This window comes from Talpa europaea (genome assembly GCF_964194135.1).
Source record: "Talpa europaea genome assembly, chromosome: 9".
NCBI lineage: Eukaryota > Metazoa > Chordata > Mammalia > Eulipotyphla > Talpidae > Talpa > Talpa europaea.
In genome coordinates, this window is record NC_140076.1 from 78903809 (window position 1) to 78973363 (window position 69555).

The 69555-nt window shown below is 49.2% G+C and overlaps 5 protein-coding genes and 1 pseudogene across 8 annotated transcripts; 5 read left to right on the forward strand and 1 right to left on the reverse strand.

Moving 5' to 3' along the window:
* Window positions 1–19788: 19788 nt before the first annotated feature.
* On the forward strand, window positions 19789–21263 carry S100A2 (S100 calcium binding protein A2; the record flags this gene model as incomplete). The annotated part of the gene is made up of 2 exons (XM_084244005.1): window positions 19789–19929; window positions 21111–21263. The coding sequence occupies 2 exons, from the start codon at window positions 19789–19791 to the stop codon at window positions 21261–21263; spliced, it is 294 nt and encodes a 97-aa protein (XP_084100131.1).
* Window positions 21264–22854: 1591 nt separating this feature from the next.
* LOC311177757 (NADH-cytochrome b5 reductase 3-like) lies at window positions 22855–25690 on the reverse strand (annotated as a pseudogene). Its single transcript has 2 exons — window positions 25663–25690; window positions 22855–23887 (listed from the first exon to the last, which is right to left on the reverse strand). The product of its transcript is annotated as an NADH-cytochrome b5 reductase 3-like (transcript).
* A 12364-nt stretch (window positions 25691–38054) lies between these two features.
* Window positions 38055–38890, forward strand: S100A3 (S100 calcium binding protein A3; the record flags this gene model as incomplete). The annotated part of the gene is made up of 2 exons (XM_084243074.1): window positions 38055–38195; window positions 38726–38890. 2 exons carry the CDS (start codon window positions 38055–38057, stop codon window positions 38888–38890), a joined length of 306 nt encoding a protein of 101 aa, XP_084099200.1.
* A 3083-nt stretch (window positions 38891–41973) lies between these two features.
* On the forward strand, window positions 41974–42997 carry S100A4 (S100 calcium binding protein A4; the record flags this gene model as incomplete). Its single annotated transcript, XM_084243772.1, has 2 exons — window positions 41974–42114; window positions 42833–42997. 2 exons carry the CDS (start codon window positions 41974–41976, stop codon window positions 42995–42997), a joined length of 306 nt encoding a protein of 101 aa, XP_084099898.1.
* Window positions 42998–47341: 4344 nt separating this feature from the next.
* Window positions 47342–49258, forward strand: S100A5 (S100 calcium binding protein A5; the record flags this gene model as incomplete). Of its 2 annotated transcripts, none has more annotated exons than XM_084241928.1 (2): window positions 47342–47479; window positions 49115–49258. In XM_084241928.1, 2 exons carry the CDS (start codon window positions 47342–47344, stop codon window positions 49256–49258), a joined length of 282 nt encoding a protein of 93 aa, XP_084098054.1. The 2 variants fall into 2 exon arrangements, with proteins under 2 accessions (XP_084098054.1, XP_084098055.1); XM_084241929.1 differs by having other exon boundaries at window positions 49118–49258.
* Window positions 49259–50448: 1190 nt separating this feature from the next.
* On the forward strand, window positions 50449–51925 carry LOC311176577 (protein S100-A6). 2 transcript variants are annotated; one of them, XM_084242228.1, is made up of 3 exons: window positions 50449–50457; window positions 51203–51361; window positions 51705–51925. In XM_084242228.1, the coding sequence occupies exons 2-3, from the start codon at window positions 51224–51226 to the stop codon at window positions 51837–51839; spliced, it is 273 nt and encodes a 90-aa protein (XP_084098354.1). In that variant the 5' UTR covers window positions 50449–50457; window positions 51203–51223; the 3' UTR covers window positions 51840–51925. The 2 variants fall into 2 exon arrangements, with proteins under 2 accessions (XP_084098354.1, XP_084098353.1); XM_084242227.1 differs by lacking the exon at window positions 50449–50457 and adding an exon at window positions 50595–50626.
* Window positions 51926–69555: the final 17630 nt, after the last annotated feature.

A 69555-nucleotide genomic window follows, 5' to 3' on the forward strand; every position in this document is an offset into this window, starting at 1 on the left:
GGTCATTAAATATTAACTGAACACATATCAAATACAAATACCAATACTGATATATAAACACTAAATACTGATTAGTTATCAGGTAAATACCTAATCTATCCCAAATTCTGGTCTCAGAGAAAAAGATCTGAAACAGTTACAAAGGTGATTAACATTATCAGGTCCATTTTAAAAAAAAAAATTAATTTTTATACAAGAACTGGGGTACAGGCCAGATGTTCGGGAGGGTGAGAGGATTCACCTGAGACAGAGCGGGGAACAGAACAGGCAGACTGAAATACACTGCTGAGGGGAGCAGCTGGCGAGACAGGAGAGGTCTGCCCTGCCATGGGGGTCTCTCCGCAGCTGGTGGGGTTCGAACCGGCGCTACAGAGGCTGTGGACAGCTTCACAGAGCTCCGCTCTACCGCCTGTGCCACCAGGGAGGCCCTATCCGGTCCATTTTTAAAACAGTGAGATGGCTTGGGGAAGTCCCTTTGTGTTTCTTTTATATCAGAGATTTCTGTTGGTCCTTTTGTTTGTAATCCATTTATGTCTCCTTGCCTTTGTTTTTATCCTTGCACTCTTGTAGAGCTTTTCTAGGCCACATATGACTAACAAAAGGGGAATTAAGAGGGTATATGTGTGGCTCCAGGAATTTTCTGTGGATCCAGAGCAGAACTAGAATGAAGATACAAGGTTGAGCTCCTTAACAGACACCACCAAGCCCAGATGGAGATGTCTGAGCTTCTTCTGTGTGTTTTAATGCAGGTCTTTCTGTAATGTAATGTAGGCAAACCTTCTGATGCCTCTGTGTCTGAGAATTTTTTTTTAAAGATTTATTTATTTATGCATACAAGAACCAGGGTACAGGCCAGAGGTGCCGGGTGGGGGTAGTGGTGAGAGGATTCACCAGAGGCAGAGTGTGGAACAGAACAGGCAGATTGAAATACACTGTTGAGGGGAGCAGTGGGCGAGACAGGAGAGGTCTGCTGCCCCATGTGGGTTATCTCCCTGGCCAGGGATCAAACTCGTGTTGCAGAGGCTGCAGTGGCTGCGGTGACTGTGGATAGCTTCACAGTGCTGTGCTTAACTCCTTGTGCTACCAAGGGAGGCCCAGAATTTTTATTTTATTATTATACCATCAAACTTGAATGATTTCTTTGGCTACATGCAAGATTTCTTTTAAAACTTAAAAACTTGCATCTATTGTTTCTGTTGAGAAGATTAACATCAATTTGATACTTGACCCTTTGGTGATTTTGGAGGTGCTTAGAATTTTATCTGAGTATGAAGTTCCTAAATGTCAATACAATGAATCTGGATGTGTTTTCCACCATTCTCCCCCTCCACCCCCCACCCGTACCCCCCACCCCTGCAGTCCCCGCCATAGTTACCCCATAGTTATTTAGCACTCCAGGAACCCTTTCCCTTGTTCTCAGAAATTTGTCACCATTATTTCTTCAACTATTTTCTCTTCTCTCTTTTGGAAATCCTATAAACCAGCTATGGTACTTCTATTCTTAAAAAATAAAACAACAAACTTTTTTATTGGTTCCTTGGTGATTAGTGGGGGTTGAAAATCCTGGGTCACCAGTAGGCAGAACATTTTTGCGCAGACTTCAAGTCTATGCAGATGACTTTGCTCGCTTGCTTCTAGACCAGGGAGGAGGTTGTTCTCAGAACATTTTTTAATATGTTCACTAGGACATAAATCTAACTTAGTCATGATGTGTTTTTAAGAGTATAATGTTAGATTCTATTTGCTAATAGTTTACTTAGGATTCTGAGCCTGTAATCATAATTGAGATTAGATTCCAATTTTCCTCTCATATGGTTTATTTCTGATGTTTGTTTCCGGGGTAATCTAATTAGAACATAGACTTGGCTATGTGTAAGTTACCAAAAATAGCAGCAGGTTGAGAATGAAGGAGTTTATCTCTTTGTCATGTGCTCTCTGGAGTTGGTGATTGAGGGTTGGTTGGGTGGTTTTGCTGAACCATCCTGTCTCATATGGTTCAGAGGGCTAGTCTGTTTTCCAAGCAGCAAGGTGAGGAATGTTCCTTGCTATTGAGGGCATGTTCCTTGCTATTGAGGGCATGAATCACAGGTTGCATATATCACTTTTTTCTGCCTCTGGGCCAGACCTTAGTTATGGGCTGCACCTATACCTAGAGGGAAGGAGGGCTGGAGAGCATGGCCTTTTTTGAACTTCTTTTGCTAAGAGAGACAAAGGGAGAACAGGTAATGGGGGCAAATAGCAGTCTTTACCACAAGTTTATTTTATACCTGCCACATAAATTAAGTGGGGCAGTATTTCCTCTTTTATTTTCTAGAAATAAAAGTTTATAAAAATAGATTTTTTTGTAGATGTAAAATATATATAAACTAATTAAAATAAATTTATTTTGTAGATTATTTGATAAAATCACCCATCTGAGTCAGTTTCATTGGGAAATTTTATCTTTGGTGTATAGATTTAAACTATTAATCATTATCTTTATTGGTGCTAGCTCTTCAGATTTTCTCAGTGTTGGAAAGTCACGTATATATTTTTGCAAAGATGCTTATTTTATGTAATTTTTCAATTTTCAAATTTCTCAGCTTTATCTAGGGTAATGCTGGTTAATCTGGGTTAAGGGTATGGGCCTTCAAAGTCATTTTGCTTTTCCCAGGTGCCCCAAGGCTATTGCCAATGTAGCAACACTTTTTTTTTTTTTTTAATTTATTTGTACAAGCACTGGGTACAGTCAGAAGCGCGGGAGGGTGAGAGAATTCACCAGAGCCAGAGGGGGGAGCAGAGCAGGCAGAAGGACCGAAGCACACTGCTGAGGGGAGCAGCGGGCAGCAGGAGAAGTCTGCACGCCAGGTGGGACCCTTCTACGGTGGGAAGGGAGCAGCCCGGGATCAAAGCGGTGTTGCAGAGGCTGCGGGCAGCTTGGCAACCCAGCGCTCAAACGCTGCACCACCAGGGAAGGCCCACAACACTTTTTTTTTTTAACAAAGATTTTGAATTTCCTTTGTTTTTTTTTTTTAAGATTTATTTATTTATGCATACAAGAACTGGGGTACAAGCCAGAGATGTGGGGGGTGAAAGGATTCACCAGAGACAGAGTGGGGAACAGAACAGGCAGACTGATGAAATACACTGCTGAGGGGAGCAGCGGGTGAGACAGGACAGGTCTGCTGTGCCATGTGTGTAGCTCCCTGGCTGGGGATCGAACTTGTCCTTCAGTGGCTGCGGCTCGCTCTATAGGTTGCATCTTAACCCCTTGTGCTACCAGGTAGGCCCTGTAACAACACTTTTTATGTTTTGGGGTGGTCTGATTTCTGCCAGGGTCATGTAAACTAAAACCCAAATGAGCATAATGGCAGTTCTGGGGTTAAAATTTCTCTAGGAAACAATTTTCTCCCATTCAGAACCCAGAACAAGATACATATATAAGCTTCCTTGTAATCTCGTTTTGCTGGTGGGAGATTTTTCTTTTAGCCTATTTTTCACTAAAGGAGCAGTGCTTTGAGAGGCTTTGCTTCATGTGGGGGGCTTGCCAATTCCCAGTGACTTGCAGATATAAAGACTCATCTCTTCTCAATTGGCCCTTAAAACTGTAGCTCCTTGTCTTCTGAGACCAGAAACCACCCCTCCCTAAGGACAGCTGTAGCTTTAACTCCTGCTTTCTTGGATTTTAGTTCCTTCTTTGCTTTGGGTCTCTGAGGGTTTTCATTATTTTCTTTTGAACATTATTTTCTTTCTATGAGTTAAAGAAAGTATGATTGCCATATTTTAACCAGATAGAAATGGAATTCTCATTTTTAAAAAATATTTATTTATACATTCAAGAACTGGGTTGTAAACCAGAGGTGTGGGAGGTGAGAGGATTCACCAGCGACAGAGTGGGGAGCAGAACAGGCAGATCTACTGAAATATACTGCTGAGGGAAGTAACAGGCAAGACAGGAGAGATGTGCTGTGCCGTGTGGGTTAGCTCCTTGGCCGGGGATCAAACTTGTGCCAGAGTGGCTGGTGATAGCTTGATAGTGCTAAGACTTTAACTCCTGTGCCACCAAGGAGGCTCCCTCAAAAATTATTTTTAAGAAAGAGGTCATGTCTTATTTTTTTTTTTTTTTAAAGAGGAGGTTCCTTCTGGGGCCTCCCTGGTGGCGCAAGGGGTTAAGCACAGCACTGTGAAGCTACTGCAGCCTCTGCAGCACGAGTTTGATCTCTGGCCAGGGAGCTACCCACATGGTGCAGTAGACCTCTCCTGTCTCACCCGCTGCTCCACTCAGCAGTGTATATCAGTAGATCTGCCTATACTGTTCCACACTCTGTCTCTGGTGATCCTCTCACCCCCCATGCCTCTGGCCTGTACCCCAGTTCTTGTATGCATAAATAAATAAATCTTAAAAAGAAAAAAGGATTTCCCTTCTGATTGTTACTTATTTCCTGAGTGGAGTTAGTTATCTTCTGAAGGACAGTGTGTTGTGGGGTGGGGTGGGGTCTAGTGGACTGGGGCGGTGGGGGGGTACTGGACGTGGTGGGGTGTGTGAGGAAGGAATGTGTTTCCTTTCAATTTTTGCCTTTTGGGAGATAAGGAGGGAGCACAGAAAAACCTGGTGTTAGGGCCTCCCTGGTGGCGCAGTTGGTTGAGCGCAGCACTGAGAAGCTTGTCCGCAGCCTCTGCAGCACGGGTTTGATTCTGGCTGGTGGGGAGATAGACACATGGCATGGCAGACCTCTCCTGTCATGCCCACTGCTCCCCTCAGCAGTGTATTTCAGTCAGTCTGCCTGTTCTGTTGCCTGTTCTGTTCCCTGCTCTGTTTCTGGTGAATCCTCTCGCCCTCCCTCACATCTCGCCTGTACCCCGGTTCTTGCATGCATGAATAAATAAATTTTTAAAAAAAACCCAAAACCTGGTGTTATGTGCTATTGTTATAGAGCAGCCCCAATATTGAACGGGTTCCTGGCTGTGGGTCCTCACCCGCGCGCTTTAAAGGGACTTATGAATACTCTACTACAGACACACGCAAAAGGTTAATAAAAGGTTTATTTACAAGAGAAAAGGAAATAAGGAAAATGTACAACTCAGGGAGAAAATAGGGAAATAAAGTCTTTAATGTGTCCTACCCGATCCGCCGACCTGGAAACCCAAAGTCACTCTCAGAGCTGGCTGGACTCCGCAAGCTGGCGGAGAGCCAAAATGGGGGCCCCCAAAGCCCATGTGTCTGCCTTTTATATCCACCTAGCTGCTTAACCCCACCCTCAGGTCCCAGCCACCTTCCCTTTGGTGGGGATGGGATTTGGAGTTCCCAGTGTCTTTGGCTTTGGCCTGGGGTGGGGGTGGAGTCCACAAAGCCTGTATGGAATTAGCTTTAGGACATCCTTTTCCCCCTAACACTATGACATTCTCTGCCTCCTTTTCTGCTTCACCAAGATTACTTTCGGTGGCATCTTTGAGTAGGAGATCACATCACGAAGCAATATGATTGTCACACCACATTGTCTCTTCCTATCTCCCTTCCCTGCTGTCAGTAGGTATCCAACTAGGTTTCCACATGGAGACCTCTCCCCAGCCCGTTCTCAAATATTATTGCTTCAAAGGGTCACTAGACATTCCTTTCAGGGGCTGTTTTCCTTAGGGTTCGACAATGTGTTTCTGTTCTCATTCAGTGCCCTTGCTTAGATCCACACATAACTAGATTTGGCAGGTGCCTTCACTGTTTGTGGCTTGAGATATACCAGTTTCCTTAAACATGGTTTTCTCCCCTCCCCTCATCCCCATGTCATGTTTTGTTTAATTATCCTTAGTGAGATTGCAAAGAAGAAAAAAGCCTCTACTCTGCCTTCTTTCAGAGGGTTCTCGAGAGGCATCTTTAAGACTTAAATTAGATGTATGTATCCATTATGTAAAACAGATTCCGTTATGTAAAATCCTGTAATCCCTGTACTTAGAATAAAATCCAAACTCCTTACATTGGCTACAAGGCTCTATGTGATTTGAGCCCTTCTGACCTCTCTGATTTCATCCTGGCGCATTCTCTCCCTCCCCATCGTGCCCACCCACACTAGTCTTTTGCTTCTCTCACATCGGAAACACCTTCCTATCTCGGGGGCCCCTACCTGGAATGCCCATCCTGTGTTCCCAGCAGGTGGCTCCTCATTCTTTTTTTTTTTTTTTAAGTTTTTTTTTTTAATAGAGGCATGTTTTTATTTATTTATTTGTTTGTTTGTTTGTTTATACATGCACTGGGTACAGTCAGAAGCGCGGGAGGGTGAGAGAATTCACCAGAGCCAGAGCGGGGAGCAGAGCAGGCAGAAGGGCCGAAGTACACTGCTGAGGGGAGCAGCGGGCGGCAGGAGAGGTCTGTGCACCATTTGGGACCCTCCTCCGGTGGCCGGGGAGCAGCCGGGGATCGAACCGGCGCTGCAAAGGCTGCGGGCAGCTTCGCAACCCAGCGCTCAACCGCTGCGCCACCGGGGAGGCCCTGGCTCCTCATTCTTTAGCCCTCCTGTGAGAGGTCTCCTTAGCAAGCCCAGGCAGATATTAGCATTGCACCCATTGTTTTTTTTTTTTTAAAGATTTATTTATTTATGCATACAATAAGTGGGGTGCAAGGCCAGAGATGGGGGGGTGAGAGGATTCACCAGAGAGTGGGGAACAGAACAGGCAGATCTACAGAAATACACTGCTGAGGGGAGCAGTGGGTAAGACAGGAGAGGTCTGCTGCACCATGTGGTCAGCTCCCTGGCCAGGGATTGAACTCGTGCTGCAGTGGCTGTGGATAGCTTCATAGTGCTGCGTCTTAACCCCTTGCGCCACCAGGGAGGCCCCCTGCGCCCACTGTTTTTATTTTATTTGTAATTATAGGTGTATTCCCTGTCTTCTCCACTTGATTACATGCTCCACCAGCACAATGAATATATATGTTTTATTCACCAATGTATCCCCAGGGCCTAGAGTGGTATTACTACCTAATAAACATTTGTTGAGAGCATGAATGAGGAACGGATTGGAGAGCTGTAGCCTTGGGAGCCCTGTTGGAGAGTTTATTCATTTATTTAGTTTTACTTATTAAAAAAGCTTTAACTCCTGCGTGTGTGACATGTGTTCAATAAAAAATACATATCAGTGTGATGTATGTGTGTAGTGTGTATACACACCTGCATCTCACACACACACAAAACATTGGGATTTTATCCTGTGTGTATGAACTACCATAAATATGCTATTTTGTAACTTGTTGTGCTTTACTTTACAAAATGGAATAAACATATCTTCATGCCTATGTGTGAAACTTCCCAATTGGAAAATAGTCCTAGAAAATGGGCCAAAATCCAAAATCTAATGAGATGCTGGTAACAGGGAACTACCTAAAAAAACTCCACCAGATGATTAAAAGTAGAACAAAGGTCAAAGATACATCAGAGAATGCTAACAGAAAGAAAACAAGGGCCAGAATTTAATATCAGACAAAAAGGAATTCAAGGCCTAAAGCACAAAGAATAAGGACAATTGTGTCAATGTCTTTGCTTCCAAGGCTTCCTCACAAACTTGTCTCTAACTCTTCTTATCTCTTCCCCAAGCCTTTCCAACTCATCTCATCATTTCTTTAGGGTCTAAATGCCTAACATTAACCAAAACAAAGAGACACCCTACTGATTGGGAGAAAATTTTTGCACACAATACTACTGATAATGGACTGATCACAAAGATCTACAAAGAGCTCACACAACTCAACAAAAATAAACCAGTCAAAAATCAGCAGAAGAGCTAAAAAGACACTTCTCCAAAGAGGAAATGTAAATGGCCAACAAGTATATGAAACAATGTTCAGCATCACTGGTAATCAGGGAAATGCAAATCAAAACCACAATGAGATACCATCATACACCAGTAAGAATGGCACATATTAAAAAAACAGGAAACAACAAATATTGGCGAGGATGTGGAGAAAAAGGAACTTTCCTACACTGCTTGTGAGAGTGTAAACTGGTCCAACCACTATGGAAAGCTGTGTGGAGTTTCCTCAAAAACTGCTAAAAATGGAGCTACCACATGACCCAGCAATTCTACTCCTAGGAATCTGCCCAAAGGACACAAAAACATTAATTCAAAAAGATACCTGCACCCCTATGTTTACTGCAGCACTATTTACAATAGGTGAGATATGGAAACCACCCAAATGTCCAAAAATAGACCACTGGATCAAGAAGCTGTGGTATATATACACAATGGGATACTATTCAGCAATCAAAAAAGATAGACTCATGCCATTAGCAGCAACATGGATGGAGCTGGAAAGGATTATGCTCAGTGAAATAAGCCAGAAGGGAAAAGGAAAATATCAGATGGGTTTCACTTATAGGAAAAATGCAGGGGAACCAAATAAGGGATGAGGAAAATAAAATAATTATAATAAATTAAAAAACAAAATTAGCAGGCAACACCTAATCGAAGACACTATGCAGGGGAGCGGGAGGGAGAGGGATCAAAACAGGGGAGGAAATGTGTCTTTACACAAGGGACTATGGTGATGGTGCACAGGTGATTTGGTGATGGGAATTTTGCGGGTACTACATCTAAAAGGAGAAAGCATGCCTTGTACAAAAAGGAAGAATATGGGGCTTCCCTGGTGGTACAAGGGGTTAAGCACAACACTGTGAAGTTATCTGCAGCCTCTGCAGCAGAGTAAACCTGGCTGGCCAGGGAGCTACCCACATGGCACAGCAGACCTCTCTTGTCTCGCCTGATGCTCCCCTCAGCAGTGTATTTCAGTCAATCCGCTTGTTCTGTTCCCTGCTCTGTCTTTGGTGAATCCTCTCAGCCCCATACCTCTGGCCTGCACCCCAGCTCTAGTGTACATAAATAAGTAAATCCTTAAAAAAATACTGAAAAGGAAGAATGATGTAAAATTTATATTAAATTAAATTAAATTATAAAAAAAATAAATGCCTAACAGGTGTGTGTTCTTTTTAATCCCTGGCCAGGCTGAGTCAACCCTCCTTGAACCCTCTGCTTCTTGGTTTTCACCCTCTTTGGAAGTCTGAGGATTTCCTTCTGCCTCCTGTGGTACATCTTCTCAAGGACCAGCAACCTTTTTCTTCGGCATGTTCTGTAGTTTTTCCTTCATTTTCTTCACAAGAATTTTGTGTATTGACTATTTTCCTCTTTGAATAAATTAATTCTGCAAAGAGTAGGGGTGATTTTCCTCCCTCTTCCCTCACTCTATTTGTTGTGTGACTCCCAAAAGACCAAGAGTCCATTTCTGAATGGATCTAAGGCTCTTTTCTCCTTCTCTAGCAATAGGGAGCTGCTGCAGGGAACCAGGCTCCAGGCCCCATGCTGGAGGGTTTAAATAATGTGCTAGTCCAGCAAGAGACCTTAGAAGGTTTCTGAACAGAGGAGTGGCAGGATGCATAGTCTGGTCAGAAAAGATGAAGAAGGGAGACAGTGGGGTCCAGGAGGAGACCAGTCAGGAGGTTGCTGTCCCAGCACACCTGGGCGAAGGCAGTTGCTTCAGGCATAGAGAGAAAGGGTCTGTAAGGTAAGGTTCCCAGCAAGACCCAGCAACACTTGGTGTGTGCTCTGGTGAGGACTGCTGAGCCTCCCTGGTAGATCTGGGGTTCTGTAGAGCAAGGTAGAGCTGATGTCCATGTTAGGACTTGGACGACAGAGGGAGCAGGGAGTGACTGGGGCTGGGAGGATAGAGTGGCTCAGTGCACTGTCCCTCCTTTGATTTTTTCTCCCTTCTTCACTGAGGGGGTGATGATGCTGTGAGAAGGAGGGCAGTGGAGAGAGAAAGCGAGAGAGAGAGCGACCCACAGACAGAGAGAAACTGGCAGAAGACTAATGAGAGCCCCATCATCAGGCTGGAGAAGGAAGAAGAACCAAGGAGATGACCGGAGAAGGAACTTTGGGTGAAAGAGTGGTGTGAGGGTGACGGGCAAGTAGTGTTCTGCAGCTGTCAACCTGAATTCAAATCCTGGCTCTACAATTAATCCCTGTGCCCCTGTTTCCTGATCTGTTAATCACAGACATTGCTGACATCATAGCGTGGTAGGGAGGATTAAATTCGACAATGTAGGTACTTTACTTAGAACAAGGTCTACAAGAACAGGGATTTGGCAAAGTTCAGTTTCTTCCCTGAACTGTGTTTGCCTCTTTCCTTCTCAGGAGCAGATATTTATCTGACCAAAAGCTGGGTAGGTTTAGAAAGTCATCACTTCATTTTGGGAAGATTTTCTTCTGACAGACTAATCCTTATTTATTCTTATGATTGCATGGAAAGCCCAAACAATCCAGAAAGAAATTGCTGGAAATTTTCTTCTCAGAAAATCCCTCTGAGAATCCAAACGCAAACCAGAGACTGTTTGGGGAATAGAGAGCCAGGTAACTGGAGCTGGGATGATGATGTGTGAATCACCCCCTTGGAGGGAATCAATTTCCTTACCTATGAAACAGGGTAGAGGCATTGAACTAGATCAGATAGATTGTCACCAAATTGCTATTTTTGAAGTTGGACCTTGATGGTTTGCCAACTAAAATGGATAACTATGGCCACACTTCAAGCTAGTAGAAAGAATGAGCAAAATAAACAGACTTTTCTGAATTTTAAGTTTTTTCTTTATTGCTTTTTCTTAAACCGTTAACACCTGATACTAGCAGATAACAAAATGAGGGTTCAAAGGACAAATAAATATTGACAAGGTAACCAGGAGAGATTAGTGTCCTTGTACTTCAGTGGACGTGTGGGGTTTGATGGTGGTTTTATGTTATGAACACGCCAGACAAAGCCCTCTTGGCGATGATGTTGGTTCAAACTGTCATGGCTTCTTTTTCCACTGCTGTATCTAGTGACGCTCATTGAGTGCTCACCATGTACTTTACATGCATTATCTCATTCGATCTGGGAGGTGATTGATAGTATCCTCATGTTACAGAAGAAGAAACTGATGCTTAGAGGAGGTTAAATGTTTGTAAGGTCACAGGGCTCACATGGCTCTTGCAGTAATTTGTTTTCGTCTTTTGGGAAGAGACCTTTGACCGTAGTGCTGGGGATCTGAACCATGTCAGCCAGTCACAACACCCTGACCCTCTGGAAACAGGGTTCGGACATGGCTGAGTCCATGAACTAGGCACAGCCAATCAGGGCTCTTTCCTGGATTGTTGTGTGGGCACTGGGCTTACAAAGGTGGCCGGGTTCCTCTTTAGAAGAGAAGCTCTGCTACCGTGAGAGTGAAACCAACATGAAAAGTGAAACAAATAGTGATGAGAGAAGGAAGAATGAATGCATGGATGTATGGAAGGATGGCTGGAAGGATGGACAGACAGGAGGATGGTTGGTGTTGAGTTCTCTGTTGTAGCCCCCAATGCTGTGGCTTATTGATCCCATGAATGATCACAATCACCTTACCAGGTATGTCACACCCCATTTTTGCTTCAGTGAACTTGAGTTGAACTTCTGTCTCTGATAGCTGAAAAATCTCGATTAACTAGAACATGGTGGAGTCAAGACTCAAACCCAGAATCCAACGTCTTAACTTCTCTGCTATGATCATCCCTAGCATTGCACATTGATCTCTTAAAACATCTCTTTAAACCACTTCCTCTTGAGCAACACCCTATAATTTTTAAAATCACTGCTCACCTTCCTGAGTCACCTTTCTTTTTCTGAAGTTGCCCTTAGTCCCTTCCTAAGGTTTGGGAAATTCCTCTGGTTTATCAGAACACATCAGTGCACTTCTCTCAAGCTGGGTGTTTCTGGGAAGCTTGTTAATTACTCTACTTTCTGTTGAGTCCTGTTAGCACCAGTTTCATAAAGCAGCATTGTCCACCCTGGCAGTTCATGCTGGCAAATGGCAGAGCCCAGCTTCAGAACCGAGATGACCTGTCACCAAGGCTGCTGTGCTTGCCGGGACAGCAGCCCCCTCCAGCCTGTGGGAGGTGTGGGGGGCGGGGTCTGCAGACAGGTGCAAGTGGCCAGGCTCCCACTCAGGCATCAGGTCTCAGGAGCCACAAGCCACTGTACATGCTCTCTGTAAGTAGCTGAGGGTCAGAGAGGTGAGAACCCAAACCTGAGGCTCAGCAGTGCTGGGAGATCAAGATTGGTAGCCTGCTTTCAAAAGGATACTGATGGTGGTGGGGATGGCAGAGAGTTGGGGGCACAAGGAGTGTTTGTTCCTGGCCAGGTGCCATGTGGAATGACCCAGGTGAGTGGTATGGATGGCAACACCTGATCAAGAAGCAGGAGGATTATGTACTGGGGTTTCTGGCCACATACCTCTTCCTTTTGAGCTCTGGGAAAAACTCAAAATTGCAGCTATGGAGGTGAGAATGTAATTTGGAACTGTTTAGGAAAAAACTCCAATTTTCCCTCCTGAGTAGGGAAAAACCTAGTTGTTCCCCGCAGTATGTTTCCCCTTGCACATCTCTTACCATCACAGGGACGCCTCACTTCTGACACTACTTAACAGGCAGCATCAGACTGCACAGGGTCATGTGTCAGATGCAAGTTCAGGTTAATCTCTGGGCTTCTGACACAGGGGCTAGAGCCTGGAGACCCCAAAGATGCCTTCCTCAGGCCTGATTAATTTGCTAGAGGGGCTCACAGGACTCAGGGAAAGACTTATGTATATTAGCCAGTTTATTAAAGGATGTGATAAAGGATACAGATGAACGCCAGATGAAGATCTACACAAGTGAGGTCTGGGAGGATCCTGGGCGCAGGAACTTCTGTCCCCAAGGAGCTGGGGCATGTCACCTTTCTGGTGTGGCTGTATTTCCCACCTGGAAACTTTCCCAACCCCACACTCTTGGGATTTCATGGAGGCTTTCTCACTGAGGCACAATCAATAATTAACTTGGTTTTTTAGTCCCTTTCTCTTCTCTCCGCCAGATAAGGTTGAACATTCCAAACTTCTAATCCTGACTTGGTCTCTCTGGTGACTAACAGCCATCTTGGAGCCCCACCCAGAGTCAACTTAATAGAACAAAGATGCTCTTATCACTTAGGAATTTACAGGGTTTCAGGGGCCCTTGGTATCAGGGGTCAAAGACAAATATTAGAACAAGAGTTACTCCTAGTGCTTTTATCACCTAGGACATGATAAGAGTTTTAACAGCTCTGTGCCAGGAAAGGAATGGAGGAGGGCGGAGACTAATTTATATTTTCTATTACCTTGAAGGAGTTGAGGCCAAAAAGATTTTTAAATTTCTCTTCTGTTGCTTCCTGAACTGACCTTTCTTCTTTCTCCTGACAACACAGACAGCAGCTGTCCATCTTCAGCCTGCCCAGTGGAGTGGGTGGGGTCACAGGTGGGCGGGGAGGCTGGGGCTGCGGGGTGGGAAAGATGGAGCCCCAGCCTAGAAGGTGGCAGCATTCACGGTCTTCTTTCTTCTTCAGAGGAGGGAGAGAGGGTGGAGAAAGCAGTGCAACGGCTCCTCCCTCTGAAGAGCCCTTCTGAGTGCCTCCCCAAACTGACACTGGCGAGAAGGAAGTTTCTGGTGATAGTGGTCAGAGCTGGGTGTTTAGAATGGTAGCAAGTCAGCTTCTAGGTTTGGGGGTGGACATGGTGGATTTAGAGCTTTGTCTACAGCTGTGGTATTGACGGATGGAGAGAGGATGCTGGTGGTGAGGGGCTAGTACCTCCATCTGCCATTCATCGTGCACCTGCTCTGTGTCAGGCACCAGGAATGCCCGGAATGAATGATGCTCAGTGTCTACTTCCCAGGAGCCCAGTCTGGGGGAAGACATATAAATAGTCACAATTAGGGCCTCCCCGGTGGCGCAGCGGTTGAGCGCGGGGTTGCGAAGCTGCCAGCAACCTCTGCAGTGCCAGTTCGATCCCCGGCTGCTCCCCGGCCACCAGAGGAGGGTCCCACATGGCGCGCAGGCTACACTGCTCCCCTCAGCAGTGTACTTCGGTCCTTCTGCCTGCTCTGCTCCCCGCTCTGGCTCTGGTGAATTCTCTCACCCTCCCGCACTTCTGACTTACCCAGTGCTTGTATAAATAAGTAAATAATAAATAAATCTTTTAAAAAAAATAGTCACAATTAAACATACATGGTGCTGTATATGGTGGTGGGCAAGGAGCTGCAGGAGTTCATGGGAGGAAACCCACCTTTGTCTAACACTTGATCTTGTGTGTGTCTACATGCATGTGTGTATGTGCATGCGTGCGCGCATACATGTGCATGCTGTGGGAGGCTGGGAGGAAGATTCAGGGATGCTGCACAGAGATGGTCTTTGAGCTGAATTTAAAGGGTGATTAGGAGATTGACAGGCAGACAAACTGAGGCAGGACTTTTCAAGAGAATGAATGGCATAGGCAAGGGCTCAGAGGCACACAGGGTGGGACATGCTTAGATTTGAATTTTGAGATCCCTTTGGTGGCAGAATGAGAAGGAGTGAGAGTGTGGGGGGCAAGGTTAGAGGGGAGAGAAGAGACCAGATGTGTTTGTACAATTTTAGGGACAAGGTGATAGGGTGGGGTCTCAGGCCCAGTGGACGGAGCCAGACAGGCTTTCGAAGGCAGAAAGGATAGATTGACTTTCTGGGCAGCTGGAGGGCAGTGAGGGGAAGCCAGAGTGTGGAGGGCGGCTGAATTTCTGGTTTGGCTCATTGGCTGGATGGTGATGTTATTTGTGGCATAGAGGAGGTGGGAGATCTGAGCAAGTTTCAGATAGGCTTGTTTTAAATCCAGGCCAGAGTGCATCTGAAGACAAAAGGAAGGGAATTCACTGAAGATGCCAGATCAGAGCAGGAGAAGGTGGGTTTCGGGGCATGGGGTAAAGTCCAGAAATGACACCAAGGGCTGGGTGTGGGTGTGGGAGAGGATGGGCAGAGACTGATGCTGGTCTGAGTAGGACTCAGAATGTTAGGGCTCTTGGGGATCCTCATGGTTGGTGCTGATAGAATGGGTTTAATACTGTCACCACCTGTGTGCAAGACATGCCACCTCCTCATGCTAATTGTATGAACTTGAGAGCAAACCTCCCTGAGCCTCAGTCTTCTCTTCTGTTAAGTGGGATAAGATTGTACCAACTTCCTGAGGTTGTTGCATAAATTAAATGAGATAATACATGGATATCTCCTAGCTCACAGTAGGTGCTCCCTAACACCAGTCTGCACCCCTCCAGCAGCAGAAAATGCATGACCCTGCAGGCAGGGCAAATCCAGGAAGACCCAAAATGGGTTCTCTTGTGCTGATCATGCTACACTTGACTAGATTATCTAATGCTGTTTGTTAAGATAAAATATTTCATAGCATATTTTGGGGGCAGGGGAATAAAAAAAGGGATCCTTGCAGGGAACAAGTTAAGGCTCAGAGGTATGGTGCAATTACCCATGGCTGCCAGTGAGTCAGAGGTGACGCCAGGGCTTAAAACTGGGGCCCCAGCAGTGAGGCCATTTCTCTTTCCACTGAACTGCCTGGGGGGAAAGGGTAAGTGGGCAGGGTCTTGCAATGTTCAGCCACTCATTTAGTCACCAAGTTCCCTTCTGCCCCTGGATCTAAGACTGTTAAAATAACCTTTGGGTACCTGGCTTCCATCTCAGAAGTCCACCTGGGCTTCTCAGCAAAGACTGTCCAGGAAACACCTTATATGTGAGGCAGGTGCGAGGGGTGTGGGTGTGGGAAGACTCCTTGGAGATGAATCAGCACTGCCTCCTCCTGTGTGAGTCAAGAGCAGGCCAAGCAGGGCCAAGAGGAAGGTTCAGGAGGGAGGGATGGAACAGGAGGGAGGCACTGGCCTGTAATGACACTTTTCAACCACTAGGGGGCACGCATCAAGCGGGCAAAATCCCACCGCGGATGCTGGGAACCGCAGCGAGCCCAAGAGAGGGCGTGGCGGTAAAGCCAGCGCCCAGCTTCTCGAGCTGCGCTTGGGCAGAGGCCCCGCTAGGCATGTGCCCACTGCCTGCCCGTGTTCTGGCTTCTCTGCCTTCCTAGAGAAGTGGAGAATGTAGAGTGGGATTGAACTCTAGGGGTCTTTCTACCCAGTCCCTCCCTTCTGCAAGGAGAAGTGCTCAAGATCACACAGCAAGTTAGTGGCAAATTAAATGTGATTTTCACAGACTCAGGAATATGGCCCCTTGTTCTGGTTAGGGGCAGACCGGCAGGTAGCGAGCTTAGTAATTAGCGACTCTGGCGCAGGCTCTCTCACTCACTCCTCTAATTCCCTTTGTTTCTGCGACTGTCTTGCTCCCCCTACCCCAGCCCCCCCTCCTTTCTGTCTGACTGCCTCCTTGTCTCTGCCTGCATCTCTATCTGCTGGGCCCCTGGAACGAGTTTTTTCCTGCTTTTAACCCCCAGGGATTTGTAGCTCTCTGAGGCTGTTTTTCAAACTGTGTGTCAGTTCCACTCTTGGGATCTAGAGAAATTATAATGTGGTTGTAAACTCAGTGATTTTTGGAGGTGAGAAGGCCCTTCTGGTTCCTAAATTCTACCACCCCAGCCCTTAGCACTCAGTAACCACAAGCCCTGCTTGGTACCTAGTGTGGGCGAGATCTTATGCTCAAGCAGAAATGAATGAGGCCCAGTCCTGCACTGAACTCACCGTTCTGGGTGAGGGCAAGAGAAGAAAAGTGTGCAGGTGATTCAGTCTGGCGTGGAGCGCCCTAAGTACACAAGAACAGGAGAGCTTTGTGCGGGACAGAGCAGGTAGGCCTGGCATCTGGTTGGGCCTGGGAAAGGTTCCTTGAAGTAGGTGGCACTGGGCTGGCCTTTGAAGAGTAGGTGGGATTTCTGCAGGAGGAAAGGTGGTGAGCGACCACTTTCTGAGCAGAGGAGTCAGTATGAGCCCCAGGTCCTGGCCCCACCAGGTGTGTGTCCCCTTATGCTCACGGCACAGTCAACCAGGAAGTCAGGTACATGTGTGGGAGGTTAGAAAGAAGGGGTATCCAGAGTCAGACACCTCACTGCCAGGCTTTGGGGCTACGTCTGTGGGGACACCTGTGGGGTTTGGAGCAGAGGAGCCTCTGCTAAAGTCCCCTGTTAAATGGAGGCAGTGCTGTGAAAAGCAATGTGTTGCTCCCCATTGGTCCTTTCTGGGGTGGAGGGGGGGGTTGTGAAGGATTTTTATTCCAAATTCTACCTGAAATAGGTTTTGATGGCAAGGGGCAGAAACATGAGGGGTTCAAGTGCCTTGGGGAGGTGGGGACCCTGGGTGGCTATGTGAAGCTGTTAAAGAGGATGGATGCTGGGACCCCAAGGTTTAACTTCATCTTCTCCCAGGCCCAGGGTGACCCTCAGGAAGAGAGCCGTCTGGCTTCTGGTCTGATCCTCTGTCAGTTCTCAGCCTAATGCTCCCTGGGGTGGCCCCATGAAACATCTCGTGCTAGTTCTCTCTCTTTGGGGCTGGGTTGGTGTTTCCGCAGCTGCTCTGGTCCTGGGGGAGGAGGGCGGTGCCCCCTGAGTCACTGCCTGGGCATTTGGGCCTGGAACCACTGGTGAGTCACCTAAGACTGGGGTGGGGGGGGGCCTGGGAAGGGGAAGCCAACTGCTGGACATCTGGAGGGGGGAGGGGAGCTGAGCAGCTGAAGGGTGGTGCCCATTTGGTCTGGAGACAAAGAGCAGTAGGCAAGAGAGGTGGGGAGGGGCAGCGGGGAACTACTGTCCCCAATACTGGATCCTAAATGGCCTCAGTGTCTGCTTTCTCTTCTGGTCTTGGGAAGAGCCCGCGGGGCTGGGGTGAGGGAGACTGTAGCTGTGGAGAAGAGGAGGGCTGAGTTTCTGTTTTCCCTTGCAGACCTCCTTGGGGCTTCCTGACGCCACACAGAAAGTTTCTCACCCACTGTGATTGTGAGATTGTAGACATAGCGGTCTCCATCTGCCCCCTATCTCCTCCCTGGCTCTCTTCCTTCCCAAAGGGGGCCTTTCAAGGTATTTTCAAGCACAACCACTTTCCTCATTATGTCATTAAGAAGTATTCTGGTGCCAGCTCTTAAGAGTAACTTGGTTTCCCCTACTCCCTGAGGCCCACCTGCCTGGCTCCTCTTCTTCAGGCCCCCCATCTGCCTCCTCTGCCACCCTGCTTTCTAAGGGTGGCCCCAGACTGTTACACACTCGTGCACACACACACAAGCACACATAGTGGGGTTTGGCATGCCCTGCAGCCTCTGACACACGAATGAGTTGGGACTTGCAGGCATGTCATGAAAACAAGGCTTGGCATGTGTCCCCAGGCCTCACCAGCTGGGCTGCCTCCCTCAGCTGGGGCAGGCTGCCCCTTCCCCACATTACCACTCCCCCCTTCCCATGACCTGGGTGACCACAGACTGCCCTGATCCGGTCTGGGGCTCTCCTGGAGCTGGTGGCCAAGCTGAGAGGGAGGAGGGGGCCAGGCTGGAGTTGTGCAATGGCTGGCGGCCAGGCTTTGGTGGGATCAGGTTAGGACAGGTTTGGTTTCTTGGAATGCCAGGTTGGGGGCCAGTGGGCCTGGCATATAAACCCCACCCTGGGCACCTGCCACTTTGCTCAGCTTCCTGAGTCTCTGCGCCATCTGGCTTGGTGAGTGCCTCTGTCCTTAGCTGGCTGGTGGGGAGGACCCCTGTGGTCTCTGCCTTTGTGCCTTTGTCTTGATCTCCTAGTTATCTTTCTGGCTGACCTGGGGCCTCTCTGGGTGTCTTCCATTTGGGCCTTCTGTAAAGAGTCGAGTTGGGGTAGTTCCCAGTTCCTCTGTGAGATCTCACTTTAGGGTTACTGAGGTCTTCACTAGAGTCCCTCCATCTGGGGTGCCTCTCTGTGGGCTTCAGTCTGGGCATCTTTATGCAGAGGACCTTCTTGGGGTCTGGGTCTAGAAGAATGAAGCGCGTAGGTGAATGGAGGTGTTTTAATGAGAATTCTGAACTTTTTTAATTTCAGTTTTAGTTTTTTATAAAGTCTTGAATTCTAACAGAACTAAGGAGAAAGAGCCTGGAATCTGAAGGGTGGGGGCCCTGCCCAGAGTAGTTACATGGACCCCCCCCTGCAGTTTCCTGACTTCTCCCACCTCCCCTCCCCTTTCCATGGCAGGGCTGGCAGGATGGGCTGAGGTTTCCCTGCCTTGGGCACCAACTCCCCTGGCCTCAACCTCCTGAGCTGGGGTGGACTTTCTCAGAGACAAGGCTCTGGGCAAAGTGACTCTGTGGTGTGTCCTTGTGTCCCCAGGTTGTGTCCTCATCCTGGGGCACTGGACATTTCATTTCTTTATTCTAATCCCAATAGGATCCTTCCTGAAGGGGAAGGTACTCAGTTGCCCCACCACGCAACTGTCTGATGGTCTCCAGTTTGGAGGGACACATAGTCCCTACCTTGTGAGTGTCCCTAGTCTGAGGGAGGAAACATCCCTGCCAGGGGACTTCCAGTTATATGTGGAAAATGACTTGCACTCTTAGGTTGCAGCCATGACTACCACCAGAGACTAGTGGGCCTCTCCATTTAAGCCACAGAGATGCCATCTTGTGCTTGCATAGAGCCCACGGGCCTGGGAGGGAGCTGTACAGAGAGGATTCCCAAATGGGATTCCCACTGCCCTGTCATTTCCCTGCCCACAGACACTCAAAAGGGGGAGCCCTGCCCTTCTGGGTGTGCCCCAGGTATGATCAGAGGAGACATGAGGCCGTCTTTGGTGACTTCCATGCATGGGGGAAGGTTTTATATTTTCTGTCAGTGTCTGGTGGAGGGTGGCCCCTGCCCAGGGGGCCACAGCCAGGGGGCGATGCAGCCCCTGCTTCCCATTCAGAGGAGGATTTGGGGCTCCGGGGCTAGTGGGTCCTGCAGGCTGGGCTGAGGTGTCTTTATCACCTGCCGTCTCTGTAGCTCCAAATCCAAGATGTCCAGCCCCCTGGAACAGGCACTGGCTGTGATGGTCACCACCTTCCACAAGTACTCTGGTCAAGAGGGCGACAAGTTCAAGCTGAGCAAAGGGGAGATGAAGGAACTTCTGCACAAGGAGCTACCCAGCTTTGTGGGGGTGAGTGGGGTCAGCCTGGGACAGGGAGGGTCCTGGTCTGTGAACGTGGGGGTGAGGGCTAGGTCTCTTCTCCCCCATTCCGGCGTGCCTGCTGATGCAGATCCAGGGTGGGGTAGAGCCCTTTATGGCCCGAGAAATGTTGCAGTGAGCCCAGCTGTGAAGGCTGTTCCTGGCTGTTTCCTGCAGCTTCCCTGAGAAGGATGTGCTGTGAGGGCCGTCAGAGTCCTGTTCTAACCCCTCATTGGAGAGTCAAGCAAATCAGAGAGGGGAAGTAACTAGTCCAGGATCACACAGCTGTTTCTCACACCCTCATTTTTCATATTTACTTGCCCAACAAAGAAGGTGTGTGCAGGAAGAAAAAAGCCAATCAAGATAGGCACCCAGGAACATTTTGCAGAGAAATGTAGTCAACTCTTGCCCTCCCCATACCCTCCTGGATTAATCCCCAAATCAGTTCTCAAGTTTTGAACTTGTCAGGTGTGTCCTTTCCTATAACAAATTCTGGGGTCAGATTTTCTAATTTGGTTTCGTTTTGGCTGTTTTTTGTTTAATTTTTTAAAAGAGGTATTTATTTATGCATGCAAGAGCTGGGGTACAGGCCAGAGATGTGGGGGTAAGAAGATTCACCAGAGACAGAGTGGGGAACAGAACAGGCAGACTGACTGAAATACACTGCTGAGGGGAGCAGCAGGCGAGACAGGAGAGGTCTGCCACACCACGTGGGTTGCTCCCTGGCCGGCCAGGGATCGAACCCGTGCTGCTGAGGTTGCGGATTGCTTCATAGTGTGGTGCTTAACCCCTTGCGCCACCAGGGAGGCCTTTGGCTGGTATTTAAAAATATTTGCCTTTTCTGAATTCAACTTGCTGCAATAGGGAGTGAGGTGGTGGCCCCCAGAAAGACTTGGTTTCCTTGCCAGCAAAATGGGGGCAGTGAGCCCCACTTTGCTGTGCTCCTATGGTGAACAGAGCAGATTCCCTGCTTCAGGGGGGCCTGGCTCCTCACTCCCAGCAGGGAGAGCTGGATACTCACCAATGAGGGGCTCTCAGTTGCTTCTGGGGCTCCTGCCTACCACTTACCGGTTTCCCAGCACCAGGGGAGAGCTGGGCTGTCCCAGGGGTGTGCTCCGTGTGAGGTGGGGGTACACAGCAGGCTGGTGATGACCCCCCTCTCTCGGTTTCAGGAGAAGGTGGATGAGGAGGGCCTGCAGAAGCTGATGGGCAACCTGGATGAGAACAGTGACCAGCAGGTGGACTTCCAGGAGTATGCTGTCTTTCTGGCTCTGGTCACTGTCATGTGCAACGACTTCTTCGAGGGATATGCAGATCGGGTCTGAAGCAGAGCTCTCAGCCCCTGCCATGAGTCTCAGGCTCAGGAGGACTCTCTTTCCCTTTTAGTTTTGTACTCAATAAACTTTTTAACTTGTTGATAGTAGTTTAATTGCTCAGTTATGCCCCGTAACCTGACTGGTGCAGCTGGGTGCTGGGCTCTGGGGGTCTCCTAGATCCCACCTGGACCCTGACCTCCAGAAATCTTCCCAAGGCCAGAGCTGTGCCTTAGGTCCCAGATTGCAGGATTTCAAATTAGAAATTTGGAAATTGAGATAATTTGCTACAACATACATGTGTATTTGCCAAATAAAGATATTTTAAAAGGCAAATACCATCTGCTGTCACTATTATTTTATTAAAAAAGAAAATACCCACCAGGAAGGGAGGATGTAATCTCTGCAGTAAGGCCTGCCCTTCAATGCCATGAGCAGCCAGTCATGCAAGGAGCTGCTCAGCGACTTTGTGCAGGCTGCAGGCCATAGGCAGTGTCCTGTGTGCAAATCTGTATTTCTGGCTTTTAAAATGATTTATTTAGTTATTTATTTATTTAAAAGATTATTTATTTATACAAGCACTGGGTACAGTTAGAAGCGTGAGAGGATGAGAGAATTCGCCAGAGCCAGAGCGGGGAGCAGAGCAGGCAGAAGGACCGAAGTACACTGCTGAGGGGAGCAGCGGGCGGCAGGAGAGGTCTGCGCGCCATGTGGGATCCTCGCCCAGTGGCCGGGGATCGAACTGAAGCTACAGAGGCTGTGGGCAGCTTCGCAACTCAGCACTCAACCACTGTGCTACCTGGGAGGTCCCATTTCTGGCTTTTTTTAATCAGCAAAGTTTTACTCCAGTGTTGTTTCTGCTCCTAAGTGACTCTGAAATGCAAGAAGCTAACACACTTGTGTAAAGGCAACATGGAGGCAGGCCACTGAGACCATCTCTCAGACAGGAGGCCCTGCTCAAAATCTCCCCCAATGGGAGGGCAGTGGGAGTTTTGGATGAAGAATAAATGAAGCTGCGCTTAGCTCTGCCCTCGGGGCGGCCGGGGGTGGGGTGCCTACGTGGTCCATCAGACCATCCAGCTGACAGCCCAGAACTCCTGCCATGGGAAAGCTTGGACATGTTGTACCTTCATCAGCCCCCTCCTCCCTCTCCAGCTAATTGGCTGCAGCTGTGCTAGGCTCCAGTCTCTGGTCTCCAGCAGTCTCCGTCTAGAGGACTTTCTGCTGTTACCCATCATGCGGTATAAAGCCATGGCTATGAACTGCAGAAGGGGTGGCAAATGGGGGTCCTGGTGGTGGCCAGGGGTCCCTGGGAATGGCAACTCTGGACTGCTGGTGCATTTCTGTTATTTCCAGACTATGGTTCACTCTGGAGGGGAGTAGAATGTGGTGCTGGTGGCCTGGGCCAGTAGAGTGTGGAGTTAGGGGTGGGGAGGGCCCAGGCGGGGTCAAAGGATCTGGACAAGAATGGTGAGGGCCAGACAGGAACCTGCCCTGAAGGTGGTGGGCAATGTGGCCCCTCACAACAGAACCAGCTCCCAAAGTGGCCCCGTAGGGAATAGCCCAGTGGGGTGACCACTCAGGGCACCAGGCCTGGGCAGGCTTAGCTGAGCCCAGGGCCACAGTGCAAGATGTTGGGGGAAGATGGTAAAGGAGGGTGACAGACACTGGGGTGTGGACGCTCCTTGGGGTGGCCATCTGGTCCAGGTTGGGCAGGCAGGTGCTGGATCATGGCCGATGGGTGGGCCACACATTAGTACCAGGTTAGCTCATTCAGTGCGGGAAGGTGGCCCTGGTTCATCTCCACAGTCATGATGCCCTGGCTGCAGTCCCAGGCTTCAGGGACTTTGTCCACTGTGTACTAGAGCTTGAAGCATCCCAAATTCTGGTTCCTCAGCTCCTCCAGCTCAGGCCACAGCTGGATGTCTTTCTTGGCCTGGTTGGCAAAGAGCAGGTGGCTCACCTTGTGGTTGTGTGGGTCGTTCATGATGGCGCGGATTCCTTGCAACATTGGGGTGATGCCTGTTCCTCCCATGATCAGGCCGTGTTCGTCACTGTCCTGACCTCGGGGGTGGATTTCTCGTCTGAATGGATAGCTAACTTTGCTCTCCCCGGTAGTTTAGCAGCCTACTGGGGCCCCAGGACTCAATGGTGTCTCCAGTGTTCATGCTCGCCAGGCACTGGGACATCTTCCCTCCAGCAGGAAACTTGGAATGGTGTCTTTGAAGTAAACTTTGACAACCAGGTCCATGGAGCCCTTGTTGTCATCACTGAAAACAAGCCGAGTGACCAGATTCCCATCTATTCAAGCAGGGAGGTCAAGGTAGAGGCTGAAGGAGAGGCCCAGAATATGTTGGGGTGATGGTGGGGTGAAGGGGACTCCCTGTGTGTTACAGCTGATGATCACCCTGTTGATGAGCCACAGTGGGTACTTGATGTCGGGCTCTCCAGGGTGATGGGGGAGGGGGTGATTCAGGGGCGCTGAAAGGGCTTTATGAGCAGGCTGTACAGGAACCAGACTGGGGAAGGGATCACCTGGCCCAACGTGCTCAATTGGGCCCCCAAATCTGTATTTCTTGTTATATTTGCTTCAGATTGACTTGCTGTAGTTTGGGTTTGTTCTTCTCTTTTGGTTTCTGCTGAAGGCTGTGAGGAACCAGTTCACATCCATGTTTTGATTTTTTTTCTTTATTTTTTCCTCCAATGATAGCCAATGTTGCCACATATTCTCTGCTCTATGGCACATCAGATGACAATTTGACCAAATGCTTTGCCATCTTATACCAAGGGTCCCCAATTTTCCAGTCTGCAAAGATTAAAAGATTCTGTTTTAGTTACCGAATTCTCTACCAGTTAAGAATGCAATTCAATTGTAAGTTGCAGAACACCTGACCAGAAGTGGTTTTAAAAAATTAATCTTTAAATACACTACACAATAAGAAGTCTGGGGTATGCAATTCTTGTTTTGCTCAGTGACTAGGGCCAATGAACTAGTTGCTACACAACAATCTGGCCACACTTGGTGAATTAAATTTAACTTATTACTTGCAAGATTCTGAGATTAGGTAATAGTATTCTCACTTGGCATTTCCTATTTGGTTATAGAGGATATTTGGCTACAATTTTTTTTTTTTTGAGGACTTCCTACTATATTTTGTTTGGGTTCCATTTCCGTGGTCTTTTTTTTTTTTTTTTTAAAGATTGATTTATTTATGCATACAAGAGCTGGGGTACAGGTAAGATGGGTGAGGGGGGGTGTGTGTGAGAGGATTCACCAGAGACAGTGGGAAACAGACTAGGCAGACTAACTGAAATACCCTACTGAGAGGAGTAGCGGGCGAGACAGGAGAGGTCTGCTGCGCCATGTGGGTTGCTCCCTGGCCAGCCGGGGATTGAACTCAAGCTGCAGAGGCTGCGATTGCTTCACAGTGTGGTGCTTAACTCCTTGTGTCACCAGGGAGGCCACATTTCCATGGTCTTATGTGTTACTTTTTTTTTTTTTAAAGAGGCATGTATTTTTATTTATTTATTTGTTTGTTTGTTTGTTTATTTGTGCATGCACTGGGTACAGTCAGAAGCGCGGGAGGGTGAGAGAATTCACCAGGGTCAGAGCGGGGAGCAGAGCAGGCAGAAGGGCCGAAGTACACTGCTGAGGGGAGCAGCGGGCGGCAGGAGGTCTGCGTGCCATGTGGGACTCTCCTCCGGTGGCCGGGGAGCAGCCGGGGATCGAACCAGCGCTGCAGAGGCCGCGGTCAGCTTCGCAACCCAGCGCTCAACCACTGCGCCACCGGGGAGGCCCTTATGTGTTACTTTTAATATTTTTTGCTTGAGGTTTTATTAAGATTAGAAAATGATGAACTATTTGCATGATCTATTGGACAGTCTGGTTTCTGCCTGGTTCTAAAGGGACACATTGCTACTTTCCTCCTCCTCTTCCATGTTACATAATTTAGATGTTTTTTGCCTTGATATTCATTGTTCTGTTGCTATATAATGACCTTTCATAGTGGATTTGGTGTTGATAAATTCTTTTAGTTTTTGCTTTTCAGTGAAGTGCTTATTTTACCTTCTATCTTTTTTTTTTAAGATTTATTTTTTATTTATACAATAGCTGGGGTACAAGCTAGAGGTGCAGGAGGGTGAGAGGATTCACCAGAGACAGAGTGGGGAGCAGAACAGGCAGACAGACTGAAAGCACTGCTGAGGGGAGCAGCAGGTGCGATAGGAGAGGTCTGCCGCGCCATGTGGGAATCGAGCCAGCTGGGAATTGAACCCGTGCTGCAGAGGCTGCGGATAGCTTCACAGTGCTGTACTCAACCTGCTGTGCCACCAGGGAGGCCCTTACCTTCTATTTTGGTGTTAATCTTGTTGGGTAGGTGGCTCTGGGCTGGGAGTCTTTTTCTTTAAGTACCTTCAATATCTCTTTCCAGTCCTTTCATGTTTGTAATGTTTCTGTTGAAAAATCTTTTTTTTTTTAAAAAAAGATTCATTCATTTATACATACAAGAACTGGGGTATAGGACAGAGGTGTGAGGGGGTGAGAGGATTCACCAGAGACAGAGTGGGGAACAGAATAGGCAGATCTACTGAAATACACTGCTGAGGGGAGCAGTGGGCGAGTCAGGAGAGGTCTGCTGCGCCATGTGGGTAGCTCCATCTCCTGAGCCATGTGGGTCAGCTTCCTGGCCGGGGATCAAAATCATGCTGCAGTGGCTGTGGGTAGCTTCATAGGTTGTGCCTTAACCTCTTGCGCCACCAGGGAGGCCCAATGTTGAAACATCTATCTGCTGATAGTCTGATTGATGTTCCTGTATAGGTTACACTTTTTTTCTTTTGACAGTGTTAGGATTTTGTTTTTTTTTTCATTGATTCTCAACAACTATATTATTATGTGTCTTGGTGGCTATGCAGTAGTTTTGTTTTGTTTTGCATAGAACTGGGGTGTAGGCCAGAGGTGTGGAGGATGAAAAGATTCGCCAGAGACAGAGTGAGGAGCAGAACAGGTATTTCTGTTCTGCAGAACAGTTGACTGAAATACACTGCTGAGGGGAGCAGCAAGTGAGACAGGAGAGGTCTGCTGTACCATATGTGAATTAGCTCCCTGGCTGGGGATTGAACTCAGGCTACAGTGGTGATAGTGTTGAGCTTTAACCCATAGACCACCAGGGAGATATAGTAGTATTATTTTTCTTGGAACTCTTTAGGTCTCTTGTCTCACAACTTCTGGTTCATTTCCAGGGTGAGATTGTGTCAGTGATTATTTCTTTATTTTTATTTTTTTTAATAGAGGCATGTTTTATTTATTTATTTGTTTGCTTGTTTTGTTTATACAAGCACTGGGTATAGTCAAAAGCGCGCGGGAGGGTGAGAGAATTCACCAGAGCCAGAGCGGGGAGCAGAGCAGGCAGAAGGACCGAAGTACACTGTTGAGGGGAGCAGCGGGGGGCAGGGGAGGTCTGCGCGCCATGCGGACCCTCCTCCGGTGGCCGGGGAGCAGCTGGGGATTGAACCGGCGCCGCAGAGGTTGCGGGCAGCTTCGCAACCCAGTGCTCAACTGCTGCGCCACCAGGGAGGCCCCTGTGATTATTTCTTTAAATAGGGTTTCTATGCCTTTCTTTTTTTCTTCACCTCTGGGATCCCCCGTGATATAAATATTTTTTTTTCTTTAAGTTGTCCTAAGGAGTTCTTATACTGTTTTAGTTTTTTAATTCTTTTCTTCTCTACCTTGGTCTATTCTTGTGTTCTCTAGGATTGTGTTTTCAAGTTCACTAATTTTCTCCATTGCTTCCATTTGTCTGATATTAAGGCCTTTGTATTTTTAAAATTAGCTATAGTTTTTTCACTCTGTTATTTCCAATGTGGCTGCCTCATATTTTCATTATATTTATTCTGTTGTTGTTTTGTAGCCTTCATTTTTTTTTTTTTTAAAGCATTGCTAAGGCTGTTGCTCTGAATTCCCTTTCTGTCATGCTGCGCAACTCCACTGAGTCAGAGCTCATTTCATTTTTCTTTTTTTTTTCTTATTTTTTGCTCTGACATTTCTACTGTGTCCTTCTTTCTCCTCATTTTTGAGTGTGTGTGTTTTAGTAAGGATATATTTTCAACTATTGTTTTTGCAGTTATTGAATGGTTGGGGGCCCAGTAGTGGGTTTAAAAGAGGACTGGGGCAATAGGTGTCAAAGGATCACCTCCTGAAGATCTAGGAAGCTGAAACTCCTGTTGTAAAGCATTTCTTTGCAGGGGGTGGCAAGTGGGTTAGATATCTTTTTTTTTTTTTTTCAAGATTTATTTTTATTTATTTATACAAGCACTGGGTACAGTCAGAAGCGCGGGAGGGTGAGAGAATTCACCAGAGCTAGAGTGGGGAGCAAAGCAGGCAGACTAAAGTACACTGCTAAGGGGAGCAGCGGGTGGCCAGAGAGGTCTGCACGCCATGTGGGGCCCTCCTCTGGTGGCCGGGGAGCAGCTGGGGATTGAACCGGTGCTGCCGAGGCTGCGGGCAGCTTCGCAATCCAGCGCTCAACCGCTGCGCCACCGCGGAGGCCCTGGGTTAGATATCTTAACCTGGGGTGTGGTGTGGCAGGTATTTCAGCTATCTCAGCCTGGATTTCTGTAATTGTCTTTTCTATAAGGAAGTCCAGGTATTTAGCCTGACCCTCTTCAGGCTAAAACAGTTCTGTGTTGTAAGCCTCAGATTCAAGTCAGTAGTCCTTGCTCTGTGCCCTCTCCTCTGCAGCTCTCCTGCAGTGAGTGCACTCTCCATCCCAGATGCCTGCTCATGTACCCCCTTATCTAGTGCAGTGCTGAATCATAGGACACCCAATGTTGGCATGTGCCCAATTCAATAGCAGTAGGGGGCTCTATACCACAGCCACTCCTCTTTCTTTTGGGTTGTACTGATTCATTATTACTCTAAACAAAGTTCATTTAGCATTTTCCCTACCTCTTTCAGTCAAGCTGATGCTCCTGTTGTGTACTCTGATAATCAGTTTTTCCTGTAGGAGTTTTGCATTTTGTTTTGTATCAGCTTTGTTGTGAGTGTCTGGAGGAGGCAAGGAGCCCAGTGTATTCACTCTGCTGCCATCTTGCCAGATTCCCAGATGAAAGTTGGAGTTGGAGTCATTGCAAATTTCAAATTAACTCAACACCCAAGGTAGCTCACTCAGTATACCTGGCATTTGATGTTGGTTGTCAGCAATGAGCTCAGCTGGGGCTGTGATCTGGAACACCTAGCCATGACCTCTTTGTGTGGCTTGGGATTCTCAGAGCAGCTGGGTTCTGAGGAGTGTCTTCAAAGTGAGTATCCCCAGTGACCAAACGAGAGTTGTGTGGCTTCTTAAGATTAATCTCAGGAATCTCAGGACATTGTTTCTGCTGCATTCTATTGATCAAGCAAATAATTCTGACTGGCCCAATTTCAAGGGGAAGAAAATTAGGCTCCATCTCTTAATGTGAGGAGCAGCACGCACAAAACTAACAGCAACCACTTTTGGAGACTGGATACCACATTCTGCCATCTAATGACCACAGATCACATCCCATTCACAGGCAAAATGCACTGGTTTCCTTCCCAAGACACACAAAGTCTCATCCTATTTTGGCATCAAGCCCAGGAACTTGTTAGGTAAGTCAGGTTCAGATATGGATGAAATTTCCCAGGTGTAGTCCCTCCATTATAGCTTCTCAAGAATAAGTTCTCTGGATTTGAAGATCTGTGAACAACACATTCAATGTAGAATGGCAAGCCAGGGATAGATAACTGCAACAAACACTCCAATTCCAAAGGCAGAGGTGTTAGATTAGAGGCACAAAGTGATTGTGGATCCATTACAATTATGAAATTGGCTCAAATACATGCCACCAGATTCCTGATTAGGGTCTGGGTCTGTTCTCTATAAATGGTTCTTTTTTGCTTTAGCCTCTTGATTTCATTTGCTGAGTTAAATCTTTCTTTACCACAAGAAATGACTGTGCTTGAACTGAAATGACTTTCTCGCCTGCTTCCTGCTCATAGGAAGTCAAAGATCCAAAGCTTCTTTTTGTTTTGAACTGTATCCCTCTCAGTTCAAGGTGATAAAATTCCTTTAAAATGTGTGGCATTCCTGTTTCAATTTATTGTTCACTTAATTAGACAAAGCCACGCCTATAAATCTCTTTGAGAAGGGCTCCCCTCCACCTTGGACTGAGTATCTGGGTGCTGTGAGAAAACGACCTTGAGTTTTTCAAAGGCCCATGTGTTTCAAAGGGTCTAAAGGCACACTTGTAAATTATCAGAAGGCTCATTGTTTATCTGAGAAGATCTATAAGATCTAAGAAGACTTGTTCTGAAGTCTTTTTGAGGTCTCCATGAAGGGTCTCACTTTGACTTCATCTTCCCTTTTCATTGGCAGGACCCTGGATCTGATCTTTGAAGTCATTTGTTACTCTGAGAGCCATTTGTTAGCTGGAAGATGGTCCTGGGCCCTCTGTTTCCTCTAAGTTCTGCTAACAGATGGAATCATCCCTTTCACAGTTCACTTCTTTCTTCACATATTTTATCAGAGGCAGCCAGACAACGTCAATCAGCACTTTCTGTATTCTAAGAGTCTCCTTAGCCAGAAAATACTTTTCTATTTTTTATTAGGTGCTCTTTCTATTTTCCACATTATCACAGACAATAGTTTTTTCAGACATTTCGCCACTATAGAGAAGGAATTTCCTTTTCTTCGGCTTTCATAACAATTTTCTCACTGTCCCTAAATGATTACTAACAACTTCGTTGAGATCCTTCTAGCAGGTGCTTCTAGCATTGCCTGGTCTCAGAGCCAGTGGCACCAGCATTTTGCTCTTGCTGGTCTCTGATGAAAGATGCATGGAGGCAGCACATACCAACTTTCAAAACTTTTTCTACTCCTTCTTCTGTCATCACACCTAGGCTTCCATTTGGTTTGCATCCAAGGTCCATCAGGAGACAGTTTGGCCAAATGTTTTACCATTTCACAACAGGATCCCCAACTTTCCAGCCTGTATGTATTGGGTCCTCATGTCTCACTCCTTTCTTTCTCAACTTTGACAATTCCACATTTTAAATTCTTTTACATCAGGACTCCACTTTCAGATACAAAGTTCTCCACCAGTTAGGAATTAATTCAGCCACGAGGCACAGAAAACCCAACTAAAACAACTGCTTTAATTGTCTTATATAACAAGAAGCCTCTGGAAGGAAGTTTAGGATTGGTTCAGGGGCCCAGAGTTGCCATTTGTCTCCGTGTCTCTTCATTTTTCGGCTCTGTAATCTGTACAATAGCTGCCTCCCACATGCTTGCTGCTGCACCATCACAAAATGGCTCTAAACCTTCAGGTCTCACCGCTCACACTCCAGGCTGGAAGACTGAGGAAGGACAAGGTGCGAAAAGCTTTTTCCTTAGGAGACTTTATACAAAAAGCACCTTCCGGGCCTCCCCTGGTGGTGCAGCGCTTGAGCGCTGGGTTGCAAAGCTACCTGCAGCCTCTGCAGGGCCAGTTTGATCCCCAGCCACCAGTGAGGGCCCCACATGGCGCAACAGACCTCTCCTGATGCACCTGCTGCTCCCCTCAGCAGTGTACTTCATCAGTCTGCCTGTTCTGTTCCCCGCTCTGGCTCTGGTGAATTCTCTCACCCTCCCGTGCTTCTGACTGTACCCAGTGCTTGTGTAAATAAATAAATAAATCTTTAAAAAAAAAAAAACAAAACACCTTCCCTTCCCAGAGATTTCCACCTACATGTCTTTGGCCTCTACTGTAATATGGCTAGTCTTAACTGTAACTATTTTTAGTTGGGTATGTTTGAAAGAAAAAAAAGAGTTTAATAACAAGGAAAGAGGGGACGGATAGTAGACAAGTAATAGACTGTATTTTCCTGAATTGTTTTCTTAATTCCCTGAAAAATTCTGATACTTGGGAGCTACTTATAGAGTCGCTCGGACTAGAATTCGCCAGACTGGAAAAGGGCTGAGTAAGAAGGTACTGAAATAGCCTGCTTGTTCTCACTTACTGTCCTGCCTCAACTCCTGTCTGGGGTTGGTGAGGCAAGGCTGGGCAAGCCCTGGCAGGAAGAGAGAGAAGCCCACCTTCCTATTATCCTCCAGGAAAGGGCGCCAGTGAATATAGGTCAAGAAATCACGATAGGGGTAATTAATATTTCCGCAGCATTTCTCAAAACTCCTTCCTCTACACTGTCATTTCAGCCTCAGGTAACTCTGAAAGGAGTATCATTAGGGCCTTTTTACAGATGAGGAAACCGAGAGGGAGCCCCATCTCCCATTAATGGAGTACCCCACCCCCACCCCCATCAGGCTCTCCGTGGGGCCTGTGCAAGCATCTTCCCATTAAATCCTCACAGCAATTAGATGAGTGATGTGCTATCAGTTTCTGCACTTCACAGACGAGGAGCTAGAGACTGGGGGAGGTTAAATAAGGAACAGTGCTAGTACTCGACCCATGGCTGCAAGAAGAGGCCACACTTCTATGGGCCCTGAGGTTGGCAATCTGGGTGTCCCTCCCCTTTCCCCCTCATCTCAAAGCCCATGCTTTGTGGGGCATGAAGGGGACTTGGGTGAGCAGAGTCGGATGCTCTGGTCTCCCAACCCTGGATCAGCAGGGAGCGGCCCATGCTGGTGGTGGGCTGTTGTAGTCTGACTGCTCACGATGGGCCCTGGCTTCTGCTGGGGCTCAGTTCTGGGTAATGGAAATGATCTGGCGGGGGGGCACTTGCCTCATCTGGCTAAGCACCGATCCAGGCTGATTTCTTTTCCTTCTGTGTATTTGACAAACTAATAAATACCAGCCTTTCCTAGCTGGTCCCAGCTATCTTCCTATCTCACCCCTGCCCCCAAATCTTTGTGTGAAAGCAGAGCAGGAGGGTCCAGAAAATGCACCCTTCAGAGAACTGCTGGCCAGGGGCTCTCATTCACTCCTGGGATTGCCCCCAGGAGGGCCTCAGGAATACAACTCTACCTCCCAACATGTCCCACTGTCACTTTGGTCTTTGCTCTTTTGGGTCAACCTCTGGCAGCCTGTTGACATTCCAAGCAAGAGAATGAAGGGAAAGGTGGGAAATGAGATGGGCTCAGTGATTGGGTAGAGCTCCCCATTTTCTCACTGGAAGGTCACTTGATCTCCTCTTGATTCACTGCTCCCACCTCAGAAAAGGGCAAATGGGGAAATGCCTTAGCTGTCAAAGGAGGTGGGAGGTCTAAGGCCTACTTGGTCCTAGTTCAGATGCTCTTCCCACCTCCAAGCCCCCAGTTCTGTAGCAAAGCCCTTCCTGGCTCCAGCTTCAGCCCTAGACCCAGAAATCAAACTTTCTTCCCACACTTTCCCCACACCTGGCTCAGATGCTGAGAAAAGAGGGGAATCCCTCTGTGCGACTAGGTTTGTGGTCCCACTGAGCTACAGGGTTGGTTGGGAATGGGGTTATCAGTCTCTCATACCCAGGCCTTTCAGCACAAGCACATGACACATCCAGGTGTTCTAGGAATTTCATATGATTCCTCCCTGAGGAACTGAGTCAGACTCTAAGACTTGACTTTTGGGCACTTGCCTTTGTAAGGCACTGGTGCTGACAGTGGCAGGGAGTGGGGGGTGGGGGAAGGTCAGCGCTGTGGCAAGTCCTGTCAGACCCAATAGCATCTGCGCTTACCTCTCACGCTGCTCCTCTTGGGAGGGGGCTCCTCACCCTCCAGACAGGGTGCACTCCTCAGCAGTCAGCACACATCTGCAGGGAGCTCTGGGGAGGGGCCAAGTAGTAAGTGGAGTGTGAGCACAGCAGAGGTGGAAAGGGAGGAAGATGGTGGGGCCTTGGGGGCTCTGAGCATATGGAACCACTGCAGAAAGGGGGATCCGGGTTATTGCTTCCAGCAGGGCAGGAAGAGTCCAATCAATCTCAAAACTTGGGGGAGCAAAGGAAGGGAGGTTGCAGCTTTTCACCTGGGTAAACTGACCTGGAGAGGAGGGCCTGGTTCTCTCCCAGCTGTCTCCAGGGAGGGGAAGGAGTGCCAATCATTGAGTTGTTCTCAGAGACCTCTGCCCTCACATCTCCACAGTCCTGCTAGGTGGTGCCAAGCACAGCTGGGGTCTCTGGTAGGCCTCTCCCCAAACCCATCTTGGAAGTAAGGCCATGAAGCCCCAAATGAGATAAAGGACACGTGGGAGGTCAGGAGGCGAGAACATGGTGGGGTTTGGAGTGAGGGTCCATTCAGTGAAGGGTTCGCCTCATGATGATGACCCTCCAACCCCCAGTGTGCCTACACCCGGACCTCTCCGCCCTCCACCCTCAGCTATTGTCTCTGAGTGAACTCCTGTGCCTTCATGGTGGCAGCCCCTCCCTATGGGTTCACAAAGGTGCTGCTTTCCTGGAGGTACAGTTAGGATGAGCTACAAGAAAGCCTGGCAGGTGAGACTCTTCTCTGGGGAGCTGCGTGGCCCCACTCTTTCCTGGCCACTATCTAAATTTCTCGGGTCCCCTACCAACATCTTCCCTTTGTCCTGCATTATTGTTCTTTCTAGCACTGACCTTACTAGCTCAGCCCCCCTTTGTTTATTGTCTGTTTACCCCCCCAAAACCATCATCTCCACAGAGAGGTCTATTTTGTTTATGGCTCTCCCCCCAATGCCTAGGACAAGGGTCCCTAAATATTATCTTCATCTTGAATGGCTCTTAGACCTGTCACTTATTGATGATGTGACTTTGAGCAAGTCTCAGTTATATTTATCAAGCTCTGGCATGTGCCAGGTACTTTACTTTGTGAGCTTTGGTTACTGGAGCAGGGCCTCGAGTAATGCCATTTTGTTGCCATGTTGACGAGAAAAAAAATTGGCCAGGCCACTGCTGGGTGGGGTCTGCACCACCTTCTTGGGCTTCCAAGGATTTTCTGTGGGGACTCTGGTTTTCTTCCACATCCCAAGATGCACTTATGATGTTCATTGTCACATCTCCATCAGGGTGAGTATGGGTGCGTGTGACATGCTTGCCCTGCATGGAATGGAAGGGTATACAGTGCAGGCTTGGCTCTGTCTTCCTGAGCCGCAGGGCTAGGCTCAGCACCCTTGACTCCAAGCTGGAATAAGAGGGTTGGGAAATGAATAAATGGATGAATACAAGAAATTGTTTAATGTTAGAAATGTTAGAAGGGATCTTTATTCAGAAATTTGGTGATGACTTTGTGACCAGAAATATGTTGTAGGAAATGAACTCCTGTTTATATCAATTAGCCTCTGGTCAAATGGGTTTTGTTAGATGCCTTTTTGCTCAGAGTTGCTGTTTCCAAGACAGCAACTGACAGTGATGACATTAAATGAGCACTTACTGTATCCACTCATTTAAGCCCTACAGTGATCCTATGAAGTAGTTACCATATTATCCTTGACCACTGACTGAGGAAATGGTGAGGAAATGGGGCCAAAGCGATTGGGGTGACCTGCCTGAGGGAGGTGGCTGGTGGAGGAACTGGCATATCATAGGTGGGAATACCTGCTTGACCTAGAACTGAATTAGTTGCTGGTCAACTCTGACCCCCACTTATGTCTCCTACTCCCCATAACTCTTTGCCTATAAAACAGGGCTAATCACAGCTCTCCTTCCCCACTGTTTGTTTCCCTGGCCCATAGGATCCAAGTCTGCGGGGAGATGAGGACATGGTCAGAGGTTGGGTGGTGGGGCCCAGGGTGAGGTCATTATGCTCTGGCTGCCTCCAAGAGCACTGGGGCCTCCTCAGTGGCTTAGGAACCAGAGCTGCTCTCCCCGTCCACACTCTGAGTAGCAGCTTTTCTGTCCGTGAAATGGGGAGGGGTCTTTTATTTTTTTAATTTTTTTAAAGATTTATTTTTTTATGCATACAAGAACTGGGGTACAGGCCAGAGGTATGGGGGTGAGAGGAATCACCAGAGACAGAGTCGGGAGAAGAACAGGCAGACTGACTGAAATACACTGCTGAGGTGAGCAGCAGGCAAGACAGGAGAGGTCTTTTGCACCATGTGGGTAGCTCCCTGGCTGGGGATCAAACACATGCTGCAGTGGCTGCAGATAACTTCATAGGTTGCGTCTTAACCCCTTGCGCCACCAGGGAGGCCCCAGGGGAGGGGTCTTTTAGACTAAGGAACAAGAAAAGGAGTGGAGAAGAGATGAGGAGGGATTTTAATTCTGGCAATATGGCAGTCTGTGCTGCTCCACCTGAAAACAACAGAAAATGCAGGCTAGATCAGAAAAATCTTTTCCATAGCATTGGAGGACCAATAAGGAATGAGACCAAAATCCCAGTGAAAGCAGGCACTAGGAGGTGAGCAGGGCGTAGGCACGGGCCACAGCAGCCCATGAGCAAAGCAGAAGCTGTAGCGCAAGGCTCACTGGCGGATGGGAATCAAGGGGACAACCCCCCACAATTTGGGACCCAATAGGATACATGTTTAAGCTCAAAGCCAGAGGAAACCCACTCCCTCTCTACAGACTGCAAGGACAGTGGCCTAGGTGCAGAGCAGAGTGGAACCAGCACCCCAGGAGACAACCCTGGGGAGCTCTGGCCATAGCCCTTATGGTCTGTTGTCCAAATTTCTTTGCAGTGCTGGGGAGCAGAAGAGAGCCCAGCAGTTGGATGGGACCCTAGGGGGATCACACCTTCCTGAACCTCAAAAGCCTCCACAGACCATCAACCCAAAACCACCAAGAACCAGATGATCTGGAGATGAGGCAGGGAGGGGTCTCAGGGCCTCAGTGTCCTTACCCTTAATGAGGGGACTTAACCAGATGCTCTCCAAGACCCCTTCTGGCACAGGGTTTTTTTGGGAGTACAATCACAAGAAAGGCTAAAGTGTGACCCTATTTTGTATTCTGGGGTGCTTTTTCAGGGGAAAGAGATAAGAGAGTGAAGTCCAGCCCGCTTCCTCCAATCATGCAGAAGGAGATGTCTTCAGTTTCCCACTCTGGGGGAGGGAGTGAAGGGGGTGGTGTCAGAGTCCAGATTGGGCCTTTGATGTGCAAGAAGAGGTGGGTGGGTGGGGCCTGTAATAGGGGCCAACGAGGGCAGGGGAGCCCCTAAGGGCTTCCTCAGCTTGACCTACTTGGGCTCTCCATAATTGCTCCCTTCCCTTTTTGGGAGGCTACAAATAGGGATGTCCTGTCTCCCAGCTCCTATAGCTGAGCTGCCGACACCAGAGGTGAGTGCCTGCTGCTGGGATCCTGCCCTGGGTAGGGTGTTGGGGCAGCTCAGGGGCTCCACCAACCAGCCTAACTCCTGGGTGTTGGGGCATGGGGTAGAGGGATGAGCACAGCAGGCACTGATGAGTGAGGTCAGATGTGGTGACCCAGAGGATCCCTTGTAGGGTGTTTGGATCAGGGAGTACGGGTTGCTGAGGTCCTGGCATGTGGGGACTCTGGGTTATAGAATTGGTGTTCCCTTCATTTAGCTTCCCCTTCCTTCCCCTGCCTCTTGCTTCATTCCTGCAGAGGGGTTGAGAAGGGCCAGGGTTGCATGGGAAGACAGGATTCCCTCTAGTCATCAGGCACCAGCCTTCTAAAAAAGCAACAGTGGAGGCGCCAGGCTGGCTGGCAGGAGCCCAGAAGGGCCTGCTGAGCACCTCTGGGGTTCCTTAGTCTCTCTTTCTTCTCCTGGGAATCCAGAACCTGCTCCTATTCTGGGCTGTCGCAGAGACCCCAGGCAGCGCTTGGCCCATTCCCCACATTCCTCAGCCACAGCCTTTGTGGCCACTTGCTCTACAGGGCTGAGATGAGAGGGAATCACCAGGGAGAGAGCCTTGCTCATGGCTGTCTTGCCTTGTAGGACTCCCATCCCCTGGAGGGACCAGGAGTGAGTCACTGAACATGCATGGAAAAAATGTTGCCTTCCTGGCAGCCTTAGGATTTCCCCAGGCTGGAGCCATCCTCCCAGAAGGATGGTTGGAGGGGACAGTGTAATTGGGAGGAGGTGGACAGTTCTGGGAAAAGCCTCTCTCCCTAACAGAAGAGGCTACCCTTATGCAGAACCTTCTATCTCAAGACCTTCAGGAGTCAGGGGGATGTCCTCAGGTGGGCCAGTCAGACTGGTAAATGTCTGAGCTGGCCACTCTAGAGACTGGTTCTGTGCCTAACTAGGCTTGTGAGCTAGATGAACCCCACTGTACTGATGAGGCACCTGAGACCCAGACAGGGCCCAAGGCTCATGACACAGTGAGGTGGAGAGGGTCCTGGATTTTCCTTTTCATGCAGTTTCCTTGAGTTTGGGGGAACATGGAATGTGGAGGGGTGATGTGGCAGTGGGGATTCCTCTTAGACCTGATCCTCCTTCCTCAGAAGTCCAGCTCTCCAAGGGCCTGGGCTCAGGGAACTAGGGCAAAATCCCTCTCTGCAAGTTACTATTGAGGAAACCTGGGGTCCAAAAAGGGGGTGGTTTCTAGGGCCAGGGTGTTGTGTCTCATGGGGTGTGCAGAGTGGAGCCAAATGCTTCCTGCTGTCAGAAATGACAAAAGGTGGATAGAATTGGGGAGTCCTTGGAGGAACCCCTGTGTTGGGGTGCAGGTGGGTGGTGGGGCACTCTCTTCCCAAGGATCTGTAGTGATGTTGGGGAAATGAGAACTTTGTCCAGAAAAATAACCATGGGAGGCAATAGGGAAAAAAATTAGGAGCAGCTGGTTTGGTCAGGGAAGGCAGCTTGAAGGAGGGGACGTGTGGGGTGGGAAGGACGTTGAGATTCAGGCTGGTCTGGGAGTAGCCCTGGGAAACTCTGGGGCAGAAGTGAGTGGGGAACTGACCTGGGTTTCTGCTGGGAGTCACACCTTTGTTCTGTGACAGTGAGGATGGTCAGGCCCTTGGAGCAGGCGGTGGCCGCCATTGTGACTACCTTCCAGGAATATGCCATGCGCGGCGGGGATGAGCACAAGCTCTGCCAGGCAGAGCTCAAGGAGCTGCTACAGAAGGAGCTGCCTACCTTCACCCCGGTGAGCACCTGGGCACCTTCCCCTCCCACCCCTGTCCTTGGGGAGGCATGGCTTGGATTCTGCAAGGGGAGACCTGGAGACACAAGAGCAGGGGACAGCAAGAGGGGTGATAGCTAGGCTGTGGGGAGGGAAAGCCAGGGAGTGGCCAATGTGGCAGGAGTCTCGGTTCTCTCAGTTGTAAGGTGGAATGACCACCATGGCACCTGCTGCTTTGCAGGGCCGGTGGGAGGACTGAATGGGAGACTGTGAAGAATGCCTGCACAGAGTAGGCACTCAGTAGCACACAGCAGATCCTCAGAAAGGGTCTCAGGACTTGGGAGGGATTGACAGGGCTGAGTTGCTGGAAGAGGTAACTGAGGTTGGCCCCCAGACAGATGTGTGTTGGGATGGTGGGGCCATCGAGGAGGGCTCGAGGCTGCACACATGTACATGCAGGTAGAGGTGTGGTGTGTGCTTGTGTGAGCACAAGCATGTATGTGTGTGCACTCCAGGCTGTTCTACCTCCTCAATCTGTTTCCCTCCCCGCACAGACGGAATTTCGAGAGTGTGACTACAATAAATTCATGAGTGTCCTGGACACCAACAAGGATTGCCAGGTGGACTTTATGGAGTACGTGCGCTCACTGGCCTGCCTGTGCACCTATTGCCATGAGTACTTCAAGAACTGCCCCCGGGAGCCCCCCTGCTCCGAGTAGCCTCTTCCAGAGCTCTGTCAGGGGCCTGCTGGGGACCTGCTCCAGCTTGGCCCTGAGGTGGGCTGTCACCCTCTCCTCCCTCCCCTCTCTCCTGCCCCTCTCCACCTGGAACCTCCCAGGTTTGCCCCTGATAGAGTAACCCGTTTGACCTGTGAGACTAGCGATGTGCCGGGACTGTGCCTGGGATCACGGCTGGTGTGGGGCAGCCCGCTGTTGCCTCTGGTGCGGCCTGTGGCCGGGTAGGCAGAGGCGGGATCTGCTCTGAAGCTGTCAAGGTGGTGCTTGTGCAAGAAGACTGATGGAAAGGGTCGACTTAACATCTAATAAAGAGCTGCTGTCACTCTTGTCTGGTTCTTCTGAGAGGACACGTGGGCCCTGGGACAGAGGCTGAGGGCTCTTTCTTTTCTGGTCTTTTCTGCTAGAGGACAAGAGGTGAGGGGTGGGGGGGGGGGCAGTTTCAGACTCTGCTGAGATGAGATGTTTTCACGAGTCCAGAGGGACACAATGGAATTACTCAGCCATCAAGAAAGATAAACTCATGCCATTTGCAGCAACATGGATGGAGCTGGAAGGGTCATGCTCAGTGAAATAAGCCAGAAAGAAAAAGAAAAATACTGGATGGTTTCACTTACAGGAGGAATGTAGAGGATCCAAATAAGGCATCAAGCAAAAAAAAAAAGCAATTATAGTAAAGTAAAAATCAAAATCAACAGGCAACTATAAACCAGAGACCTTCTGCAGTGGGGGCAGAAGGGAGTAGGATCAAAACAGGGGTGGGAAGAGCACAAGGGACTATGGTGATGGTACACGGGTGAATTGGTGGTGGGAATTTCACAGGGACTATAGCCAAGATGAGAAAGCATAGTTGTACAAAAATGAAGAATGAAGTAAAACAAATAAATTAATTAAAAAATTAAAAAAAAAGAAATTAGAAAATTAAAAGAGTCCAGAGGGAGGGGGTGGGCAACACAAGGACAAGGTGCAGGGGGGCTGGGGAGTTCTTCCTCTTTCTTTCTCTCTCTGGGGTCTGTTAGGGAGAAGCTCTTCTGGGCTGTCAAGGAGGGGGAGAGGGCAGCTTGAGGTTCCCTAGGGAGGGAGCTCAAACCTCCGATAGGGTGTTCTGAGGAGGGTGGCGCTGTGGGGGCCGGGTGGCCTTATTCCCTGCCCAGGACTGTGGGCGCCCAGAGAGCAGCACTAATAGGATTAGGGTGTCTTAGCTGTTTTCTCCCTGCCAGGGAAAGTTCCCCTGTATAGGAAGGGCAAGAGGATCCCTTGAGGCAGACCCCAGCCCTGGAACCACAACCACCTGTGGGCCTTAGGCCCTCTCCCCGCGCCCCCCCCACCCCCCACCCCCCACCCCCCACCTCTGACCCTCACCAAATCCCTGGGTTCACACCCTACCCTGAGAGGTGAACTCTGACCCCTGCATGCCCCATTTTGGGTTATTTCACCTCTAGTCTTCATCCCCACCTGCATTCTACATTCCCAATCATCACTCTAAGCCCCTCTCCTGACCCCCCAACTCTAAACCCCTCTCCTCCCCACGCCCTCTCCATCCATTACAGAGCACCCTCCCTTGCCTGACTCCACACCCCACTGCATCATTATTGCACCCAGGACTCCTCTCTACTGACACGTTGGATGGTCCCAGCATCCTCCTTTGGGCATCAGCCTGTTCTTCCCCCCAGACACCAGCTCATGTCGTGGGCCTCATTCAGCATGGCAGAGAGCTCTTTGGGGAGGGGAGAAGGACAGCTTGAGCTTGGGGTTCACCTCCTTTTGTTCCGGGTAGTCAGGGTAATTTCCCACCCACCACCTGAGGATTCCCTTTCTCAGGTGCCAGGTGGGACCACTTCTTTCCTGACCTCCAGTCCCAGACCTCTTCCTCCAGTCCTATAACACTAAACGATGCCCACTGGGGTTGCCATCCCACTGAGGTCACTGCCTTTGTCCCCCGGGGTTCTGCTCTGTGCCTGTTGGGTGCCAGAGGCTGGGTTAGTGGGCTGGCCTGGTGGAGGGGGCTGTGGCGCTTAGCACGTTGGCCTGCACGGGAGGGCTGTCTGTACTCCCCCGTCCCCTGCCATGGGCAGGGCCCGGCCAGGGTATAAATAGGTCAGACAGCAGGCTTTCCCCATTCTTTCTCGCAGTCCTGTGCTCAGCGCTTCCTCTCTTGGCGTGGTGAGTTGTGGCCGCCTGACTAGCATATAAGGGGTGTCAGGCTCCATCGGGAGAAAGGGAGGTTGGCGGGTGTCAGATGTGCTAAATGGGTCCAGATGTGAGATTTGAATGCGGAGGCTTTGGGGTGGGATGTGTGTTCATGAATGTATATGCATGTGTGTGCAAGAAAGAAAAAAGGAAAGATGTGGGCAGCTGGCTGTGCATATGTCTGGGCGGTGTGGGGCTTGTGTGTGCTGTGGCTGTAGTATGCGCTGGTGTGCACGTGACCGTGGGCATGCATGTTGCCTTGTGTTTGCAAACCTGTTGCACACTCAGGTGTAGGAAGCAAAGTGAAGGTAGAGACCTTGGGCTTTTGCCTGGGCCTATGAGCCTCTGTCCTGCTCCCAACAGTTTCTTGCCCCAGGGAGCTTGGCCTCCCTGCACAGCCCTGCCCCACCCCCTGCATCTCTGCCACCTCATCCTGCCCCTCCCTATGCTAGGCATTAGGCCTCTGTTTTTTTCCGCTGCAGGCCCCTGGCAGGCCTCCAGCAACCTCGCCCAGTGCTGGGAGGGAGAAGAATGGGCCAGGGCGGGGCTGGCGTGGGCAGAGTTTGCGGGGTGAATGGACTCAGTAAGGGATGGAAAAGCACTGCTGTAGAGTATGGGCCAGAAGGAGGCCCCCAGATGGTGCAGCCTGAAATCCAGAGCCCTGCAAAGTTAGCTGCTTAAAGCACCATTTCCTGCCATGCACATTCTCCTGCCAGAAGCTGGGCCCCTCTCTCCAGGTCCTTCTATGGTGGGTGGCAGTGGCGGGGCAGTCTCACCAAGTGCTCCCTGGGGGATGGGAGGGAATTCTGAATGCATAGCTGGGGCTGAGGAAGATAAGGACGGCTCTGTGACCCTGCCCCCAGAACCACAGCACCACCATGACGTGCCCCTTGGAGAAGGCTCTGGATGTGATGGTGTCCACCTTTCACAAGTACTCGGGCAAGGAGGGTGACAAGTTCAAGCTCAACAAATCAGAGCTAAAGGAGCTGCTGACCCGGGAGCTGCCCAGCTTCTTGGGGGTGAGTGGCTGCTGCCTATTGGCATTCCCCATGGAGGAGGGCAAGGCCTGGGAGGCACTGTCTTTTTGTAGAGCGCAGCTCCAGCTGGCATCTATCCCTGAGTGAGCCAGTGGGGTAGAGAACTTGTTTTGGTGCCTGGGTGGAAACAGTGAGCAGCTGCCACTCCCCTCCTGCAGCCCAGCGGAAAGAAGGCTGAGCATGAACAGGTAGGATCCGGCCTAGATACCGCCAGGTGCTTGGCACTACCTAACGGAAGGGAGATAGGCTAAGTATTCTCCAGGTGGTGACCCTACAAAGCTGAGATCTGCGAGCCATGATGGACCTACCTTTTGCTCTCCCTTCACCAATACATGAATTTTTGAGTTTCCATTTGGTTTGTGGATGTGAAGACACTTGCCTGCCTGTAGACTTCCCCTGAATAATCACACGCAGCTTCCATACATATCAAACTTTACGCAGTTTAGATAGTGCTCTCATGATCACAGGCTAATAGGATTTTTAAACCACCCTGGAGGGAGAAGCAGAAGTCCCCTTTTCCAGTTGCACCAGTTTTTCAGACCTCATTCGAGGGGTAACCCTCTTGCCCTGGTTTAGCACTGAGGGTTGGCGTTGTGAGGCTGGGCCCCTGAGGTGTGGCTGCCCCTTCCTGCACTCCAACCTGTTGAGTCTTGCTCTGCCCACTCCCTTTCTGTTTCTACCTGTAGTCTCTTCCTTCTAGAAAAGGACGGATGAAGCTGCATTCCAGAAGCTGATGAGCAACCTGGACAGCAATAAGGACAATGAGGTGGACTTCCAGGAGTACACTGTTTTCCTGTCCTGCATCGCCATGATGTGCAATGAGTTCTTTGAAGGCTGCCCGGATAAGCAACCCCGGAAAAAATGAAGGGTCCTCAGGGGCCTCCCCGGTAGTGCAAGGGTTAAAGACACAGCACTATGACGCTATCTGCAGCTACTGCAGCATGAGTTTGATCCCCAGCCAGGGAGGTGACCCACATGGTGCAGCAGACCTCTCCTGTCTTGCCCGCTGAGACCTTCAGCAGTGTGTTTCAGTAGATCTGCCTGTTCTGCTCCCCACTCTGTCCCTGTTGAATCCTCTCACCCCCCACACCTCTGGCCTGCACCCCAGTTCTTATATGCATAAATAAATAAATCTTATAAAAAAATGAAGTCTCCTCAGATGTGGGTGGGGGGCCTGCCAGCTGGTGTTTCCCCTGTTAGGGGTGGACACAGTGCCTCATCCTGCCTCCTCCAGACATGTACATGATGCTGAGGAAGTTCAATAAAGATTTTTAAAAGCTATGAGACTGGAGTGAGGGGCGGGGGCAGAGGGATATGTTGGGGGTTGGGGTGGGGAGTGCTGGGAGTTGAGCAGCAGTTTTGGGGTGGGCAGACTAGTGAAGGTGGGGGAGGGGTATGGGTGCTGAGAGAGTGTGTGCACACACATAGAGTAGTCGTCGGATGGAGCCAAAGATTGAGAAAAGGACCCCCAGAAGCTTGGAATGCCCCAGCTGTGGGCACTCGGCCAGCATCCTCACCCCTCCCACCTCTCCCACCTTGCCCCTGGTGGGATCTCTCACTGAGGCTGGGATGGGACTGAAGGTCACATCTGCTCCTGGTTGGGGTCTGGAATGGAGTTTGGCACCCTGGCGAGGGGAAGAGCTGAGTCACGGGAGGCAATAGAGAGGCCAGAGTAGGATGGGGAGAGGGCTCAGTCCCAAACTCACAGCCCAGTCCCTATTCTGCTACCGCATCCCAGCACATAGGCTTCAGACTCTTGGGAACAGGAATCCTTCCCAGCCATGTGCTGATAAGTAGGATGAGTAGGAGACCAGGCTATTGGCAACAACATCAGAATATTGTCCTGGGTCTCCCCGGTGGCCTACAGGTTAATCTCAGCACTATCACCTCTATGACCTGAGTTCGATCCTGACCAGGGACCCATGTGGCGCAGCAGACCTCTCCTGTCTCACCCGCAGCTCCCCTCAGCAGTGTATTACAGTCAGTCTGCTTGTTCTGCTCCCCACTCTGTCTCTGGTGAATCCTCTCACCCCCCTCATCTATGGCCTACACCCCAGTTCTTCTACTAAAAAAAAATAAAAAAGAATATTGTCCTTCTCTGTCCCAGAATATTGCCTGGTCTCTGATCTCAGTCAGGAATCGTGCTCAGAAGGGACCTCAGGAATCGCGCTCAGAAGGGATAGGAGGACAATGAGGGGTGGGGAGGCTGGGAGTGAAGGAGATGGTGGAAGGAAAATTGCAAACACAGAATATGAGAAATGGTTGAGTTCTCCTACCCCCCAGTGTATGTATGTATATATGTATCTATCTAGCTTTCTTTAAAGATTTATTTATTTATGCATATAAGAACTGAGGTTTGGCCAGAGGTGCAGGAAGGTGAGAGGATTCACTAGAGAGTGAGGAATAGAACAGGCAGATCCACTGAAATACACTGCTGAGGGGAGCAGCAGGCGAGACAGGAGAGGTCTGGTGCGCCATGTGGGTAGCTCCTTGGCCAGCCAGGGATTGAATTCATGCTGCAGTGGCCGCAGATAACTTCATAGTGCTAAGACTCAACCCCTTGCGCCACCAGGGAGGGCCTCTAGCATGACTTTCAGGTGGAATTGAGGCTGCACCTCCAGGCCATATCGAATGTATGGAGACCTGTAAGGAGGAGGTGAGCACAGATGAGATCCAGAGGCAGGAAGACACTTTGACTTTTCACGTGGCCCCTTTCCTTCTCATCTCAGTGTTTTTCCTCCCAAGTTACAGGGGATGGGGTAGGTGACTCAGATGTTCCCTCAGATGTGACTATAGAGACTTGGGTTGAATTTTGGTTCAGGAAAAAGTTTGCCAACCCCCCCATCCCCCATCTTCCTTGGGAGAGCCTTCCCCTGAGCCTCCTCCTGCATCACTACCGCATCACTCTCCACTTCGGAAACTCCCGTTGCTTAGTGACCAGTCCCTGCTGCCTCTCCAGTCTTGCCAGCTGGGGGTGAGTAGAGTTGGGGTGGGGGGGAGCAGGGAGCACCCAGGCAGGGCTTGTGGGTTCTGCAGCCATAGGTGCTAAGCCCCTCACTCGGGTCTGTTTTCACACTTGGACTGGTGGTGGGAGAACAAGATCGTAGTCTCTGGGATAGAGGCTGCTCTTGCTAACTCTTACCCCATTCATTGCCACACCCCAAACCTGCACCTCCCAATCCACAATCTGTACCCCATCACTCAGCCTTACCCTTCCTTGGATTCCCTCTCCAACCCTTGATTCTCAGCCCTCCATTCTAGGAGTCTGACAATTCTTTCCCATGAAGATGAGAGAGGTTTAGAAGAAAGCATTTATGTAAAGGCCCTTTAAAAACTTTGGGGAGGCTTGGGGAAAGTGATACCTTCCAGAGGGCATGGAAGTTCCATACCCTTTCCCCATATTTTCCTTATCTGGCTGTTTCTGAATTATATCCTTTTATAATAAATTGATTGCCTGGTGAGTAAACAAAAACCAAACCCTTATATTAGCTGGTGACCTTGGCCCTGTCCTTGGCGGGGAACATCTTCCCCCACTGACTCCCATCCCAATGTATGTGTGGGTGGGAGACCCCACTGTGGAGAATCGTCTAGAGTGTGGAGAGAGACTGTGTTAGGTCCACACCTCCTGGGTCTTCCTCCCAGGGCAGCTAGACTTCTCCCACACCCCCCAGTCTGTTGTCCATTATTATTGTGAGTTCTGATTTTTGGTGGAGAAAAGAAAGCTTTCAGGACTGATAGTGTGTGTACCATGGTTGACTCTGCATATCCTTACTCCCTCCACTTGGAAGCAAGGAAGGTGAGATGCAGAGGGGCTTCCTCCCCGGCTAGTCCCAGGGGGCTCTGACCTAGGCCTCCTGGAGTCCCTGGCCCCTTCTCATTGGCCGTTTCTCTCCCCTGGTTTCCTGGGGACTGGAGCGAGGGAATAAAGGCACGGAGCAGTGGGAGGGAGACTGTTTCTGCTGTGCAGCTTCTTTGGCTTGCTTCTTCCTCGGTGAGTCCTTCCTCAGACCTCCCTGCTCATCTGTATGGTGGGACAAGCTGGACAACGAGGCCAGAGGGTGATGTGTTGTGGTGACTTCCACTAAAGAGGAAGGAAGGCTGGGCTTGACGAGTGGGCAGGTGCTCAGAAAGGAGAGGGCACGGTATTTGGAAGTGTGGCCATCGGAGTTTCCCCAAAAGTGGTGCTAGGGTTGGAAGAGGGTATCAGAAGCAGCCAGGATACTCCTGCCTGGACCCTTTGCCTTCCACTGTGTCCTGGATGAGTCCCCTGGAGGGCGAGAGGCTGAGGTTTTGGGTGGTGGGAGATGAATGATAGGAGTGGGGTTTGGGCTGCTGGTGAAAGGCAACAGCTTTGTCCTCAATCAGGCCTACGTAGATTTATTTGCAGCCCCCAAGTTCCTTGGGTGTTGCGTCTTTCCTCCCTAAGGGGGAAGTGGCTTTTGAGACTGAGTCATAGGAGCTCCAGCTCCCTCTTTCCTTGGGGGGTGGGGAGGGAGGTGCACTGTGCTGATGGACTCGAGGCTCTCGTTCAAACACAACCTCTGGGCCCAGGTCTCAGAAAGATTCTAGTGATGTAAAAAGCCCACCTCCTTGCTGCCTTGTGGCCAGTCTGCATGTGTTGATCTCTGCTCTGAACACTGCAGACCAGCTGGACAAGTCCAATCATATCTCCCCAGTTTCCTGTTGAGATCTTATCTCCCAGTTTCAGCCCCAGCCCTTTCTAACCCCTGGACTCTCTTTGCCCTGTCCTCCATGTCTCTAATGGGACACTCCCCGATTATAGGTGATTTGATTCGGGCTCCTGGGCAAAGGAGAGCGAAAAGGTTAAGGACAGCTTGTGAAAATCCAGGGCTCAAGCTGGATGGGGCAGAGAGAAAGTCCTGACCTTTTATCAGCTTCACCAACTGCCAAAATAATTGCAGGAGGTCATGTTGCCCCCTTTTCAATAACCAAGCAGGGCAAAGCAATCTCCTCCTTTGGAGACTGTCAGTCTCATGCTTGGCTCTTCCAAGTTTTCCCTGAGTCTCATTGCTGCCTGTCCTGACACACTTGGGTCCACCAGTTGGTAGGTTTTGATCTCATCATGGATTCTGGTCTCTAATCTCTTGGGGGGGGGGGGGGAACTTGGAGGTAGGCTCATGATGGGGGGAAGAAGACCTGGCTTCCCCAGGAATGTGGCCTTACCTCTCCCTCCAGGCTGCACATCTCCATGGAGACTCCTCTGGAGAAGGCCCTGACCACCATGGTCACTACTTTCCACAAATACTCTGGGAGAGAGGGCAGCAAACTGACCCTGAGTAGGAAGGAACTAAAGGAGCTGATCAAGAATGAGCTGTGTCTTGCTGAAGTAGGTGCCTGTTCCCTCCCTGAATCCCAAAGTCGCTCCTTGTGTACACCAAGCTGGGGGTGGGGAGTGAAAAAAGAGGAAACACGGGAACCAAGATACCACAGTCTGGAGCAGTTCCAGCTTCCACAGAGTCCCAGGCTGGGGGGACACTCACCTGCTCTCTGGTAATGGAGTCTCAGCCAGAAGCAGGACAGCCCATGGGTACAGAGAGAGACGCAAGGTGGACATCTTGGGCTGGCAAAAGTCTAGGCCTCTGTGCTAGGGGATGGGTTTGGTTTCACTGGGAAGGAGGGAGGGCGGGTCAGGAGGGTGGAGTACAGCCCAGAGGGTTTACAGAACCCTTGGTAGAGAAAGGGCTCTGCTCAAGCAACAGTGGCAGAGCCTGTATGAGGATCATAGGGGATGCGGGGAGCCAGGGGGACCAGGTCACGCCTCCCTCCCCATCCTCCTCTGTGCCTGGCACCTCCAGGGCTTTCAGCTGGTGCTGACCCAGGAACCAAAAGGATGTTTCTGTTAGTTTGTGACCACAGGGTTGGAAGGAGACAGAACTGATTCTTACCAGATGGAGGTGGTGGGAGGGGAGAGGCCGACAGAGAGGGCCTAAGAGGTAGTCATTGCATTATTTTTACAGTTAAAAAAAAGTCAAGTCATATGTTACATAACTTGTCCAAGGACACCCAGCTAGGGAGTGGGTGTATTGAGAGCCAGTGAATTGCTCTTCCCTTTTCCTGGGGGCTTTCCTGTCACATCCTAAATCCTGGTGAGATTCCCCAAGGAGAAGCCCTGAGTGGGCCCCTGTGGGCAGGGGCCACAACAGCTGTTACCAAGCCCATCCTCTGGCCTTCCTGCTGGCCTCACCCTCACTGTATCCTCCATTAATGAGGGTGGAGGGAGGGGCCTTGGTTCTGGCAGGGGTTAGCTACAGGAGGGCCAAGGCCCTGAGCTCAGACTGGGCACAAAGAGCATGCACAGAGGCTGTTTCCTTCTCTGTATGTCCTGATGTCCTGTCTCCTGTGGAAAACCTGGGGCTGAATGCAGTGATGAGGGGAAGGTGGGATCTGTCTAGATTTTCTTCTTGTTCCTCCTCGGGCCTTTCTCCATCCTCTTGGTGGAGCGGGGGTGGGATAGTAGAAGTTCAGAAAGTACCACTGGGTGCCGAGCACACAGTTGTCTTGTGAGTGTCCCAGCAGGGATGGGGACAGTTGAATGTGCTCCTGGAGAGTGGCGGTGTGACGGTCAGTACTCATCTCCCCCTAGGGAGACAGAATAAGCCAGAGACTTGGTCACACCAGTGCCATGCATTGAGTAAGCCCTTTGTTTCTAATAGGTGCAGTGAAGATCTAGATATTATTTCTTTGGATGGTGGAGAGTGTTGAGGGGAAGGAAGGCTGGACCAGCCTTTCTACTGCAATTTATTTAGACTGTGGAGTTGGGTCACTGGGCCCCTGCTAGGTGCCAGGTCTTTGTCTTGGGGAGGGAGGGGAGAGTGGAGAAGCTCAGAATGTTGCTGACTCAGCAAGGGATCTCCCTGAGGCTCCCTTCCCAGGAATGGGGGGTGGGGGTGGGGCACTGTGCACTGGGGTGGGGGGCAGGGGCTGAGGGTCACTGAGCTGTCCCTCCACTTGGCCTGGGCAGAAGGTGAAAGAGAGCAACATCGATGACCTGATGAAAAGCCTGGACAAAAACAGCGACCAGGAGATTGACTTCAAGGAGTACTCGATATTCCTGACCACACTGTGCATGGCCTACAACGACTTCTTCCTGGAGGACAACAAATGACCTGGTCTCCTCTGCTGGCCCGCCAGCCCCTGTCAACCCCATCACCCCCACCTCAGCAACTTCTCTTACAAGCCCTCCTGGGTCCCTTGCCTGCCTCTCCCGCCTATATGGCCCCTGCTTTAGCCTTTCCTTCCTGTGGAGGAAATAAAGATTTTCCACTCCAGGTGTGGGGAGGCTGGTCGTGATTGTGTCTTGCCCACCTTAGCTGGGGGTGGAGGTGCGGTGGGCCATGGTAGAGCTCTCCTTGAGTGGGTGTTAGGATCTTGGGCTCTCAACCCACCTATTGTCCTTCAGTGTGACTGTCAGTGTGTTTAGCTTGATTTAGTTTTGCCCTTCTGGAAAAAGGGAAGTTGGACCAGCTTTTTGCTTGTCTCCCAGGAAGCTGCAAAGCTGCAGAGAAAGCTAATGGGGAAAGTGGTTTGAGCGTGAGGACACTAGGGGCTGCTGGGTGTGGTTCCCAAGGGCCGGGTAAGCAAGCCAATCTGACTTGTCACGGGCTCCCGGGAGGGCACCCTGGTAACACTGGGGAGAAAGGAAAGCCTGCCATCCACACAGCCCTCTCCTCTCCATTTCGCCTCAGCTGCAAGCCCTAACCCATCTCAGCCATCTCTGGGGTCCAGTGCTTTCTTCTCTCCCCACCTCCTCCTCTCAGGAGAGGAGAGGAGAGGAGAAAAATCTTCCCACCAGCGCGCAGAGAGCGAAGAGCTTGCTGGCAGGGCCTGGCGCAGGCTCTGTGCTCCGTAATGGGCACGAGGCTCAGAGGCTGGAATTCCAGGCAGGGGGGGAGGAGAAGCGGTGAGGCCGGATCTCTTTATTCCGGAGAAGGGGTGTTCCACAGGTCCCGTCAATAATATCCTGTAGACCTTTCAGCCTCTCCCCTCCCCCCATGTAGTGCTGACCCTGAACACCCTCTGGGGGGAGGGGGGACACTCTTCTAGACACATACAAACACGTACTCACACCCTGATGCTGCCCTGGCACTCAGATGACTACGGAAAAAACCAGCGAGTGACCGTGCCATCCTGCACCTCCTCCGCCGAGTCACGAGCCGCGACGGTGGGCGCACTGAGCTCTGGGCATCAGGGGGCGCTCGCCATCACTGGCTTGCAGTAGCCTCCGCTAGGTGCCCCCACCCCACCCGCTGGAACTTGGAACAACCCCCGGGCTGGAGGCGTGGAAAGTTGAGGGGGGCGCGGAGTGTAAGTTGTGTAAAGCAGGGGCCCAGGGTGGGGCACTGGGCGGGCCGTGGGCGGGAGGGCCGGGTGCTCCGCTAGCCGCCTCCTGGACCTTGGCAGCTATAAGGGCGGCCCGTTGGCAACAGAGCCCAACCCTTCGACCGCTTCCTCGGCTCCTCGCTGCTGCCTCGCGGTGAGTGCTGCTCAGGTAGCTTCGGCTCCCTTGGGTTAGCTCAGGGGCAGCCCTCCCCGCCGCCCTAGTGTGCCTGGTGGGCGGTGCCGGTCGCCTGGTTCGGGACCCGGGCAGTGTCTGTGGCGCTCCAGGGCCGGCAGGGAGTCGGTAGCCGTCGGGTTGCGCCAGGCTGGCTCCGGGCTAAGGCATCTGATCTGGGTGACTCCCCAGAGTGTGCTCTTCTGGGGTGCAGGAGGGTGTGTCCTGGGTGTGTCAGTGCTGCAGTGTGTGGCTCTGTGAGGCCGTGTGTGTGTAGGACTGGGTGAGCAGCCTCCATCTCATCACCTCTCTACTCCCTAACTTCTCCTGAACCCCTGGGGGACAGTTCTCAGGTGTGGCTCTATTTGCTCCTTGAATCACCTTCCTCCTTTCCTCTGGTACCCCTAAGGCTGCTGATCTCTTGGCTGCAGTCTGCCTTCTCCTTCCCCTCCAAGGCCCAGCCTGCCTGTCTATGCCCAGGGCTCAGGCAGGTACTCATAGGGAGTCTGGGTGAGTGGGCAGGACAAGCTGTCCACTGACCGGCCTCTCTGCCCCCAGCTCCTAGCCCAGCCCTCAGCTATGGCAAGCCCCCTGGACCAGGCCATCGGCCTCTTGGTGGCCATCTTTCACAAATATTCTGGCAAGGAGGGTGACAAGAATACCCTGAACAAGAAGGAGCTGAAGGAGCTCATCCAGAAGGAGCTCACCATTGGTGCGGTGAGTGAGCTGCCCCCCCCCCCCATATTCCCATTTCTTGCAGGATTGGGGAGGAACCAGGTGCATCCGACTCACATTTATCCACATACTTGGGCTCTGGTCCACAGGCCCCTCTGAGCCCACAGTCCCCTCTCCTGCGGGGCTGGGGACACTCTCAGCCTTGAGGTCACTCCCCCTGGGTGAAGGAGCAGGAGTAGAGAAGTAGAGCAAAGTGAGCCCCCAGTGGCCTTGTGAGCACACAAGTGACAAGTGAGCACACAGCCAAGTGTCTAGGTGAGAGGGCTGCCTGGCAGGGGCCAGGAGTCTCTCTCCTCTGAGTCAGGATTCCCATGCTACTCCTTAGAAGCTGCAAGACGCTGAAATTGCAAAGCTGATGGATGACCTGGACCGGAACAAGGACCAGGTGGTGAATTTCCAGGAATACGTCACCTTCCTGGGGGCCTTGGCTATGATCTACAATGACGTCCTCAAGGGCTGAAAATACATTGGGAAAGTTGGCCTGTCTGAGTCAAATCCAGTGGTGGATAAATGTACAATAAAATTTTTTTTTTTTGGTTAAACCTACTTCTGTGTCCTGGCTTCCTAGTGATTTCTGTTTCCTCCTCTGCTTGGAGCTGAACCCATGTCAGGTTTGCTTATGGTCACCTTGGAGGGTAACTAAGGGACTCCTACAGTGCTTGGATGTTAATTGCAAAAGATGTCCCTCTGGACTATGCTACCTTAAGGGAAGGCTCAAGGGGTCCCCTGTAGAGAAGACTCTGGGAAGGGCTTCGAGAAGGAAATGACGCAGAGTCAGGCTGTGGAGGGTCTGCAACAGAGCAGAGATAGTTCCAGCAGAATCCCCAAAGGCATGCTTTGTTATGGGTACAGTGAGAGGGGATAGGCCAGAAGGGGTCTGGGGTGGGGCCAGTCCACTTTCTCACCAGAGGGCAAACCTGAGGTGCCCAAACAGGGAACACCTCTGGTGAGTGCACTGCATGCCCCAGTGGGAGATAGGAAGCACATTTTAGGGGTCTGTCCCCACATTCAGGGACTGGGTCCTTCTCACCAGGAGTGGTGACAGCCACACAAATGTGATGTGATCATGGGGTGCTTACAAATTGGGCAAGGCAGGGGTCCCTGGGGTGAGGCCAAATGCAGCTTTGAGAATTTTAGTCAATATTGAATCAGCCCATCCCTGCAGCCTCAGCAGAATGAATCATTCCATTTATTCTATGGGGCCAAGCTTGATTTGCAACCCTTAACAGGGAAGATGACTAATTTCTGAACTATTGTCTGAGCCCATTGTTTGCATGAATGTTTTTAGGAGCATGAGGGGAGGGAGTGGGGTGTGTGTGTGAGGGGGTAAATTGTGCCTCAGGGCAATGAGGCATTTGCCACAGTTCTCTCTCCTCCAGGTCTTGTCTTAAGTTCCTCTGAAATTTCCAGGGAGCCCTCTCCTCTCTAGGGAGGGAGGCCATATGCTCCTTTCCCTCTTACTCACCTCTCCACTTCCCTGGGGGCCTAGCTTTGTGGAATTAAGTAGTTTTCTTCCTAAGAGGGGTGGGGATGGGGAGAAAACCCAAGGGTTCTGGGAAACGTACCTTCCTGGAGTTGCTACACCCTCTCTCCCCACAGGCCCTTCCCTATAAGGAATAGGAATTCTCATGGGGGAGGGGGGCAGCAGGAATGGACGCAGTACCAGAGCTCTCAGACTGCACAGCCACATCCGAGTCTTGGCTCTAATTTGACTCCCTGTAGAGGCCTTCCTTCCCAGTCAGCCACGGCTTGAAATTTGGGACATGGAGTGAGTGCCCCCCGTGGTCAGAAAGCAGGATATTGGGGGTGTGGTGAGTCAGGGTTGGTTTTTTGGGGAGGGGACGTAATGGTAACACAACTCTGATCATCAGCGAACCCTGCCTATGACCTTGACCCACAGGGCCCCTCAGTGCAGGGGAATCGCTAGGCTCTGGGCAATCAACCCAAAATAAAGCAACTCAGCTTCATCTAAGATACACAGAGCAAACCAATGAAGAGAGGAGGTTTGCACAGAGTTCTGCCCCTCTCTGCCCGCCTCTGCTTTTTCGGCCCAACAAGGCATCCATACAAAGCCAGGAGGAGCTGTTTTAGTGGGCAAAGACTCACTGCCTCTGGGAGAGGCTGCTCAGGTAGGGTCATCAGCCCAACGATTCCTGAGAACTCTGGGTGGTGGGCAGGCCAAGAGGCAGTGGGGAACCCCAGACCTCCATTTCCACCTGCTAAATAAATAGGTATGTCCTCTGACTTCACTTCTTCACAGTAGTGAAGGGGAATGGAAATGTGGACTCAACAAATAATGCAAAAGTCAAAACAAGATGCAAATCTTTTGTTTAGAGGGTATGAGTTTTCACTTTTTTATTGGGGGAAGCATTAGCAGTGAAATCTGGTGGTTGGGGCAGTCAAATGGTGGAACTGGGTGTGGTGTTTTCATTGCATCGGTCTCCAGCCTTTCTAAAGATGGAAGGGCATCCTTGGAGCTGTGGGGTCAGTCTCTCTGAAAGGGTCAGAGGGGGGCCTCCCTGGTGGCTCAAGGGCTTAAGCACCGCACTGTGAAGCAGCCTCTGCAACACGAGTTCGATCCCCTGCTGGCCAGGGAGAAACCCACATGGTGAGTCAGACCTCTTGACTCGCCCGCTGCTCCTCTCAGCAGTGTATTTCGGTCTGTCTGCCTGTTCTGCTCCCTACTCTCTCTGGTGAATCCTCTCACCACCCCCACCCCACATCTCTGGCCTGTACCCCAGCTCTTGTATGCATATACAAATAAATCTTAAAAAAAAAATAAAAGGGTCAGAGGGACTTTCTCAATATGCCCAGAGGAAGCTTGTTGTCTCCTTGGAATGGGAACTAGAGGTCAATCAAGGTCCTGTAAGCCTCTGGAGTTCTGTTACCATAACTGAAAAAAAAAAAGCAGATTATTTTAGGCTGAGAGCAGTGAGGGTCCGGAAAGCTAGGAGAAGTTTCTGTCCTAAGTCCTTCACCTCTCCCTAATTGAAGAACAGATACCTAGAAGCATGTAGTTTGGGGGTCTTATTTAATTCTAGGTCACAGTAAACATGTCCTCTTTAAGAATCATGTCTTTCCTCCTGGAGTGAGGACGAGGTCACCCCTTTTGTGTGAAGTCTTCCTCTCTCTGTCCCTGATGCCTCAGGTCCCAAATTGTGGGATAAATATTTCTGGTTGGCTCCATTGTCCTTCAGAATTTACAATCATGCAAATTCTCTATGCGTGCTACTAAATGGATGGCTTCCCCTTTGCTAACCCATCCGGTGCTGTTTTGATTACTCACCCAACCTGAGAAGAACCTTGCGGGCCAGGCTGATTTCCTTCCGCTCTGACAGCTCACTCTAGGGAGTGGGGGTTGGGCTTAGAGGAGAGGGAAAGGTTTAGTTCCCACCTGGGTGCTTGGTACTCTGTCCCTTTGCAGAGGCTGAGGGTGTCCCCAAAGTCCCATCACTGAGGTCCCTTTCTCCCTCCAGAAGCATGATTGATGTCAGTCCTGCAAACTTGTTGCCCTGAGACCCTGAAGCCAAAACAGCATCACCAATGCCCATTTCTGTAAGCTGAGGCAGGCCCCAGTGACAGGGGCTTGGAACTGACTCATAGAATGTAGCTCTTTGTTCTCTGCCAAGCAAATTTGAAATTGTCAGAAGAATGCCATTTCGTGTTTGCGTAGCACTTTTATTTTTACAAGACATTTTCCTATCCATTGTCTTGCAATCCAAAGAAGAGATATACCAGTAATGTATTATTAGCCTCACGAAACAAGTAAATAGATGATGTAGAGGGAATAGTCTCTACTCAGGTGAAACTGAGCTGAGAAGGAGCTTTGATCTGAATTGTCTGCCTTCCACCCCCTTTCTTCTGCATTACTGATTACTGATCATGGCATCTTTTGGCTACTTCCCCTTTATGTTTTTCTTTTAAATGTTTTAATTACATTTTGAGAATGTACAAAATGATTTATAGATAGTGAAAGAGAACTGCTAAGAAAAAGAAATCTTTCCCTGTTTAAGAGTCATAGACCTGGAAATGTAAAGTAAATAATAAGTTTGCTTCCTTAATAAGCATATCTGAAGAAGGTCTGGCAGCCTGCTAGGCTGATTGATCTCCCAGGCCATCCTGGAAGATCTGTATCCTTCCCCTTTTCATGTGCCAAGAATTTGTATGTGGGGCCTCCTGGTGGCGCAGCGGCTGAGTGCTGGTTTGCGAAGCTGCCCGCAGCCTCTGCACATCGCCAGTTCGATCCCCGGCCGCCTGTCGCGGGTCCCACATGGCGCGCAGACCTCTCCTGCCATCCCGCTGCTACCCTCAGCAGTGTACTTCGTCAGTCTGTTACAGGGTAGGGAGAGGGGCAGCCTAAACCCCGCAAACTTGCCTATTCTAAATGGGTTCTGCCACGCGCCACATCAACACAAAACTATGAGACTTTCATGGGAAGGAACTTTAATACAATTAGGAAACAATACAGGAAAGGCAAAGAATCTAGTTTCTCAATAAAGCACCCGAAGTTACCCGTCCCCTTGTGGGTAAAAGTCCACCCAAGCAGGATTGGCCCAGGGTAAGGCCTCGAAGCCTGCCACATGTCTAAATTATCTTCCAGTGGGGACCCACAGAAAAGCATCAGAAACAACCACACAAGTCTGGAGGGAGAAGAGCAAAATCAAAATCAAGACAAAAACTGCCATTGTCACCTCCCCACGGGTCTCACCCACATCTGTGTCACCCAGTCCATGACCAAAAGACAAGCGTAATTTCTTCACGTGTCTCTAGGCTCCATGCGCCTCCTCCAGGTCTCCTTCTGGCTCCATCCTGCTTCCTTCCTCAGTCTCCTCTGCAGCCTCTTCTCTTCCTGCTCAGCTCCACCCTCCCTTGGGTGGGGCAGGGAACCTGGAACCTCCCCCTTTCCTGGGGACCACCCTGTTACAAGTCTGCCTGTTCTGCTCTCCGCTCTGGCTCTGGTGAATTCTCTCACCCTCCCCCGCTTCTGACTGTACCCTAGTGCTTGTATAAATAAATAAATAAATCTAAAAAAAAAAGAATTTTTATGCTAACTAACCAACTTTATCAATGTAAAATGGTTGTGTATAAGAGAAACTCTTTGTCTCTAGACCAGTGCTCAGACCTTATGGGACTACCCAGATCTGAGACCTCATGCATGAGTAAAAAAGCTTTCCTGACCTCACCATTCCTAAAGTACCGCTTGTTCTTCCCCTGCCTGGGTTAAAGGCTAGAATTTATTTCTGCAACAATAGATATAATCAGGGTCCCCTTGGCCCACGTCCTATTCAAGGACCAGATATTCAAAGGTGAAAAACAAGGTAAAATGATTTCTTCCTACTTATAAAGGGGACAGAGGTACCTGTTCTCTGCTCCTTCTGAAATCTGAATGATGGAAATGAAGAGTAAAAAAGTTGGAAAGGAGTCACCACCACAAGACCTGAAACCTGGATCACACAATACCTGGAGCTAGAGGTGAGGGTGGAAATGATTTAACAAAGTTGCTAAACCAGCTGTTGAAATGAAAAACTCTTTACATGCACTGGGTACAGTCAGAAGCGCGGGAGGGTGAGAGAATTCACCAGAGCCAGAGCGGGGAGCAGAGCAGGCAGAAGGACCAAAGTACACTGCTGAGGGGAGCAGCGGGCGGCAGGAGAGGTCTGCGCGCCATGTGGGACCCTCCTCCAGTGGCCGGGGAGCAGCCGGGGATTGAACCGGCACCGCAGAGGCCGCGGGCAGCCTCGCAACCCAGCGCCCAACCACTGCGCCACCGGGGAGGCCCTGAAATGAAAAACTCTTAGGCGCAGAGGGCAGACTAGTGTCAGACTGCTGTTAGAGAGTGCCCCTGGCCACAGACCTGAGGTGAGGATATGGAGATTAGATGGAGATTAGGGCCACTGTAAAATCTCCGGTCCTTTTCAAATTCTAGGTATTCAAAATGAACAAAAACAAACCACTCCACAAAGTGCAACAGGGTGGTCCCCAGGAAAGGGGGAGGTTCCAGGCTCCCTGCCCCACCCAAGGAAGGGTGGAGCTGAGCAGGAAGAGAAGCTGAAGAAGAGACTGAGGAAGGAAGCAGGATGGAGCCTGGAGAACTGGAGGAGGCGCATGGAGCCTAGAGACACGTAAAGAAACTGCGCTTGTCTTTTGGTCGTGGATGGGGTGACACAGATGTGGGTGAGACCCGTGGGGAGGTGACAATGGCAGCTTTTATCTTGATGTTGATTTTGCTCTTTTCCTTCCGGGCTTGTCCGGTTGTTTGTGACCCTTTGCTGTGGGTCCCCACTGGAAGATGCTTTAGACTTGTAGCAGGCTTTGGGGCCTTGCTCTGGGCCAATCCCATTTGGATGGACTTTTACCCACGAGGGGACGGGTAACTTTGGGTGCTTCATTTAGAAACTAGACTCTTTGCCTTACCTGTATTGTTTCCTAGTTTTATTAAAGATCCTTCCCATTAGTCTCATATGTTTTGTGTTGATGCGGTGGATGGCAGAACCCATGTAGAATAGGCAGGTTTGGGGGGTTTGGGCTGCCCCTCTTCCTGTCCTATAACAAAAGGATGAACCCCTCCCAAAGAGAAGACTATATCTGTAATTTCCGCAGTGGCACAGGGCAGCAGTCTGTTTGCCCACCTGTGTGACCTGTGGCCCTGTGGTGCTTCTCTGCATTGACTTCTCTTTGCAAGGGGGCAGAGGCAGCTCTCCTCCAAGGTGGCCTGCTGTGACCATGCAGACCTCTCTCTTAGCAAACCTGTCCCTTTCAGGGCAGCCCTTTCTGCCCACTTGTGTCTGTGCAAGTGACCTTTTCCTTCACTCCCTTTTCATAATAAACCTGCCCTTCTGGATAACTCACCGGTGCTGCTGAAAGGCAAACTGGTGAAACTTCCCAGAGTGAATCTGATGGAGGATAGGAATAGAACAAACTGCAGAGGCCACAAGACCGGAAACCCGGCTGACACAAGGAGGTGGGGTTAGAAGAGAGTAGCATAACCATTGACACAGTTATGGAAACTAGGATCCTTAGGCTCAGAGGACACAGTTGTGGAAACTAAGATCCTTAGGTGCCAACTCCTAGATTACACAGCATGACATCCAAGCAGGTAAACAAAGGTAAAGATATGGAGATTGAGCTCATTGTAGAATCTCCTTCCCTTTCAAATTCTACATAGTTATCCAAAATCAGCAACTAACCTGAAGTCTCACAAGGAGTGACCCCTCCCAAACAGAAGACTATTACCAGTGCAGACTCTGCACAGGCTCCAGGCAGCACTCCATCTGTCCACCTGTGACTATGCAGGTGCTTCTTTTCACCAACTCTCTCCCTCTGCAGGGCAGCAGCATCCTGCCTGTCCGTGACCTGTACCATGTTGGGACTTCTCTAAATTGACCTCCCTCAGCGGAGGCAGCTCTCCTCAAGGCCACCTGCCTGCAACTATGCAGGCCTCTCTCAGCAAACCTGTCCCTTTCAGGACAGGTTGGTCCCCAAGAAAGGGGGAGGTTCCAGGTTCCCTGCTCCACCCAAATGGAGGGTGGAGCTGAGCAGGGAGAGAAGAAGCTGCAGAGGAGACTGAGAAGGAGGAAGCAGGATGGAGAGCCAGAAGGAGACCTGGAGGAGGCACGTGGAGCCTAGAGACATGTGAAGAAACTGTGCTTGTCTTTTGGTTGTGGATGGGGTGACACAGATGTGGGTGAGACCCGTGGGGAGGTGACAATGGCAGCTTTTATCTTGATTTTGATTTTGCTCTTTTCCTTCCGGGCTTGTCTGGTTCTGACCCTTTTCTGTGGGTTCCCACTGGAAGATGCTTTAGACTTGGGGCAGGCTTTGGGGCCTTGCTCTGGGCCAATCCCATTTGGATGGAGTTTTACCCACGAGGGGACGGGTAACTTCGGGTGCTTTATTGAGAAACTAGATTCTTTGCCTTTCCTGTATTGTTTCCTAATTGTATTAAAGTTCCTTCCCATGAAAGTCTCATTTGTTTTGTGTTGATGCAGCGGATGGAAGAATCCATTTAGAATAGACAGTTTTGCAGGGTTTGGGCTGCCCCTCTCTCCCTGTCCTGTAACACTTTCAGGGCAGCTCTTTCTGCCCACTTGTGTCTATATGCAAGTGTCTTTTATTCCTCTGTCCCTTCCCCTAATTAACCGTTCTTTAAATATAACTAACATCTCTGTCTTGTGGAGAAACTCGCCTGGGAAACTCGTCGTGTGTTGCTGAAACCCGAGCTCTGGTGAAACCTTTCCCAGAGTGAACCCAAGGACCCCACACTCCAAACCCACAGACTCCAAAAACCATATCAAACCCAAGGACCCCACTCTCGAACCCAACATCTCCAAAAAAACAAACAAAAAACAAAAAAACTACTTCATTAACACCACCCTTTGGAATGTAAATAAAATGTATCCAAGAACCAGATAGTCCCAGTTTTTAGAACCTACAGATAATCTCTTAAATCCTCATGACCTTCAAAATATATGTTCCCTTGGAGATTGCAGTCTATCTCCCAGGCATCTAAGGTTTAACATAGGGACCTCCTCCAGGTGGGGAGCATCTGGATCTCTTTCTGGGTGATAAGGGTTTTATCATCCTTTGGATCAGAGCAAGGGCTGACACAAATGACTACTTATCTAAGTATCTATTTCTCAAGACTTATAACTGCAGCCCTGAGAAATTAACTGAAAATTTATTTCTCTACATTCAACCAACCAGTATCAAAAACTAAAACACATTCTTCCATAGTTTTCTTTATGACCATATCACTATATAACTGAAGATATTTTTGGAGATGGGTTAGGAGAGTGGGGTCCTTGGGCTCACTCTGGGAAAAGTTTCACCAGACCTCCCTATCATGGCGCCGGCGAGTTTCTCTGTGACAGAGACGTTAGTTATCCAGAAGGGCAGGTTTATTATAGAAGGGAAAGACACAAGAGGGGAGAAAGAGCTGCCCCAAAAGGGACAGGTTTGCTAAGAGAGAGGCCTGCATGATCACAGGCAGGAGGCCTTGAGGAGAGCTGCCTCTGCTGAGGGAGGTCAGTGCAGAGAACCCCCGGCAGGCACTGGTCATGGGCAGGCTGGAGACTGCTGTCCTGCAGAGGAGAGAGTTGGTGGTGAGGGGCATCAGCACAGGCACTGCTGCCTGTGCCACTGCAGAGATTACAGATATAGTCTCCTCTCTTTGTGAGGGACTTATTCCTTTCTGGAGTGGCTTGTTGGTTGTTGATTTTGAATAACTAGAATTTGAAAAGGACCAGAGATTCTACAATGACCCTCAATCTCCATATCCTGCCTCTGGTCTGTAAGGCCGGGCAGCACTCTGTAACGATAGTCTGACACTAGCTTCTAAGGTTTGCACTTCAGCTCCTAAGAGTTTTTCATTTTTTTTTTTAAAAGATTTATTTATTTATGCATATAAGAACTGGGGTACAGGCCAGAGGTGTGGGGGGTGAGAGAATTCACCAGAGCCAGAGGGGGAACAGAACAGGCAGATTGACTGAAATACACTGCTGAGGGGAGCAGGGGGTGAATCAGGAGAGGTCTGCTGCACCATGTGGGTAGCTCCCCGGCCGAGGATCAAATTCGTGCTGCAGTGGCTGCAGATAGCTTCATTGGTTGCGTCTTAACCCCTTGCACCAGGGAGGCCCAAGAGCTTTTCATTTCTATAGCTGGTTTTGTTACAGGGCAGGGAGAGGGGCAGCCCAGACCCCGCAAAACTGCCTACTCTAAATGGGTTCTGCCATCCGCTGCATCAACACAAAACATATGAGACTTTAATGGGAAGAAACTTTAATACATTTGGGAAACAATACAGGAAAGGCAAAGAATCTAGTTTCTAAATCAAGCACCCAAAGTTACCCGTCCCCTCATGGGTAAAACTCCATCCAAATGGGATTGGCCCAGAGCAAGGCTCCAAAGCTTGCCACAAGTCTAAAGCATCTTCCAGTGGGGACCCACAGAAAAGGATCAGAAACAACCAGACAAGTCTGGAGGGAAAAGAGCAAAATCAAAATCAAGACAAAAACTGCCATTGTCACCTCCCCACGGGTCTCTCACCCACATCTGTGTCACCCAGTTCACGACCAAAAGGCAAGCGCAAGCCTCCATGTGCCTCTTCCAGGTCTCCGTCTGTCTCCATCCTGCTTCCTTCCTTCCTCAGTTTCCTCTGCAGCTTCTTCTCTCCCTGCTCAGCTCCACCCTCCCTTGGGTGGGGCAGGAAATCTGGAACCTCCCTCTTTCCTGGGGACCACCCTGTTACAGTTTAACGACTATGTTAAATCATTTCTACCCAACCTCCAGCTCCAGGTATTGTGTGAGCCAGGTTTCTGGTCTTGTGGTGCCTCTTTTCCAACTTTTCTATTCTTATCTTCCATCAGAACTATAGACCCACAAATAAGGTGATGCTTTTGTATAATGTAATTGTATTAGAAAAATGGGGTCATCATATATATATTATTCTCATATATTTTTCTCATTTGTTTTTCCTCCATTTACCAATGTGTCATGAGAACACCTTTGGCCAAATGATAGAGCTACAAATCTTTCTTTTTAATCACGTATTATTCCACATTATGGAAGCACCGCAATGTATCTTGCTTTTTCTTATTTCCCTAGTGTCAGGGTATAAAAGAAATCTCCTTTGTCCCTCTGGGTTATTCTAGGTTGACAGTCAAAGAATCTGACAGATTGATAAGAGAAAAAGTCATATTGAAGCTTACTAAAAGAATACATACCTCCTACATACGTGGAGATGTTAGGGGGAAAGGATGTCCTGAGCTAATCCCATACAGGCTTTGGGGACCCCACCCCCACTCCAGACCAAAATCATCAAGACATTGGGAAAGACAAATCCCGTCACCACCAAAGGGAAGGTGACTGGGACCTGGGGGTGGAGTTAAGCAGCCAGGGTTGGTATAAAAACCAGACACGTGGGCCTTGGGCTCTTTAGCTCTGTTGCTTGCCTCCTGGCTTCAGGGCTCCTGGCTTGCGGCCAGCTCTCAGAGTGCCATTTTGGGATTCCTGATTGGCGGATTGGGTAGGACGCATTTAAAACTTTGTCTCCCATTTTTCTTCCTGAGATGTACATTTCCTCATTTGCCCTTCCCTTGTAAATAAACCTTTTATTAACCTTTCGCGTGTGCCTGCAGTAGAGCATTGATAAGTCCTTTTAAGCGCGCGGGTGAGGACCCACAGTCAGGCACCCCGTTTTGTATCGGGGCTGCCCTATAACAGAGAGACCAGCAGGGCTGAGGAACTCACCTACGTGGCTTTCGTCACCATCTTAACTTAGCTAAGACAAGGGGGAAGAAGGGAAATTTAGTTAAGGTGAAGCATGGTGACCTAAGATGAGCAGCCTGTGAGTCTTAGTAACAACCTTTAGCTTAGGGTTCCTGGAATACAACTTAGTCCCTGGTATTGATATCGTAATTTAAGGTTTCCAGGCCTAGTCTCCCAGCCAGGAATGGATCCCAGGCTGTGGGGAAAGGAGAGTCCCAGCCACTAGACCACCATGGGTTGGTGTCTCACGAAGCCACAGCAGGAACTTCCCAGATGCTCAGGCAAGCGAGAAGAGGCAGATTTGTTTAGAGAAAGAAAAAGGTTATTGAGGAGAAGTGGGACAGAAATAAAGTGGGATTCACAGGCCGGTGGAACCACACCAGGGAGGGGCAAGGAAGCTGAAATGGAGTCGTGCCTCAGGGAATATAGACCTTTCCCTGATTATTCTAAAGCTCCACCAGCCTTGGTGGTCTCGTTCATTGTCTTAATGTCTCTAAGCCCAGAACCAAGTCTCCGTGTCCAGCCCTTATCTTAGCTGATTTTCTTTGTTGCCCTTGTCCAGGAACATCCCCTGTCCCTGGTCCTGGGGTGTTTGATTAACCCCCTTCGGAAGTTGTCCTTATCTCTGGAGTTTCCCTTATTTTTTTTTTTTGTTTCCCTTATCTCAGGAGCCTGTTTAACTCTCCCCAGCTCCCTGCCTGCACTGTCCCTGCCTGCCTGATTAACCCTAACTTGCTCTAGGACTCAGTATGAATCCTGCTTCATGTGAGACCATGGACCGCCATCTGGCAGAATGGACCTGGAGGGGCCCATGACTACTGACCCTTTACTCACTCCTTGGTATGCAGCTATACAATTCACCTCTTGGTATCTAGCCATGTCATATCTAACCATGTACAGCTGCCGATGCAAACCCACCTGGAACCTTGCAGACACTGAAAGTGTATATAAACCCCTGACTTCCTACAAAGGGGCTTGGCCTTTGGATGTGAATCTGCTGAGTCAACACTGGTGCAATAAACCTGCTTCTTGTTAGCCCTGGTGCCTAAATTTCCCTTCTGCCATGTAACAAAGGTATTGGAGAAAACAAAGGAATATTGTTTTAAGTTCTCCCTTCTCTACAGAAAAGAGATAGGATCAGGTCTTCTTGGGAGAAGTTCTTACAGAGAGATGTTTATAGATAAATATCATAGCATCAAAGCAACTTCCAATCAGCCCCACCCATGAAACAAGACTCTTGACAAAGGGGTGGTAGACTTTTGCTTTCCTACAGGAGTGATGAGAATTTCCTATTCCAGTTTTTTTTTCACTATAAGCAATATTGCTTGTATAACATATAACAGTATTGTATAAATACTCTTAAAGACTAATGCTTTCATTTCTATAGTACAGAATCCCAAGAGTAAAGCTTCTGGGTTGAAAGGCATATACATTTTTAATTTAAATAGCTATTGTTATATTACTTTCCAGTGTGCTGATAACAATTCACACTTCCCTTGATAGAAATCAGAGATGCCTTTCCTGGCATCTCAACAGCTTAGGTATTCTTCTTCTTCTTCTTCTTCTTATTATTTTTAAAGATTTATTTATTTATGCATACAAGTACTGGGGTACAGGCCAGAGGTGTGGGGGGGGTGAAAGGATTCACCAAAGAGAGTGGGGAGCAGAACAGGCGGATCTTCTGAAGTACACTGCTGAGGGCAACAGTGGGCAAGTCAGGAGAGGTCTGCTACACCATGTGGGTTGCTCCCTGGCCATCTGGGGATCAAACTCATGCTGCAGTGGCTGCCAATAGCTTGATAGCGCTGTCTTTAACCCCTGCACCACCAGGGAGGCACTTAGGCAGTATTATTAAAAAATGGTTTTGGTCAATATGATAGGATCCAGGAAATTTTGATCTATAAGAGCTTTAGTGGATCTTTAGAGGTGGGCTTAGGGTTTCCCCATGGTGGTATGGTAGGGGTATCCTTGTCACTTAACTGTTTTGGCCAGAATGCTCACTCCCATAAGTTTTTTTTCCTAATGTTAATAATATTTTTTACTCTGTCCTTACCTCATACAGCAAGTGACTTTGTCCTTTTTTCTACCCAGTTTAACTGAGAAAAAAATGGACACACAAAAGCTTTCTTTTAAGGAAGTTTCTAGGGATAAGAATATTTGAAAACCCTGTTTTGAATAGTGCAATGACTTGATCAAAGTCTGGACTGCAGAGATCTGGTCACTTGGGGAAGAGGAGTTTGGATGGGGGCAGAATACCTCACTGGAACGCTGGTGCCCATCCTTTTAGATTTTGAGGATGTGACCTGGAGTGGAGTCAAGTGGCAGAAAGTGGGCTGACCCATGCCCTAGATGAACATGTGGGATTCACCGTGTGTGTGTGTGTGTGTGTGTGTGTGTGTGAATGTGCATGTGTGCAAGTGTGTGCATGGAGTCTAGGATGCCCCAGGTGGCACTAGTGGGCCAAGTTGACTGTGATGCCACTCTTGGAGATAGTGCTTTATCTTCCTGGCACCTTGGGACTTAACCATCCTAGGGACCTAGAGGAGGTGGTGAGCAGGGATGAGGTGGAAGAGCCTGAGGAGGGTGAGGGGAGGTGTTTTGACCTGCTTCTTCACAGGTGGAACTCTTCTTGCTTCCTATAAATAGGGGTAGCAGGAGAGCAGGAAACAATGAGAAAACTTAGAGAAACCAAATAAAGAACCACGGTTCATAGCTTGGGTCCAGCCCCCTCCTCAGAAGGCCAGGATCACAGCAATGGGAGGCCACCAGGCTTCTGCTGCCAGGCTCAATTTAGGGCTTTCAGATGGGATGCCAAGGTTGCCACCCACCCAGGACACATCTCACCCCCCTTTCTCTCCCACCATTCACCAAGCTTCCAAACTTCCAAGTTGCTGCACCCCTCCCTTGGGATGTGCTGTGGCCTCATGGCAGAATGAAGCCAGCTTTCCCTGCCTTGCTTTGTAGTGCTGGTGGATCTTTCCTGGGTCAGGCTTTGCCAGCCCTGAGGGCTAGAGGGGGGTGGAGCTCTAGACCCAGGAGTGGGAACTAATGAGCACCCCACTCTGCTTATTTCTCTTCAGCTTATGAAGACTGTGGCTGATTTCTCACAAATGACCTAGAAGCATGCCCACCATGACTTCCCCGGGACCTGCATGCTTTTGCATTGGAGGGATTTTTCCACCACAGAAAAATATTAAAGATTATATTCTATGACTGCGTGATTATCAAGACAAATGTAAACTGAGATGGGTTCATTATTATGAAGCAGAAATTTGCTAAGTCTGCTGCTTGGCCTGCTGCTTGGATTCTGCTGCTTGCTGGAGCAGAAAGTTCCTGCGGTGTGCTGTTTGCCCTCAGTAGTAGCTATGGCTACCTTGTCCCCCTTCCCAAACAATAAAGAAAGTCTATGATGGATGGGGTGACAAGCTTCCGCATACAAACTGTGTAAAACCTTACCATTCCTCTTTCCTGCAATTTGGGGCTCAGACGCTTGGGAGCTATCCCAGTGAGCCCGCTGTTGTGTCAATTAAATCCCTCTCTACCTCTCTGAGTGCCATCTGATTTCTCTGGGAAATTGCCGTAACAATTATACATTCATTATTATGATATTCAAAATTCTTGTGCTTTGAAAAGAAATGAGAATGAAAATAATTTTGGGGTCACAGCGCCCCCCTGTGCCTGATGGGTAAGCCTCACCTAGAACCCAGCAGCTCACCCAGAGCCCTTTCTTCTCAAGAATAGCCTAGTTTGTCTTTCCTTCTTTCTTCCCTGCGCTTTCCTTCTCCCCACTACCCCCTTCCTTCCTTCTTTTTTTATAAACACCCTTAGTGGGGGACCGAAATCAGGATCACATTGTAGAGATAGCTGATTTCCCATGTTCATTGCAGCATCACTCACAGATGGTTGTCAACTAATGAATGGAAAAAGATGTGGTGTACAAATACAGTGGAGTAGTATTCAGTCATGAGAAGAAAATCTTGCCATTTGGGACAAATTGGATGAATCTTGAGTGTATTATACTAAGTGAAATAAATCAGACAGAGTAAGAGAAATATTGAATAATATCACTTATATGTAGAATCTAAAAAAGTCAAACTCAGAGAAACAGAGGATAGAGAAGTGGTTACCTGGAGTTGGGGACGGGGTTAATAGAAAATATTGATCAAAGGGTGCAAACTTCCAGTAATAAGATTAACAAATTCTGAGATCTGGTGTATAGCATGGAGATTATAGTTAAAAATGCCCTACTTGAATGTTGCTGAGAATAGATGTTAAATGTTCTTATTACAAAAAAAAAAAAGAAATGGTAACTGCGCAATAGGACGGAGATGTCAGCTAATGCTACGGGAGTGTTCATTCTGCAATTAAAAAATGTATTGAATCAATACCTTGTATACCTTAAACATATGCATTGTTTTTTGCTAAAGATGTCTCACCAAAGCTGGGGAAAAACAAGACAAAAATAAACAAAGACAAAGAAAAAACAGCTTTAGAGAATTATAATTCACATACCATATAATCAAGCCTTAAAAAGTATACAGTGCCAGGGGGATTTTTGGTGAGGGAGGGCTTATACAAGAAAAATCTATTCTTTCACAGTTTGTTAAGCCAGGAGTTTGAAATCAAAGTGTTGGCAGGTTCATGCTTGCTCCAGAGGCCTTTTAGGGGAGAATCAGCTTTTTGTCTCTTGGAGTCTCATGGCTGCCAGCATTGCTTGGTTTGTGGCCGTACCACTCCAATCACTGCGTCTGTGGGCACACCGGCTCCTGTCTGTGTCAAATCTTTCTCTGACTCACCCCCTCCTTTTTTTCCCCCTTTAAAAATATTGCTTGATTGCCCAGAAATAAACATACACATCTATGAACAGTTAATCCATGACAAAGGAGCTGAGTATACACTAGAGAAAAGACAATCTCTTCAACAAATGGTATTGGGAAAATGGGACAGCAACATGCAAACCAATGAAACCAGATTACCATCTCACACTTGACACAAAATTTAGCTCAAAATTGATTAAAAACGTGGATATAAGACCCGAAACTATAAAACACATTGGAGAAAAAAATAGGTAAAAATACTGCAAGATATTAGCTTCAGAAACATCTTTGGTATCTCTTGTAGTTTTGATTTGTCCCCTGGAGTCATCTACAATTGACCCTCCAACTTTCCCCCTGAAAGTTGCAGGTGATAATAGACTCCAGAGTTCCAAACTAGTTACGTTAGATAGATTTGGGCAGTGTAATTATCTAGGTAGGAAGACAGGTCTCTGCTGCTTCCTATCCTGACATCATCTCATAATTCTCTCTCCAGTGTTTTTAAAATATATTCAGAATAATACAATCATCACTACCTAATTTTAGGACATTTTCAACGTTTCCCAAAGAAGCTTGTATTGATTAGCAGTCATTTCCCATTCTTTCTGCCTCTCACCTTCTGGCAACCACTGATCTACTTTCTGTCCCTATCATTTACCTATTATGGACATTTCATAGAAATGGAATCATGTAATATTTAGCTTTTTTTTGTGATGGAATTCTTCCACTTGGTATAATCTTTGCATGTTGTCGTTTATATGAATATTTTAATCCTCTTTAAGGCTGCATACTATTCCTTATATGGATACAAGTACCACATTTTGTTTTCCATTTGTCAGTTGGTGGGCACTGTGGTTATTTCCACCTTTTGGTTGTTGTGACTAATGCAGTTATGGACATTTATATACAGATTTTTTTGTGGATATATTTTCAAGTCTCTTGGATATATACCCAGGAGTGAAAAGTCTAGTTTTCTTTTATGTGGAAAGAAAATCACAATACTCTGACCCTCTTCCTTGTGAAGTAGCATCCCTGGGCATTATTGTGGTCATTTGCTCCCCTGGAGTTTCCTAATTTTAAAGGGTCATTCTGTTAGCCACATATAAGTGCATTGGACCACTGTGGTATTTGACCTGAGCTCCAGACTCTTTGTGATCCTTATAGCCCTCCTTGAGCAGAGGAGGGGTGAGGGGGTCTCATTCATCTATCACCCTGTTGCAAAATCCAGCTGACCAGTATATTAGGTTGGACTCTAGAACAGGGTTCACTGTGATTGTGTCCCTGGGCCAGGGCTCCACAGCATTTGATATTCTAACCACTGCTTTCCCCAAACATGATTCCCCTCTCCCATGTGGTGATCCATACCAGGCTCAAGCCAAGGATACAGCAGGGCAAGTGGTTGGAGCCCAGGCTTTGGAGTAAGGCAGAGTCAGGTTCAGCTGCTCACTGTGCCATCATTAGAGGTGTGACTGTGGGCAAACTACTTACCCACACCAAGCTTCAATTTTGTTGTCTTTATTTTTTTTTAAGAGACTTTAAAAAAACCTTTATTTATACAATAGCTCAGGTACAGGCCAGAGGTGCGGGAGGGTGAGAGGATTCACCAGAGATAGAGTGGGGAGCAGAACAGGCAGACAGACTGAAAGCACTGCTGAGGGGAGCAGCAGGCATGACAGGAGAGGTCTGCCACACCATGTGGGTATCTCCCTGGCCGTCCGGGAATCGAACCTGTGCTGCAGAGGCTTCCGACAGCTTCACAGTACAGTATTCAACCTGCTGTGGCAACAGGGAGACCTGTCTTTATTTTTGAATTGAGCTATAACAGCTATAACAGCTCAATTTTATCATCTCTGGAGATGCAAATATCTTGCTGTTATGTATGCGGTAGGGATTAAATGAAATCATGTATTTGTAATGCTTAACACAGTACTATGATAAAAGATAATAATTAGCAACATAGAAAATAATCAGCAATATTTAATGACATAGTAAATACTTACTAGATAGGATTAAGAGATTATTGAAAGAATAGAATGGAGGGCCTCCCTGGTGGCACAGGGGGTTAAGATGCAACCTACAAAGCTATCTGCAGCCACT

Excerpts from the sequence above, each read along its gene's own strand:
- LOC311176577 (XM_084242228.1), top strand. The coding sequence starts at position 51,224 with ATGGCAAGCCCCCTGGACCAGGCCATCGGCCTCTTGGTGGCCATCTTT. Across the intron at positions 51,362-51,704 it reads AGGAGCTCACCATTGGTGCG|AAGCTGCAAGACGCTGAAAT; the intron begins GTGAGTGAGCTG and ends GCTACTCCTTAG.